Genomic DNA, 54,658 nt, shown 5'->3' on the forward strand with positions numbered 1-54,658 from the left:
AAAAAAAAAAAAAAAGTGCACTTTGGGAGTTTTGCTTTAACTTGAAAAAGTATCTTCCATGTTGGGTCCTATTTATAGGTTTTAAAGAAGTCTAGTATAGAAAATCATTGTTTCCATATAATTAAAATTGTGATAATTTCCTAAGGAAATCGGTTTCCTAAGGTAACTTCAGCTGCTATTATTTTTCTTATTTTTTTCATTATTAATCGGATTCCAACAATAATAAAACTGAATTAAACTTAGATTTATGAGTTCCATATAGCCCGATTGAAACTTTGTTAGTATTTAATTGTAGACCATTAAATTTGACCACATTACCCTACATTTTCAAATCCAACTTTATTTGTACAACACACTAATGCTTATCACTAAAACCTTTTTTTTATCATTTTTTTCTTCGTTTGAGAAGTTGAATGAGAGGAATCCATTGATTATTTCATATTATGGTAATAGAGCAGATGCCTAAATCTGTCCTTCACATATCTAGTATCACACTTTTTTACAATCAAAAATGGATTACCTAATCTGAAAATTCACTTAATTCTTTATAGGTTTTAGGGTGAGAATCTTGTAGGTGCAACCGATTTTGTAAGATCCACAAATAAATCTTTAAAATGTTGATAATAAATGTTGCTTGACTTTCCAGTAACTGGAATGAAGGTAATTATCTCGTCAAACTATCTTAATTAGTTCTCATTTTTATTTTTTTAATACATAAAATCCTTATTTTTTTGTGGTTTAATCTATTCATTGTATCACATTCTTTAGTTTAGACAATCGCAATGAATTTTAGAATTGTTACTGTAAATTCTTAAAATATGAACATCATTATAAATGTATTATAAAACATGGGTTATTAAATTTAAATATTATTCTTTCAAAATTTACATTCTCTTGAATTCAATTACCATATATATTGCTTAATAAACATTATTGAATATCTTAAATTACGCTTTGATGTGAAGGACGTACTTGTGTACTTATTTAAGTCATTTTTACTTCCTATTGTATGTAGGGTCTGGGGTATTATCAGGTGTACTTTCACTCTAGGGTTATTGGTGCATGTTAAATATCTAGGTGTACAACTACTACTAACCATGTGATCCCACCATCTTAGTTACTGGTTTTAGATGTAATTGTAAAGAAAGAAAACTTAGTGAACATCATATTTGTAAAACTAAGTGGCGATGGGACATAGATGTTTTTATTTCAGTTAGATCCTTGATTGCAGACCTTAGAAAGGTGCATGCGTGGCTACCTCTTTTAGTGAAATCCTTAGCGATGGACATTATAAGTTTGCATTTTAGAACAATGTAAAACGATACTGCCCTTTAGTCTATGCCTAACTAATCCAACTTAGAAATTAAAGAATGCATATACCTAGTTGCAAGGGAAGATTACTTTGTGAACTCACCTATTAAAACCAAGTGGCCATGAGACAAAATTGTATTTAGCTTAGTTAGATATTTGGTTGCAGACATTATCAAGGTACATATGGCTACTTAGCTTAATAAAACTCTTTGTAATAGACATTAAAAATTTGCATTTTATAACAACAGAAAGCAATACTGCCCTTAAGTCAGCGCCTAGATACTCCAACTCATAAACAAAAAAAATGTATATACCTAAGCAAATCCACTAAACAATTGAAGGTGGGTATAAAGTATTCTGACTTTCCTAGAACATCTCCTTAAATTCAACCCTACCATTATGTATGTATCCAATCATCGATTAATCTCTGATTGGGTATGGTAATCTTGCTACTCAAAGACAAAAATATTATATCCTGTGTTATCAAATCATTGTTATTCAACCTAACTATCAGGTATAAACTTATCCCAGATTATTTTTGTTCACTCTCTAACTTATGGTATAGATATAAAGTTGTATCACATTTAACTATGTTGAGCTAGTTTCAGACTAAAGTTTGAAATTAGGCCTTATGTCAGTAGTAATATGTGTGTTTCAACGCATTAGGCAAAATTGATAAAAAAAATCAATCTCATCACAACGATTTTGCAAAATGTGTAATCAGTACCAAAAATCTAAATCTTAATAAAATCCACTTGTTGTAGTTGGTATAAGCAGCAAAAAAGGTTAAATCGGGCATATCTAAGAAAGTTTATTCTTGTTATTTACGCAATTGATAAGTACTCAATTTTGGAAGTATAACAATTTCTTTAAACTATATATAGATAATATATACTGCAACTAAAAATGAGTTTTGCATTTGGAATTTTCTATTGTATTGTAGATAATGATTTGTAATAATACCATGATTCAAAGATAGTAATGTAATTATTATGCAATGTTTATGCCCCTGCATTAGATATACTACTTAGGCCGTAGTCTGTGATATACCATCCCAGGGAAACACAACCGCTCTTGTCAACCAATAGTAAGTACAATCTATGCAGCATGAAAATTGGCGAAATATGTCATATAACACAGTAAGTCTAGCTAAAATATTTAATTACTTTTTACTGAAAATTAAAACAACAATAATGGTAGTTGATATGCATGAAAACGGGTAAAAAATTAAAACAACAATAATGGTAGTTGATATACATGAAAAGGGAAGAAGAAAAAAAATCATCTTGAAATCACAACAAAGTTCACATGTGAATTTAATAGCTCCGCAATAAACCTCGGATAGACATTGTTTGTGATTGAAAGATCCTTGGTTTCATTTGGTAGTAGCACAATTATTCTACGTATGGTAGTGTATCTTGACAATGCTACGTGAAATTGCCCGTAAATAAACACATGAGTCAATAGATCGATTCTAACGTAGTTCACTGACTGTCGGTGTGACTTGTTGATTGTCATATCGCAAACAGGAAAGACAACAAACTGATGCCTCGTCGGGTTAATATTTATCTCTGATGCTGACGGTTTGAAATTTATCCTCGGGATGAATACAATTTCTCCGGTTATTTCACCAGATAAAATCTTGGCTGCAATTACATGTTGTCCAAATCTAGTGAACAATAGTCTTACGTATTGCAGAGACCTTCTCTTGGTGCAAGAGTTCTCAACACCATGATTGGGAAGCCAACTTTGATATCTAACTTGAACTGAGGCATTCCAGACGGATTTAAATTCTGCAAGAATTCGCTGGAAAGGTGTGGAATATTTCCAGCACCATCCACATTTGATTTTCTGCAGCAAGATATGTTTATATATCCTCGTCTAGTTTTTCATTGCTTCTGCAATAATCTTTTGCACATCGTCATTGCGGGATGACAATATAACCCGCTCATTAAAGCGTTCTGGAGACACTTTTTTGCTTGTTCCCATCCAAGGACAAAGTTTAGTTATCAGTCCAAGCATGTCCTTGCATATATTTACTAACTGTGGAAGCTCAACAACTTCCTTGGGACTATCACCAACCTATCATTTATATCCAACATATAGAGATTAGAGCCATATTAAAGGATAAATGCAACAAAGGGATGTAAACAAAATTATGGTTATTCATAACTGTACTAAGAACTTTGGAAAAGATATATTTTTCGGTTCAAGCGCATCCAACATCATATTTTGATAGAGCGCCAAGATAGTGACATCATTCCTAAGTAATGATCTTCTCAGACATGATCCAACTGTTTCTTCAAGATATCCACTGGGTATAACATGCAACGTGTTCTAAAGTATCCTCCTAGAACAACACTAATTCCACCAATTGGTTTTTCTTTATTCCAAATATCACGTAGCGTTCGATCAACTGTTTCAACGTAAAACTTATGTTGCATGGGAACTTCGTCCCGTATAATTAGTTTCACTTGTTTCAGGAGTTTATACTGTGTATCATGTTTGTTACCTCCACAAACATTGTTCTCAGTTATTACTATGAGAATCCTGAACGTCGAGTGTGAAGAATGTATATGATAAAAACCCTAGCTCATTGGGTGCTTTATTAATATGAAAACATATAAACATGATAGATAAAAACTTTTGGTATATATATATTTGATTTCTATGAAGTATCTCTGCAATATCAACATTTATTTTAGTTTTGTACGACCTCCTACCAAAAGAAGTGAAGCAATTCCAGACGAAGCAGCAGTCAAAACTATGTGCCCGGTCATGTGCCAGATAGACGCCAATATGTTATACGGAAATATTTTACCACTTCCTACGTTGCCATTGAAAAAACAGTTTACAATCACCATCTATCAAAGAACTAAACCCGGAATTGTACGATGATGACTGGACGCATTTTAACTTCGTGATAGTACTCTCTTCGACTTCAGCATTGCACACTGCGAGTTGAAGGAACTGATGCTCTCGCATGAACTTGTCACCAACAACATTATTGCATGTCAGTTTTGGTCATGGAATATCCTCGAAATCATCAAACGACTTGCCAGATTCACGTAGCTCTTCATCCAAAAGGTACAACCCAAAAATCAAATACATGCTCATCAATTGGCTTCCTGATCGATATTATACTTTATGAAAAGTTTAAAATATAGATCACCACATATGTTTAGTCTAAAATTTGACCACAAAAGGTCTGGTTGATTTAGATTATTGTCACAAATAATAATTTTAAAAATATTTCTTAACGGAACTCCAGTGTAACTGCCGCCTCTTGTAAACACGTAGAGCATTCATTGTCTTCTCTTAATATTCCAAGTGCAGTGCAACGCTCCTTTAAACGTACCATACAATTTCCTATCATCACCATCCCTGACTATTTTCATGTTTCCAAATACATTTGCATCGGCTACAACCGTTAGTAATAAACGTAGGTAATAAAATTCACCGGCATTGGGACTTACAAAGTATATCTTTGAAATTTCAAAACCCTTATTTCTTTACCTTCCATTTATCCTGTCCCATACAAAATGTTGTGGAAAATCTTGATAAGTAGCAGTTGGACTCTTGCGATAATACTCAAAAAACGCCATCAATGTTGATTTATAGTTTCTGCAGTAATATTAACCTTGTCCATTGACTTAGTTTCATCATACACGATTCCTTTTTATCCTGGAAGATGAACAACCATTCGAACTACATTGGGTTCTTCCTGATGCACTGAGTAACCTTATAAACGCCAAGCGACCTCAGGTGGCTTAATATACCTTGCATCAATGTACTGTTGCACCTCATCACATTCACCGACTATTAGTGTTGCATGATCGTGACCTTTATAGACATATTTTTGTATGTGTTTAACAGCCCTTACACCCTCATAGATCTCAACATTAATGCGGCACTTGAATATCCTAGACAATTATGGGTTGTACGGAACAACATTTGTGTTGTTCTCTTTGTATCCCTGCGGAAAATCACCTCCTTCACATTGTCGCGACGACAATATATTGGATATCCACCTTCGTCCAATATATCGCCAAATTCGGCACATACAAATTTATCAACTTGTCCAATTGTCTTAATTTTTCCAAGACCATCCAAGGATATAAGAGCATGCATATGAGGTAAACCATGTTTCTGAAATCCAATTGTGAACACATGAGAAACTACTTTTCCGAGCACATTCCCTTTGTTTATTTCATTCATCAACTCATCGCTCTTCAACTCGAAAACACCAGCTATGAGATCAGGTCGATCCGAAGCATACTGATGGGGTGGAAGCTCATCTTGAATTTATGTTCAACGCGGCTTCGCATTAATTGTTAGGAAGATATCTGGATAATCATTAAACCGTGTAATGGGCATTGAATCTTGATAAATCTCACACATATGCCTTGGACCACCAATAAAAGTCGATCGTAACACGTATGGCTTACCTTCATCATTTTCTTAAGATAACATATGCGCTTTTGTTCATTTGGTGCCCAAGCACCCACCAAATACTCTTGAAACAGTTTTTTTGCTCTTAGGATGGTAGAATACTCGCCTAGACGCTTTAAAAGACGGAAACTATAAAATTATTTTGGATTTAGCCGTTTCATAGTATGTTTTCCTATGTCCGAATTCACATTAGGATGCAACTCATCTCATTGTATGGAAAGAGTAGAAGGTAATGCAAGGGCAAGTATGTAGGGTGACACTCTGAAATATGTTTGAGTCCATTTCCCCCCTTCCGATGAAGTAAGATATCTCTGATGTTAGGCTTTTGAAAACCATCTCCAGGTAGTATAAGTGAAAATTCGCCAGCCGTTGGCAGGTTACAACGCTTCCATTTGTAGTTCTGTTATAGTGCATGATGACTATGACATTTTGTTCGGCGGGATTGACACTGCTCAGAATCTCTTGTGCAGGGGGATATTTAGTGCAAAACACATTAAAATTTTAAATTAATTTTCTAAATTGTTCCAAGAACATCTTGATCCAGTTGGGGATTTCGTGTTGCACGAACATCCAAGGCTTGATTAGGATCATAAACATACAGATGTTGATAGATTTCCCTCGTCAGGTAGTAACATTCTGATGTTGTGCCAAAGTATCCTGTGAATTACGAAGGATTTCGGGTCATTACCCTTCAAAACTCTCTTATCCAGTTTGCAACCAAGACTGGTAAAATATTCAAAGCATTGTACTTTCAGATGTGATCTCTGATAAACCTCAACTTTGCTTCTTCTCCATTAAGCAAATTCATCAGTTCCTGAGGAGGCTCTAGCAGCGCTTTGCAAAGGTTGGATTCTTCTTGGATGAGTCGGATGTCCTCTCGTCGATCCAGTGCAGTGCTTAACACACTGGACATTCAATATCCATTTTACAAATTATCTTCCTCATCATCCGAAAGACCACGGAATTCATCAAAATCATCGGTTGTAAAATCTTCGTTGAGATAATTATCTTTTGGAAGCATGTCTGCTGCAGGAACTGTGGAAAAATAAGGCATATTGTGAACTAATAGAATAAAATCAGAGATTACACTTTCACGAACTTCACCACTCTTGGTAAAACTAAGAATTAAATGAGAAAATATGATCTGAATATTTCATTATTTGAAGAAGAAAGATATCAACATCATGAAAGAATCCAAACAACTGATAAATTCATCATTACTATGCAAATGTATAGAAATCTAATCAATTACATGATTTTTGTGCCATCTGCGGGAATCGAACCCACAACTACATGGTTGTAAACCATGCGCTCTACCAATTGAGCTAAGACAGCCAGTAACACTAAGTTAAAACTCTCGAATTCATGACCATTATATACTTACTGCCTTGTGGAAAGTAGAACGTGAACTTTTTTGCTATATTAAATCAGATGATCCTTAAGAAAATCACCTTTTAGTTGCAAAATGAGATGTTTTTCAATTATTTCTAACAACTCTGTTACCTTAATTCTTTTCCTTTCAAGATGGATTTGCATCATCAGGGCCTTCAATAGAGTACACATGTCCTGCAACCCAACAGAAATGGCCAAAGACAATCGGATGAAAGTCGTAAATATTTTTTGATGCAAAGCATTGAAGTGATTTAATCTCCAAAAACATATTAGAAAAATAGATAAAACTAAGTAGTCCTATCTAGAGTCTGACCACGATAAGATACCCAGAACCAAAGTTCCAAGGCATAGGAAGCATTCTCCTAAAGTTCAGCATCACCAATTGCTTCGCCTCGACCATCAATTCAAAAAAAAAAGAATCTCACTTATCTATGAAATAAATCATCTTTTAAGTACATCAGAAGAACAAATTATTTCAATCTTACATGTACATACCATCATTTTATCTAAGAAATAGATCTAAGACATTACCTAGAGATATCATCTCATGATTTATTTTGACCCGCAACTCAGATGAGCTAAATATCACAGGCTCACAGTAGTATTGGGTGAACAGATTATATTGCCGAAAAACAAACAAATCGATTACATTTTAAAAGGCATCAGATCAAAATCCTAAGCACCTAAAGTCTGTGTGTTATGCACCTGATGAAATCAATTCCGAAAACAGGCTTTGCGGCAGGCATGTTCATTGAAAAAAAATTCATGAGAAACTCTAGTGAGTTAATTTATGAAAGACAAAAATACTTCAAGTTTACATCACCTTCACATGATGCACCGCCATCATGAATTCACATATTATGATTCCATTGTCATTGATGTGGCACTTAAATAAAAATTGAAGATTTTTAAACCATCACTATTGTGCTCTCTAGCCTAGCAGTGGTATTTGGAGCAGCAAAATCACTTCCATTCAACACAAACTGACACTTCAAATTAAGTAATACTAAACACCTGAAAATTGAATATCCACACATTACGTTCTCATTATAACTTATTACCACCAAAGAATATGATGCCACAATAAGTATTAAACTATTTTTGTAAATGCTTAAATTCAAGAAGGAAAATGAGACGGTTCTGATTCATAGCTAGTTATCAATAAATCACAATAAGGATCATGGAGACAAACCTGATAAGCCAATGGGTTGCATGTCTATGTATTTTAACTTGCAAATGGTGTCACACATGACACAGCAACTTGGGACAGTCACCATGGATCCATGCCTCAAATGCACAACAGTATCGTCCTTATCTGAATAACAAAAACTTATCAAGGGTCTGCTTTCATCAATGACAACATATTGAGTTAACCCTACATATGAATCACCATTTTTTAAGCTTACATGAAGTGAAACCTCTTATGCATATATTCGTATCACCACAAACAAAATGTGAATAACAAATAGTCTCGCTTGAATGGAAGGAGTTCCTAACTTAGTCACAAAAGAAAAATAGTTGCTTTAGAGATGCTACGGAAGAAAGTCTTCAGCCATATGTCTCTCAAACAAAGTCACCACCTATATCATATCTACGCATGTGCAGTACCAAATCCGCCTATAGCTCTTATCAACGAACTATGAAACACCCATTAACAACATAGGCTATATGCATGTAGCCTAAGATAATAACAGAGATGGTATGTGCACCTAAAGTTCTCCCAATTGCAAGCATAATTGGGAACAAAATTATCAATATGGAAAAGTTATGGACAATTACTTCCTATGAGAACCTTAGTTATGAACAATGAAAGTATAGAGGGAAAAACCAAAATCAGCAGGAGTAGAGATTATACTCTTGTTTTACACATGCTAATTTTAATGGAACACATAATTTATATTACAACACAGACTGATCAGATAAAGCGATAATGGTCACGGTTTTTATCTGACATTGGGCTAGAATTTATGCATCTAATATCAGCGCTTCCCAAAGAAATGCAGATTAAGGTACATACACCATCCACCCAGTTAACAACAATGACTTCCTCAATTAACTGTAAGATTGTATCTCATCCTCTTCTGAACCCATTCTAATCAAAGACTTCTTTGAAAGAGTTGGAATTCTAAAATACAAACAACCCATTTAAAGATAATGCTATCTGAAAAATGAATACATACCACCAAAAACAGATGGCCACAATAAATATCAATGGGCGACTTAAAAGCGAAGAAAACACCAAGGAGGCATCAATGGCCTTAAATCGAAAATAAAATAATTCCCCAAAACCTGTCCATATACATAAACTCAACCATAAATTCCTATGCACAATACATGGGTTCGTATAAACATAGGAGAATTTAGGAGACAATAAATTTACCTTCATCATACAATCAAAACACAATGTGCGAATAAGAATTTCAGATACATACTAAAACACCCATCGTTCAGATTAGACTCACTGCACCTACAAAATCAAAACAAAAAACACACAATTTAAAAAATCAAACACAAACCGAAACGAAAAGGGCCTAGGGTTTGTCTGAATAGAGGGAAAGGGGTCGCAACGAATATAGATAAGAGATGGCAGAGATATTAAAGAGAGGATAGATTACCAAGAAAATCTAATGAAATTGTTCCTATTCTTCACCTATAAAATTTAAACCGATCCAGAGATTGTGTAGAAAGAGAATCTAACGAAAAGAAAAAGAGGTGGAAAGATAACGGTAGAAAACCACTGGGAATATCTGGACGACCCCAGACATCCTAGAGCTTCCACCACCATTTATTTTGACCCCACCCTGTAACATAACTAAGGTTGATACCACTTTTTATTTATCTTTTCTGCTTCTATAATTGGTGCTCTTGGCTGATTTTTTATGCTTGCATGATGACTTCATGATCCCGGTGGAGTTCTTTCATGCTAACTGCGGTAGTCTTGATAGGATTTATCAATTGGTGTAAAAGCAAGCAGCAACCTTATGTATACAACCTAAACCACATAAATAAAGCACATGTCACATAAGCCTTCTCGCAACATCTCTTTCATATGGCAAAACTATCAAACCATCCCCTTCACATTAAACATTATAGATGTTTAGAAGAGGTAGAACTTATAGCTGTTTAGAAGAGGTTCCTCGCACAGATCAGGTGTTGTTTAGAACATTATAGCTCATTATAACTTATACATGGCTAACATACGGAATACATATCAGGTGCTGGCTAAAAATATATAAAAGAATCAATTATAATTTCACTAACCCATCTCGGTGAGTACTCTCTGTCCATGTTCAAGCCACTCTTAGATTACTGATTTTCGAGTAAAACAAATCAGAATAAAAAATTACATGCAATTAACTTTGTGCTGGTTCTTATAAATCTCCTCAAGATGAATCTTATAGTTGGTCGAATTTGACTAACACTGATGTATCAAAAGCATTTGCAAGAGAAAACAATCAAGAAAATGAATTAAAAGAGGTAAGAAAATGATTGAAATAATGGAACCCGGAGTTACCTAGTTTTGACTCTAAGTAAATGTACTTGAATAAGAGCTACGACTCAGGACTTAGCCAACAAAAGCTCATAGTTCAGATTTCTCCTACAGTATCAGCAGATGCAACCGCTTTGACGACTTTCCTAGTGAAAGAATTCTTAGACTCTTGTTGACATCAACACTTTCATTTTTATTTCAAATCTTAAACAAACTTGTACATGCATGTGGAATTTTACTTAAAGGTTTTCCAGCCAAAGACTGTTCTCCATCGAACCCCTGCGAGTCTATAAAAACTTTTAATCGAGCTTCCATAATTCTAAATCCGGTAAAGAACACAAAGATGAGCAATTCATCATCGTTAACATTATTAGAAGCAATAATGACAATATTAACAATTGGTTTTCAAGGATTTCAATGGTAGTCCATATTAAACTTGCAGAATAAACATCTGTTCTTTGACTTACCAAATTTATCTTAAGTAGTTTCACCAAGGGTCGAATTCATCATAGACACTCATTAACACTAACATTGTTAGAAACCTAAGAAGGCATGTTGGGTTCTTTTTGACTGTTGTATTGTTACTGCGCAATGAAAATGCATATGGTGTTTAAGGTGCTGCAAGATTGAGTGAATGTGAACAATCTGTGTTTTCCATTTTTGTTTAATTTGTTGAATAATGTTCTCTCTCAATGTGGTGGGATTTACCAATTCCAGATGGTGGGATATAGCTAACTTTTCTCTAAAAACCAAACCTGAGTCTAATCAATGTTCCTACACCAAATTAAAACCCAATTTAATTTCTAAGAAAATCCGGGTTTGTTTACCTTATCGATTTCTTTTCTTTTTGGTGACTTTGCATGTCTTCCGCTGCATGTCTTTGAAATTAAACTTCCTCTCCATTCTCTTTGAAATTAAACTTTTCCTCATAAATTAATGTTATAGTTCCTACATAAAACACATAAAGTAAATACAAATTAGCATATATCAATCAAGAAGAAAAAAAATCAGATTTAAATTTTTTAGGGTTACCTTCTTCTTCCTGTCATCTACATCGTCCTCTTTGACAAAACTAAACATAAATCGCAGAATCAGATTAGTAACACCAATCGCGCCACGTCGATCAAAAGTAGTAAAAATAAATAAATACAGAGATAAAATTTATAGGGTTCAACGTGATTAAGATGTATTTAGATCAACAGCAGGATCTAAAGAACTCAGAAACAAAAACATATTCAAATTCTAGAGTTTCGCGAGAGAGGAGAAGAACCGTAACAACAAGAAGGAAGAAAACGGTTTTATGTGAAACAACCGAGAATCACTCCACCCTATTTATGTTGATCCCCATACGCACCCCGTAAGAATACCTAAATTTTCCTGGACGTCCAAGTCATAGATCGATCTGGATGATTCCGACCGCCAGATCAGGGTCCCCGTCAAATCTTGTCCTTCTAATGACTCTCAAATCTCAAAGTCAAAGTACACCTTTTTTTATAACAGTGATGTGGGGAAGGCAAAGAGGCAAAGAATTTCTATTGATTAGCATCAAACCGATTACATAGAACAATAACATATATATACATGTAAGAAGTAAACCCTAGACATTATATTGGGCCGCACATCCATGGGCTACAAGACCTACAACACTCCCCCTTGTGCGGTCCATTAGAACTCCGTTTGTAGTGCTCCACGTATACTACTTCGAATGTGGGTCTTCAAATGTCTTCCTCTCCTTGATGACTTCCTCTCCGTTTGTAGTGCTCCGTTTGTAGAACTCTTCACATGTAGTACTTCACATGTTTTCTCGTACTTTACATGTAGTTCATCACATGCAATACGATATTCAAAGATCGACGAGTCTAAGTTAATTGCCTCGTTAAAACTTCGTCAGGAAAACCCCTGACGGAAAAAACCTGAACTAAAGAAAAAGAGTATAATATTAATTAAACTTATAACATAGTAGGATGCGCATACGTTGCCTCATTAAAACCTTGACAAGGAAAACCCAGTGGGATAAAACCTTGACGAAGGGAAAATAGTACAACGTGACAAATGTAAGTAAAGGTGATCTGTTGCAAATGATCACTTTAGTTGCTTCACAAATCCTAAGGCAGAAAATCCTCGTGAGAGAGACAATAGCCTTAGATGGGAAATGACATTCCCGGTGTTTGTTGTTGTCTCATTAAAAACCTTGCCGAGCAATAAAACCCTGCGGGAAAAAGTAACCTCGGTGAAGGAAAAGAGTTCAACACGCTATTAGATGCTCCTCCTGATGTCAGACAATTTTCATTCGTCTAATGCAGTCAGAAGAAGTTAATCACACTTTACTTTGGTAACTTCAATGTTTATAAGACCTTGTTGTTGATTCTAGAAGTTGCGTTGCTTAACAGACCATCGCGTTTCATTTCTTTGATTCAGATATTTTCAGTAATATCAACGCGATCTTTATGTCTTCAACGTTCAACATACTTGATGCTTTTAGTGTCGTCTCACTAAAAACCTTGTCGAGTGACAAAACCCTTTGGAAAAAACTATTCTCGATCGAGGGAAAAAGAGTACAACACAGCTTCAATTTCGAAGTAAAATATGTCGACATCATATCCTTGGATCCTCCCCCTGATGTCGGCATCTCCCCCTGATTACTTTCAGAGTTGTTCCAGACAGTTCCTTTAGTCATGTATTTTTCGAAACTGAATATTGGTAATGACTTGGAAAATAATCTACTATATCTCCCCCCTGATTACTTTCGTTGGAGAACAGATCATTGTTCCTTCATAATCAACAACTTTTGGATTGCACTTTCATTAGCATTCCTTTTAATGTCTTTGTAGGGATAAAACAAATTTATGTCAATGGTTACTTTTAAGTAAATGATTAGATTCACTATACTATTCCAATGACGTTGCGTTGGCGCGGAGCTATATCTAGCTAACAAGTTCCCTGAGGATGTAAGACTTAATCGAGTATATTATTATACTAAGTACAACAATGCGTCTATTGTACTTATATATGGGAATTTCATCTCCCAACACATCTTCGTTATATTCCTTTGGACGAAATGGTTACTTACTTACTTACATTTGAACCTCGACTAATCATGGGAGTGCTATCAGGATGCATGTCGTTATTAAATTGCCTGACAACTTTAGACATATGCAAATTGGTGGAATAATATATCACAAGCTCAGTATTCGATCGAGATTTCCCTAGATTTTTCATCTCAAATTTGGATTTTAAATAGCTTTTAAGGTCTCTTATTACATCAAGAGTACACATCATGTTTGTACCATCAAAGGAACTTTCTTATGAATACGCAAGGAAAAATAAATTGCTTGTCTATCCCCTCCAAATCAAATAGCCACTTAGACGGGTATACCACATCTGCCTGATTGCTCAAATCTATAAGTGAGCGTTCTATCTAACTGTAAACGCACTTTGTGGTTTAGATTCATTTGATTTGAGCAACAAAAGTCTAGCAAGTACTTTTGTAAATATCTTCTATCTCTTGATTCTTTCAGAAATACGTAACAACCACATACATATGTTGCATTTCAAGTCCTTTTTGAAATTACCAAGCTAACTAAGTAGCGGGACTCTATAATGTTCATTACAAGAGAACAATTCCAGGGCTTTGTGAGAAACCTTGCGCCACAAGGCGAGTCTTTGTACTTTAAGACTACTTTCTTCTCATTGTGCTTTATGATAAATTAATTATATATGTACGATAGGCTTTACACTTGGTTGGTTAGCACTACCACACCAAATACCCGTATATTTGCCAAAGAACTAAGTTCTACCTGGATTGTGTAGGCCAAATATGCTATTTATTTGAAATTAATCAAAATAAAGCATGGTTCGATCTCATTGTGCTCTACTTCTGGAACAACTATTTATGGATTATATCATCATTGTGCACGCATGATCCTTCCATTGACTCATGTGCATTCTCATAATCGGTCAGGATTTCATTGTTCTCTAGAATCATTCAAAAATTCGGAGCATCCTCCAGTATTGATTCATGGACATAGTCAGAGACAATCAAATGAAATGATTTCATTAATGATACAAATTAGGTTGTGCCTTACTCATCTACTTCCTTTCTAGGTGAGCATTGATCGAACCTGGTGGTTTCTTCATCTTCCTTTATGGAGCCACGGTCTCAACTACACTTCCACCAAGTATAGTTACAACACCTTAGCCTATGGTGTACCCCATACTGAGGATTTCTAACCTTGCAGGAATATTTGCAGCTGGTATATGTGATCTTGTCACTTTAGCGACATCAGTGTACATTCTGAAAATTGATTATTCTCTGTCGCTTCACATTTACATTTGTGGAGTACAAGAATCAATATGAGACACAGTGGGAACACACCACGACAATTCATGTCGTTCCTTTAGAAAATACTTTTTCTTATCTCCCCCTAACGACGAGAAGACTGTATCATTAAAGTAATAACATGCAAATCTAGCAGTAAGATATCTCCTGCCAAAGGTTTTAAAAATGCGAATAATTATTGAGAATAAATATCCAACAAAACTACTTAACATTTTTGAAGACCCATCATAGTACGATGTGGAATCGTAATGGCACATGTATAGTGCAACCAAAAATGCGTAAGAACACGAATATCAGGCTTAAATCCAGTTACCAACTGGTACGCAGAAAAGGTTGACTAATATTGGGTTCTAAAAACGAATTAAGTAAAGATGCACGTAATATTGCATATCCCCAAAGCAATAAAAGGTAGGTTGGTACGCATAACCTATTCCTTAGGCACCATCTCTAACCTTTGATGGTAGCCTCTTCGAGACCATTGGGTATAATATGATGATCCTATTAAACATGCAATATTTATCAAGTCCTTTTGATATAAATTCTCTAGCATTAATAATGGTGGTGAGCCTTTGCTCTTTGCATTGTGTAATATATGCTTGGAGTTTTACAAAAATTAAGTGCATCGTTTGTTGTGAGCAATAAATGATTTTAATGCGTCGAATCATCCACCAGAGCCATAAATCACTTGAATGGTCCGCATTCTGCATGGACACATTTTCACTAACAACACTTTATTTCTTTGGAGAATGATTTATTTAACATTTGCATCTAAGTAAAACAGGATGGTCTCAATCATGTTTTACTAAAGGAAGACTTTGTAAGATGAGTGACGTGCTTTCTTACTCGAAAGCATAACGGGGAGAGGTAGTACAAATCTAGTAACTTTAGAAATCAATGATTGTGATAGATGTCGTAACTTGGCATTCTATTAGTTCGTTGTCCTTTACGTTCAAATGAAGTGATGCCCGTGCTAGTACTTTCAAAACGGAACATCGTGTCACGACCAATGTGCCTTATGGTTATGTCAAAGTCTTTATGAATCATTCCCAATCCGTTCATTGTTGGGGTTAATATGGATTCAGTAATTCAAGTTCCAGTGATTTACAATCCACTAGATTGATACATTAATTTTCTAAGAATATGTTTCCTTCTACATTCACAAGAAATAATTTATAGATGCAATCAAATTCATTCTCACTGTAAATTTCCAAGAAGGTAGGTAATAATTTACGCATGAACATCCTTCGCACTTAACAAGATGTGATTAGCCCTTAGTACATACAGAGCTAGACATTGAGTCTTGAGAGATTTAATAAGTGGTGTGTCCTTATTACGTAACAAAAGTCAGATTCAACTCAAATCAATTACTTTAGAATGAATATATGTTACGTTTCATCCATATATATCTCAAGTGCTTTAGAGAATTTATGTCTCGTGGGAATGATGTATTTTTCATTCCATAAGCGCAAACATTTGATCTTGTTCAATTAAATAGTCAATTGGCCAAGAAAAGTTTGTATAGTCATTAAAGTTGATGTGAAAATTGGTTGTTACTATGATACACACATTACATTGTATATACCATCAGTTATTACCAGGTGCATTTCCAACTCTTTTGTTTATGATGGGAGCTAGAATTACATTTTTAGCTGTTCCCATGTTTGGTTGATACTTGTGTGTTGGTGTTATTACTACCGAAGACAAAAGTACATCTTTGTCTCATGATACATATGTCCCTCTGCACATATTTCACTATGCCAGCAAGTGGATTACATCCCACAGAATATTCAAATTTGGGGGAGAATATCAAGTATCAAATAATGATGCTCAAGTACTTTTAAGCTCCAAATGAATACATTTAGAATCGAGTTGATGCTACCTATTGAACAAAAGACATCATTCAACTATAGTCAATATCATATTTAAGAGAACAAAATTAAGACCAAAATTCTTTATGATCAAAGATCAACAGTCATAATCTAAGTTGATCGTTTATATAATATGGATTTATCTTAAGACAAAGAAAAATCAGAACTAGGTATGTTCTAAAAATGTATTCGACATTAAAACCCACAATGGTTACATACCTCGAGCCAAACTTTGGTTCCATCCACACATACACAGAACCAGAACCCACTCGCACATGCACACTCCACTACCAGAACATGATAGGATTCGAATAAACTGGGACGACCGGGTTGGAGTGAACCGGATAGGCCAGACCTGATCGGCTGGACCGGGTAGGTTGGACCGGAATCAGTTGGTTGGACCAGGTCGAATTGGATGGACCGGTTGGACCGACTGGGTCAGTCTTTCCTTCTTCTCCTTCCCCAAAGAATTACAAACGATGGACATCATGTCGATATCATCAACCGACGCACAAAAATAAAAAAATTGTGATCAGAGAAGAGATTCGAATCAAGTTTCACGCCCAAACTAACATACCAATGAATGTATTATTTTACGCCCAAACTAACATACCAATGAATGTATTATTTTACGCCCAAACTAACATACCAATGAATAAATTAAAACATTATCACCCAATTAGATATGGTATAAGTTAAAACATTATTATTTTAATTTTAACATAGGAATAAATTAAATTAAAACATTATCACCCAATTAGATATGGTATAAAACAAATTTCAATCAAATGAATTTTTAGAAATCAAAATTCCTGAAGGTTCTAAAAAAGAATCTTAAAAATCCAATAATCAATGAGCATAACTCCGTTAACGGTCGATAGTACTTAGTCAATTGTCAATCAATAATGGTGCGAGCAATGGTACGGAGGAAAGAAAAATATAAATAAATAATTATTTATACACCTAGCAAACAGAACATGGAACTAAATATATTATTTGATTCAATCCTTCCAAGCATGTAGCAAACAGAAGAAAGACATATTGTACAAGTTTGTAAAAGAATCATGAAAAAGAAAAGAATAGGCAGTGGCATTCTCAAACGGACAACGAAAAAATAAAAAAAACGGCAACAATTATGGCCTTGGCGGAGCATTTACAAACTAAAATATGGAAACATTGCATATCATACGTTGTAATAAAAACCATAAATTAACACCTCTGTACGTTACAAACATATTACTAAAGACAAACTACTTTTAGAAAAACAGTCAAGAAATCGAGAACACGATCATGCCACAGTAGTCATATGTCAAAATCTATTATGAGTTCAACTAAAATATTTACAATCAGACAAAATATTCATCATTAGCAAGGAACGAATCAACAAGGTCAAAAAGCGTACACATAAATGAAAAAGATGACACTAAATGATCAGACTAAGATGCTATATCCTATATATCGAAAGGGGTACATATGTGACCAATGGTGAACAGCAACGTGGTCATACATAAAAATCAGACTACCAAAGCTAATTAAAAAAAATTGTTCATACATAAGACATACAATAAAGAGACAATATGACAATCACCATGGCTTCCTATCAAATATCTAAAAAAAAAATTCAAAGACATGGTAGCACAAATGGTATGGCAGACACTCAATCATATGCGACAAGGCACTACAATCAAACCATGTACACAGACGTCTTTATCAGTTAGAGACCACAGAAGAAATAGAAAAATAAGAAAAGTTTTAGCTATACCTCGATACTTGTGCAGTGGAACAAGGGAACATGGCAGACGACCACGCGTTAGCAGACGAAAACAAAATGGAAAGTTTTAGGTATACCTCTTGGGAAGAGAAGGATTTTTCTTCCACGGATTTGCCGCCGACGGACCAAATGAAGAACATACAGATTTTCAAGTTTCATTCGTATGATTAACCAAAATCCAGATCCGTACCATTTGTAAGTTTTGGATGTGAGTAATCAAAATATCCCCTTTCAAGTTTCAGATGAAGAAGCAATGATAACTAAGAAGAAAAAAAAATTATTCTCTTTTTTGCACGGTTAGAGATCGTGACTGATAACGTTTTGCAGTGAAAATGTAGGGAAGGCAAAGAGGCAAAGAGTTTCTATTGGTTAGCATCATACCGATTACATAGAACAATAACATATATATATATGTAGGAAGTAAACCCTAGACACTATATTGGGCCGCACATCCATAGACTATAAGCCCTACAACATTTTTTTTAAGCAGACGATTTAGTCTTGGATCCCTATTGGAATGGAATCGTTTTCCCGATTTTGGCAAACAAGATGATTGCTAAAGGGATGACCGGAATTAGCAGGGGTAGCTACATCCGATCTTGACCATCGGATAACTCAAACGGTATCCCCTGCTAATCCGAGTAACTTTCTTTAGCGAGGATATAGAAGGAATCAGAATAATAAGGCAATTCAAAACTGTGAATAGTTGTGGGTTTAAGATGAACCCACATTTGGGGAATACCCTCATGAATTGAGGGATATTTTTTGTAGTAGTTTTCATGGTTTTTCAATGCAGAATGTTACAGTCGGTACTGAAAAATCATGCCCATTATAATAAAAAGTAGTATCTATCATTTTGTGGCAATATCTCCCGATTTGTCCATCTTTAAGATTCTATTTCCTCGTGTAATACGATTTTTGAGAATATATAGGATTTTTTTCAAAACATCCAAATAATTTCTAGAAATAATTAAATTGATGGATATGGCATATGAGAATGAACCCTGCATTGAGCACTCTTAGAGCTCTTTCGTTGGATTGTCATTTTAGATGAGATGCGAGCAACGTGAGCATATGTATCAAAGTAATCAATTTCATGCCTTTGTTCATAACCCTTAGCAACTAATCTGGCTTTGAACTTATCAGTGGAACCATCAATATTCAATTTTCTCTTGAATACTCATTTACATCTTATTATAGGCTTAATGTCTGGAGGTGAATCACAATTATCCAAGTACCATTAAATAAAAGTGAATGTTTTTCATCATTGATAGACTCTTTCCAGAAAATAACATCTTTGGAACTCACGGCCTCAAATTAAGGTTTAGGATCATCATCAAAATGCATCACATACTTGGTCATATAAGAATTTCATTATTACTACTTTCTACAAGATATGTTATAAATTCTGGACCATACTTTTTCTCTATCTTTGCTCTCTTACTCCTTCCAGGTTCGATATCTCAGTAGGTACTCAAATATCTTCAATTTTTTGAGTGGGAGCAGGATGTTCATCATCGTTGTTAGTCTCCGCAGATTCCATACTAGGTAACAATCGGTTTTCTGTGGTTTGTACTCGGGAAGTATTCCTATTTAAGTTCTCAAAGAATTCTATATTTACAGATTTTATAATCTCAAAAGTGTCAAGGATTACAAATCTATAAGTAATACTGTTACGCGAGTAACCTAAAAAAACATATTTATAAGCCCTATTTTCTACAAAAGTAATAAATATTTGATTCGCATAAGAACCAAATATATCAAATAGTGCAAACACATAATGAAGCAATCAACACTACCAGAGACTGCAACATGTTCTTATTTTATTTTTGTAACACCTCTTTCATACGGAGAGATTTGCTACCGACGATCCAAGATAGCTAAGAAAGAAAAAATTAAAAATTAAAATACTAAGTACTAAATAATTAATAATAAAACATCTTTTCAAACGGGAACCTACTATATGGGTTTATACCATCAGCATACTTTATGGCATATTTTATTAAAGCAGACGGAGATTCCTCCGATAAAGATTGATAGTTTTAGAAGTTTTTGTGTAAATTTTGTGGGTAGACCTCTATGTAAAACCTCATGAGACCATAACTCATCCACTAAGGTCGTCTAGGGGTTCAAAAGCTTGTTGCACATGCTAAGTGCATCTGTGATGCCTACAAAAGTGAGTTAGATTGATTTGAAATGAATGAATATGTCCTAAAAGTATGAATGAATTTTGTTTCTTATAAAAATGAATCAATCGGCTTATATCAGGCTAATAAACGACCGATTATGAGAATTGGCTTTTATATGTACATACATCAAACGGTTCTGGGTACCTTCGTGAATGGATAACATCAACCTAGAATCGATCCATAAGTGCATGAACATCCACCGATTTTGGGTTGGTGATCTGGAAAATGAATCAGAATTTTTCAGTTGTTTGATGTTTTGAAGTTCGATAAACATTAGTTGATTTCACATTTAACACGATTAATTAAAAACTTAAACGATTAATTAAAATTAGTTAATATGGGATAAACTAACCATTTTAGAAAATAGTTGGCTAAGGTGTTTCGGAAAAACATCGTAATGGCCCGTTTTTGTCTTCTAATGATAGGCCTCAAATATATATTTTAGGCCGCTAACTAGCCAAGTTTATATACAATAATAAATAACACGACATTTGTGTCTTCTTTCTCTTTTTTCTTAATAATGCAAGCGTGAGTCCTTTATTTTTTATTTGTGCTCATAAACCCTGAGACGTTTAGCACTTAAAATTTATATAAGTTTAAGTTAGTTTTTTATTTGGCCCCCTTCCATCCTAAACTGAATCCTAGGTCCGCCACTGTATTATCGAGATTGTGGAATCATTAAGCACAACATTATATGAACAATTGAACATGTCCGCAGGGATACAACCAAAAATGCTTTATGAGCCTGATCGCTGTCGTATGCGTCAAAAATAATTTCACTTTCCTAAAGTATATGATAAGAAAGAGTTTGTTTCCACAGATAGGCAATTGTAGTTATTATGTATTCAATTTCCTAAAGTAACCAATTGGGGGATTTCTGATTTTTATGTAAGCAATAAAAGTAAATCAAAAGCAAAGTAAATAGTAGATTGTAATCAATGAGAGAAAGATATTGGTTAAGGAATTCATGTTCAATATTAAACGAGTGCTTGCATACATGACTAGGATTACAATTTAATCTCTTATATTATCAAAAGCCTAGAGAATCAAGAGAGCAAGATAATCTATTAATTTCCTAAGTTCATCAACACACACATTAGAGATGCGTATGTGAATTCTACCTAAAGAATAACCTAACGCCTTGCGCTAATTAACTTCAATTCCTAGGAGCATTAAGTTTTGGAAATAGGCTAATCAATGCAATTTTCATACATTGCGCATGACAACTCGGACAATGGTAAAACTCTACATATGATGACGAGAGTGTATCACTACAAACCGTAATCATATCATGCTCTTGTATTCGGGGTTATCGCTTGATGAAAAACCCTAAAATAGCTATGGACAAGGATGCAAGTTCAATTAATTGGCCACTTAACTAACCAAACATCTAAGTCCTATCACAATACATCAGTCATGTGATTATTAAAAACAAAAAAGATTTGAACGATAATCAAGAGAGAAAACTAATGCATTAATCAAGCACAAGTTGTAGATATAGGACTACATCCTTAACCAATAATATAAGATTTAGCTACTCATAGCTATGAAGTTCATCATAATCAATAGTCAAATAAAGAAGATGAAAGCAAAGAAAACCCTAGTTGTGTCAAAAAAAACGGCTCTCTCCTTAGCTACAAGAATAATACGTGATCCCCAAAAGTTGTAGAAGTCTTCTCTTTTATAACTCCTCTTATTCCAAAATTAGGTCCAAGTTTTCAAAGTCCATTAGATAAAAATCCACGTGGCCCAAAAGTGAGAAAAATCCATGTAGAAACTCTGCCAAATTATCGTCGGAAATGACCGGAATTTGGCCGGAATAGTGTCTCAGGTGACCGGCAAAATCCGCCCGGTCACCGATCAAACGGGTCAACTCAGTCAAAGTCAGACGAGTCAACTCGGTCAAAGTCAGACTGAGTCAAAGTCTAACTGATTTGATTTGTCAGGCCATAGTCTTGCACAAGCCAGAACTGCGTGTTGCACAATGATGGTGCATCACATAGCTCAGTCCAGCCGTATCTTCTACTGCATAATCATTGTGCATAATAGCTCCTTAGCCAGCCATCTTGGCTCTTCTATTCTCTCCAATTCAACATCAGCTGCTTCTTTACTTCCATTACCAAATGACAGCCCCTGTGTTGATGTGGCTTGACTCCCATGTCCCTCGCCTGTGAAATGACGATTCTGCATTCCTTTGCTCCAAATGATCACTCTTTCTTCTTTTGAATTCTCCCATCAGCAACATCCATCTATTACTTTTCAATTTCACTTTTTCTTTTCAATTTCTCTTCATCACGAAAGTTGTCGTGCTTTTCAGACAGAAATTTGCATCACTAAAGCCGACAAACTTTTCAGACAGAATGAGAAAATAAAAGTAAATGATGAGAAATAATCTGCCTCCAACAACAGTTGCACTTGCAATGACACTTTTGCCTCGTCTCTTTTTCTTTTGTACCAAATGACTCCAAAGTACCTAAATACTCAAAAACAAACATAAGATACATAATTTACAAGAAAACTTAGCAAAGAAAGCATAAACAATAGATAAATGTTAAGGTGTTTTAGACACCTATCAAATTCCCCCACACTTAGACTTTTCTAGTCCTCGAGCAAATCAAACAAAATAATTCTAAAACATACATACAACTCTGTGTCGCTGAGGATACAGTTAATCTTAGCATGAATAACAGGCCTTTGAACCCCTAGGTGTCCCTAGTAGACGAGTTATAGTCTCGTGAAGGTTTACATAAGGTGTACCTACAAAACCTTTTATTCCAATTTCCAGCTACTTGTGACAATTTAATGACACTAAACAACTTTTTATTCGATGCATACAGTCAATGATTACAGGAGGAAGTACCACATTCGAATCCAATTCACTCATAAATTAGTAATATAGCTTTATCAGAAAGTTGAACATAACCACAATACTCAGAATCTAATCAATCACATGAAAAGATTAAGAAGATGGATATAGAAAGTATATGGTGGCGAACTGTTGACTAAGGTGAACGATGTTTCCCATATCTGTCTGAAGGTCACTTCCAAAACAAACCTAAAAATCCTATTGGATTGAGCTACTGGTCCGAATACTAATATCAACACGACTAGCATATACAAGGGAACTAGCGGTCGACAAACTTAATTCTAGATCAATCACTGGCATATACAAGGGAACCAGTGATCGATTTTATTCAATACAATAATAATATTTTTTCCTTTTCCTTTTTATCAATTTTTTTTAATGACATCATGATTAGATCTTATGGATCCAAGCGCATGTTTCTTGTCAGCAGATTACATGATATTTCCCTTGGATCCTGCACTCCACGCTTTCTTAGGCGACGGAGACAGGGAGAAAACACACATATTGCTTTATCCAAGTGTCATATTTATTCCTTTTGGTCAATTGGTCGGTCTTTTTTTTTTCTTTTTTTGTAGTAACTCAAAATCACTCTATTTCATCCTAGCAGTGATAACAATTCGATGTTCGTGCCCCACCAATTCACTTAGAGAAACAATAGATAAATATGGAAAAATAAAAATAGAATGTGATATGGTGACGACTCCGAGATATGGTGACAACCAACATATTATGTATTTTTATATTTTGTTCGTTTTCATGTGAATAGACTCTACTAATAGGTTCCTCAACTCCTACAACCACGATGTTTCCATTAGTGTAAGGCACAAGTTGCTAGACTTTGGAGTTTATCAAGCAAGTTTTTTTTTCTTTCTATTTTTCTATTTTTTTTATTTTTTTACTAAAAGCATCAAATCAACTAACTATAAAAACATATAAATGCTCCCCCACACTTAAACTTTACATTGTCCTCAATGTAAATTAAGTCATTCAAAGTAAAGTTCAAGGTGGGAAATTCCGCAATTTATATGCAAAAACAAAGATAAAATGCTTAGAAATAAAAAGATAAAGATACAAAACCGGTGGGTTGCCTCCCACTTAGCGCTTGGTTTAAAGTCGTCAGCCCGACTTGCAAATCCAATCACTCCTCCAAAGGGAGTACTTCCACAAGGTTAACTCCTTCCACGACTTCCGAAGAGAAGTTCTCATAATATGGTTTCATCCGGTGCCCATTCACTTTAAGATCATTTCCTGTAGCTAAACTACGAATTTCCACTGCACCATGAGAAAACACATTAGTCACAATAAAAGTTCCAACCCAACGTGACCTTAATTTACCCGGTAATAATTGCAAACGAGAATTAAACAAAAGCACTTTCTGCCCAATGCAAAATTGTTTCTTTGTAATCATACTATCATGAAATGCTTTAGTCTTTTCCTTGTAAATGCGTGAACTTTCAAATGCATCATTGTGAATCTCCTCCAACTCTTGAAGTTGCAACTTCTTTTTCTTTCCAACACTATCCAACTCCATATTGCATTGCTTAATAGCCCAAAACGCCTTATGCTCAATTTCTACGGGTAAGTGACAAGGTTTACCATACACAAGCCTAAAGGGAGACATCCCAACAGGTGTCTTGTATGCGGTTCTATATGCCCACAAAGCATCATTAAGTCGCATACTCCAATCTTTTCTTGTTGGATTCACCGTCTTCTCAAGAATGGATTTCACTTCTCGGTTGGAAACCTCGGCTTGTCCATTTGTTTGTGGATGGTAGGGTGTTGCAATCCTATGCGACACATTGTACTTCCTTAACAAGTTTTGCAAGAACATGTTTTTGAAGTGTGAAACTCCATCACTAATTATAGCCCTTGGAATTCCAAACCTTGCAAATATATTTTCTTGCACAAAATCTGAAACAACTTTAGAATCATTAGTTGGGGTGGCCTTAGCTTCCACCCATTTCGAGACATAATCCACAACAAGCATGATATAATAATTCTCATTAGAATTGACAAAAGGGCCCATAAAATCAATTCCCCATACATGAAAAACCTCAACAAATTGAATAATAGTTTGTGGCATTTTATTTCGAGCACCTAGATTGCCTGTTCTTTGGCACCTATCACATGTGATACAAAATGCATGCACATCCTTAAAAAAAGTTGGCCAATAGAAACCACATTCTAGTACCTTGAGAGTAATGTTTCCATAAGTATGGATCATCCCATATGTATTGGTTTCCTAACTTCTTAAGTTTGTCCCTCTTAGCACGAGACAAGTTCTTTGGGATTTGTTTAGACACTAAGCAATTAACAATATCAGCGTACCATGGTTCTCCAAAGGCAATTGAGAATAGTTGCTCATCCGGGAAACTTTCACGTAATGGGATAACTTCCTTGTCCACAGCAAGACGGCTCAAGTGATCCGCAACGGTGTTCTCAATTCATTTCTTGTCTTTGATCTATATATCAAATTCTTGCAAGAGAAAAATCCATCGTATGAGCCTCGGTTTCGCCTCTTTCTTCATTAGCAAGTACCTAAGTGCTGCATGATCAGAAAAGACAACAACTTTTGTACCAATTAGATAAGAGCGAAACTTTTCTAAAGCAAAAACAATGGCTAACAACACCGTTTCAGTGATTGTGTAGTTTTGTTGGGCTTCATTGAGTGTCCTAGAAGCATAATAAATGACATGAGGTATCTTCCCCACACGCTGCCCAGGCACCGCACCAACCACATAATCACTTGTATCACACATGAGCTCAAAAGGCTTGCTCCAATCCGGTGGTTTGATGATAGGGGATGAAATCAAAAGTTCTTTCAAACGATTGAATGTCGCCACACACTTATCATCAAAGTTAAAAACCACATCTTTTTGCAATAAATTGCAAAGTGGTGATGCTATCTTGGAAAAGTCCTTGATGAATCTACAATAAAAACCTGCATGACCAAGAAAAAAGCGTATCTCCCTCACCGTAGTGGGAGGGTTTAGAGCACGAATAAGGTCTATCTTAGATTTATCGACTTCCAAGCCTTTAGAAGATATTATATGGCCTAAAACTATGCCATGAGTTACCATGAAATGGTACTTTTCCCAATTTAGCACAAGATTTGTTTCAACGCACCGTTCAAGGATTAATGATAAATTGTGCAAGCAAAGGTCAAATGAATCACCAAAGACACTAAAGTCATCCATGAAGACTTCGATTATGTTTTCAACATATTTTGAAAAAATACTTACCATACACCTTTGGAAGGTAGCTGGAGCATTGCATAAGCCAAAAGGCATCCTTCTATAAGAAAAAGTACCGAAAGGATAAGGGAAAGTGGTTTTCTCTTGATCCTCCGACGCTATCACAATCTGATTGTAACCTGAATAGCCATCAAGGAGACAATAGTAAGAATGTCCAGCTAAACGTTCAAGCATTTGATCAATAAAGGTAATTGTAAGTGATCCTTCCTAGTGGTGGCATTCAATTTTCTATAATCAATACAAACCCTCCAACCGGTTTGCACACGAGTTGGGACAAGTTCATTCTTATCATTCTCCACCACCGTCACACCTGATTTCTTTGGTACTACTTGTACCGGGCTTACCCACTTGCTATCGGATATGGGGTAGATAACACCCACGTCCAAAATCTTGAGTATCTCCTTTTTCACAACTTCCATCATGGGAGGGTTCAAACGACGTTGCGCTTCCCTTGTAGGCTTTGCATCATCCTCCAAACGGATCTTGTGCATACAAACGGCAGGTCTTATACCCTTGATATCGGCAATTGTCCATCCTATGGCCGTCTTGTACGTCCTTAGCACCCTTAGAAGTTTTTGCTCCTGTAATTCACTAAGCTCATTAGAAACAATCACAGGTAAGTCTTCCTTGTCACCCAAATATAAGTACTTTAAATGACTTGGAAGAGGTTTCAATTCTAACTTTGGAGATTTAACAATAGAAGGCACAAGTTTTTCATCATTGCAAGGTAAAGAAGCATATGAAATATTCTTAAGTGCAGATTTTTCCGGTAATGAGTCAAGAGAACCAATGGTTTCTTTAATCTCATCACCGTACTCCAAACCATTATCAATGGGTATAGTGAGCACGTTTTCCAAAGTATCAACACTATTCAAATCAAACATTTGTTGCGCCAATGTGTCCATCACATCAATGGAGAAACAAGAGTGGACATCACTAGGATATATCATCGTCTCGAAAATGTTGAAACGTATTATTTCTCCATCAAACTCCATAGTTAGCGTTCCCTTGTCAACATCGATAATGGTTTTCATGAAGGGACGTCCAAGTAGCAATGGAATAGATGAGTCCGATGAACATTCATCCATCTCTAACACGCAAAAGTCAGCTGGAAATACTAGTTGATTAACCTGCACAAGAACATCCTCAACAATACCCATTGGGTAAACATCAGAGCGATCGTATAATTGCAATACAATTCCAGCCTTTTTAAGAGGACCAAGATCGAGTGAGTTATACATAGATGCAGGCATAACATTAACGGATGCACCTAAGTTCAACATAGCTTTGTTAAATGTGGTGTTACCAATTGTGACTGGAATTTCAAAGCTACCGGGATCCTTGAATTTCAGTGGGAGTTTGTGTTGTAAGATTTCCGAAGCATTCTCCCCCACACTTAGCACTTCATTACCTTTGAGCCTTTGCTTATTGGTACACAAGTCCTTCAAAAGCTTTGCATACTTTGGAACTTGCTTGACTGCATCTATGAGTGGTATGTTCACATGGATCTTCTTGAGAACGTCTAAAATATCCTTTTCTAGTTCCGCCTTCTTGGAATTTGCAAATCTACGAGGAAAAGGTATAGGAGGAACATAAGTAGAAACCGGAGTTTTAGAGTTAGAAATAGGTACCTCAGAAGTTTGGGGAGAGTCCTCATTTTTCTCCTCCAAAAAAGGTTCCTTTGGTGTTTCCACCTTGCCCGAATCAGTAACTTCGGGTTGCACAAGTTGTGTACCACTTCTCAAAGTAATTGCATTGACACCCTCTTTTGGGTTGATAGGTTGAGAAGGGAGTTTCCCACCATTTTGTGCCTTCAACTGGTTCAACTCAATAGTCATAGAACCAACTTGAGTTTGCAACTCCTTAACCGTACTCTCCGTTCTTTGCATAAAATATTCCAGCAACTCTTCCATACTTGACCCCTGATTTTGAGGTTGTTGTTGTTGTGGAAATTGCTGTTGCTGAAGTAGTTGTTGTTGTGGTTGAAATCCATTCGGACGGTTGAAAGTAGGTTGTTGAAACGCTCCTTGCTTGTTGGTATAGCTAAAATTAGAGTGATCTCTCCATCCCGGATTGTAAGTGTTGGACTAGGGATCATACCGTCTTTGTTGATTTGTAAAGACAACATTAGCTTGTTCATTGGGGTCTTCATACCCTTGAAGAGACTTTGGTATCACCGCGGATGCAACTTGTTGCATCATTGCTGTCATGTTACCCATTTGTTGACGAAGTTCTTCGACCTCGCTCACTTCATTTACTCTCCTAAGAAGCACATCTGAACCACGACTTGAAAATTATTGCGAGTTCGCTGCCATGTTCTCAATCAACTCTCTAGCTTGTGCCACCATTTTGTTCATTATTGCACCACCACCCGCAGCGTCAAGAAGATTCCTATCACTTGTTTGAAGTCCTTCATAGAAGTATTGGATTATCATTGCGTCACTAAATTGGTGGTGAGGACAGCTTGCCACCAATCTCTTGTATCGTTCCCAACATTCACCTAAAGATTCTCCCACATTTTGCTTCATCCCGCAAATCACCTTGCGAATTTGAGTATCCTTTGATGCTGGAAAATATATCTTTAAAAAGAGTTTCTTCAACCCATTACATGTTGTGACACTTCCGGAGGGCAAGTAATACAACCAATCCTTAGCAGTATCTGCCAAAGAGAATTGGAAAACTTTCAACATTGCACCATCCGCATCAATATCCGCTGGAAGCATGGCCGTGAGAATGGTGTGGAAGTCAATAAGATGCTTGTTTGGGTCTTCATTCACCATGCCATGGAACTTTGGTAATTCTCTAAGAAACCCTGGCTTGATCTCAAAAGTAGAGTTTGTTTGAATACACCATTGATGTGTATCCAGCTTGTGAGAAGCCAAGTCCTTGAGTGTACGATTTTCATCACCCATTGCTTCTGCTTCTTCTTCTTCTTCTAAAGGTGGTTCTTGTTCAACCGGAACCTCTTGTTCTTCTTATAGTTGTAACTCTTCTTCCACTTCTAACTCTTGTTCTTCCGTCGTGTCTTGACTTGGTTGGAGTATTGTGCCTCTTCGAGTAGCTATCCCGCACCTTGGATAGTTCCAATCTTTAGAAGCCAGGGATTAGGTACCTGAAAAAAATAATTCTCACAAACAAGTAAGAAAAAAGAAACAGGAAACGAAAAGCAAATATGGAAGCAGAAATGATGATAATAAACTAAAAACTTAATAACTAGCCGTATGCCTCCCCGGCAGCGGCGCCAAATTTTGATCGTTGTCGTATGCGTCAAAAATAATTTCACTTTCCTATAGTATATGATAAGAAAGAGTTCGTTTCCACAGAGAGACAATTGTAGTTATTATGTATTCAATTTCCTAAAGTAACCAATTGGGGGATTTCTGATTTTTATGTAAGCAATAAAAGTAAATCAAAAGCAAAGTAAATAGTAGATTGTAATCAATGAGAGAAAGATATTGGTCAAGGAATTCATCTTCAATATTAAACGAGTGCTTGCATACATGACTAGGATTACAATTTAATCTCTTATATTATCAAAAGCCTAGAGAATCAAGAGAGCAAGATAATCTATTAATTTCCTAAGTTCATCAACACACACATTATAGCTGCGTATGTGAATTCTACCTAAAGAATAACCTAACGCCTTGCACTAATTAAGTTCAATTCCTAGGAGCACTAAGTTTTGGAAATAGGCTAATCAATGCAATTGTCATACATTGCGCATGACAACTCGAACAATGGTCAAACTCTACATATGATGACGAGAGTGTATCACTACAAACCGTAATCATATCATGCTCTTGTATTCAGGGTTATCGCTTGATGAAAAACCCTAAAATAACTATGGACAAGGATGCAAGTTCAATTAATTGGCCACTTAACTAACCAAACATCTAAGTCCTATCACAATACATCAGTCATGTGATTATTAAAAACAAAAGAGATTTGAACGATAAGCAAGAAAGAAAACTAATGCATTAATCAAGCACAAGTTGTAGATATAGGACTACATCCTTAACCAATAATATAAGATTTAGCTACTCATAGCTATGAAGTTCATCATAATCAATAGTCAAATAAAGAAGATGAAAGCAAAGAAAACCCTAGTTGTGTCAACAAAAACGGCTCTCTCCTTAGCTACAAGAATAATACGTGATCCCCAAAAGTTGTAGAAGTCTTCTCTTCTATAGATCCTCTTGTTCCAAAATTAGGTCCGAGTCTTCAAAGTCCATTAGATAAAAATCCACGTGGCCCAAAAGTGAGAAAAACCCATGTAGAAACTCTGCCAAATTGTCGGCGGAAATGGCCGGAAAAGTGGCCGGAATAGTGCCTCAGGTGACCGGCAAAGTCCGCCTGGTCACCGATCAAACGGGTCAACTCGGTCAAAGTCAGACGAGTCAACTCGGTCAAAGTCAGACTGAGTCAGAGTCTAACTGATTTGACTTGTCAGGCCATAGTCTTGCACAAGCCAGAACTGTATGTTGCACAATGATGGTTCATCACATAGCTCAGTCCAGCCATATCTTCTACTGCATAATCATTGTGCATAATAGCTCCTTAGCCAGCCATCTTGGCTCTTCCATTCTCTCCAATTCAACATCAGCTGCTTCTTTACTTCCATTACTAAATGACAGCCCCTGTGTTGATTTGGCTCGACTCCCATGTCCCTCGCCTGTGAAATGACGATTCTGCATTCCTTTGCTCCAAATGATCACTCTTTCTTCTTTTGAATTCTCCCACCAGCAACAACCATCTATTACTTTTCAGATTCACTTTTTCTTTTCAATTTCTCTTCATCACTAAAGTTGTCGTGCTTTTCAGACAGAAATTTGCATCACTAAAGCCGACAAACTTTTCAGAAAGAATGAGAAAATAAAAGTAAATGATGAGAAATAATCTGCCTCCAACATCAGTTGCACTTGCAATGACACTTTTGCCTCGTCTCTTCTTCTTTTGTACCAAATGACTCCAAAGTACCTAAATACTCAAAAACAAACATAAGATACATAATTTACAAGAAAACTTAGCAAAGAAAGCATAAACAATAGATAAATATTAAGGTATTTTAGACACCTATCAGAGCCCAACTTTTCCCTCCGGTAAGTGTCAATATGAATGCAAAAACCAAGAAAATACCTTCTATTCGTAGTGCAAAAATCCCTACAGACGGTTATTAATGTGACTAAAATGAAATACGATGAAAAGAAGAGGTTTCAAGAACTTTCACCACCGTTTTATTCCTGGTTTATCTACTTTAGTCTTTAGGGGAACCAAGGTTGTTAGATTGTGAATCACATCTTGAATCGTTTTTCGTTCTTAAGAATCGAATCGTACGTTGAATTCCGAATCAAAGATTCATAGTAAATCTCTAAATTCATATATACAAGTTATTGATTAATAATTTTAAATATATGTTAGTAGTATAGATATGGATGGTGAAGAATATATAACACAATTTTGTGTTCTGATCAGCGGCTGGGCACTTAATTAGGTGGACATGACTCTTGAATTCGAATTTTGTGCTTTAGCACGAGACAAAATGGCACAAAAAGAATATTACTATTTTTAAGAAAAATCACATGGAAAGAACAATTTAAATTATCCGACTTCTGAATTGGTACAAATCGCAGGAATCCAAAGCTAAATCATAGAATTTACGGCAAAATCGAGTCATAGTTGGGGATTCGAATCCTGCTGGAAAATTTTTAAGCCAACAGTAAGATTTCAAAAACTATGAGTGGATTTAACAACTCAACTATAACAAAAACAAGACACCTCTCTCAATTCTCTCTCACTCCTTCTTCTTCTGCAACAAAACCATCAAAAAAAACCCTTTTCTGTTCATATCTAGTCCATTTTTGGACTAGATCTGAGCAGATTTCTTCATTTTTCCTTGCTTTCTAGGTTGGTTAGTAGATTAGTTTGGTTTTTATTACGTTTTCTACTTATCTACACCATTTTGGTGGTTTTATCTACTCTTTTGAGGTTTATCTTCGCTTTCATGGCGATTCTTGGTTATTGGGTTGGGATTTAAGATCAATAGTGATGCTCTCCATGCTCTCCAACGACGAAATCTTCATCTTGGTTGTATCTGGCGATGGAATCTTCATCGGAATCTTCATCATCAAAAAATGTGGTATACATCACAAAAAAAAAACACACACCCAAAAATACAACAAAAGCAAAAACATACAGAACCCACAAGGAAATATACTACAGGGAATAAGGAAGAAACAATTCTATAGATCATCAAAATAAAACTGACTAGGCTCGCCACCTTCAGGGTCGACAAGATAATCAGATATATCCAAGTGGGTATGACTGGTACTAGGTGCACTGGCTTCTATTAGATTTTTTTCTATGTCTTAGGCAGGTCGTTTCAGGGACGCCTGATAGAGCTTAACAAAATGTTTCGGCGTACGACAGGTACGCTTCCAGTGATCAATTAAGCCACACCGATAGAAAACATCTTTCTGAGGAGGTTGACTAGAAGAACCCTTTTCTTTTTCTTGCTTCGGTTCCTTTGGTTCCGCAATTTTCAGCGGCCTTTGGTACGACTGGTAACGGGTACCTTTTTCCCGCTCATTTTTGTGGCCCCCACGTTGGTTTGCTTTACCATTTCCACGTTTGACTTTGTTACCATGATTATTTCCCCGTCCAAAAGACGTAGTTGCGTGTGCTTCAGGCACCGCTGCGGAACCAACGGGACGAGCTTCATGGTTTCTCAACAAAAGATCATTATTCTGCTTTGCAATCAACAAACAAGAAATTATCTCAGAATATTCCATTAATTTACGCTCTCGATTGTGCTGCTGCAGGAGCACATTCGAGGCATGGAAGGTTGTAAATGTTTTCTCTAACATTTGTTCGTCAGTGACATCTTCACCATACAGTTTCAGTGTCGAGGTTATTTTAAACAGAGCAGAGTTATAAGCTGCCACTGATCGAAAATCTTGCAGCCGCAAGTTCAACCAGTCATTCCGAGCCTTTAAAAGTATGACCAACTTCAGGTGGTCAAACCGTTTTTCAGACAGTTCCATAAAGTAAATGGATCTTTAACTGTCAAATATTCCCTTTTCAAATCATCATGGAGATGATGGCGAAGGAAAATTAGAGCCGTAACGCGGTCCTGGTTGGACGCGTTGTTTCCTTCCGTAATAGTATGCCCGAGGCCTTTAGCTTCCAAATGAAGCTCGGCATCAAGTGCCCAAGAAATATAATTATTTCCTGAGATGTCAAGACCTGCGAATTCGAGTTTCGTTAAATTTTCTATTTAAGAAAAGTATTCAAAGGAACAACAACTACCTATACTCCCTGTATTTTAGTTTGTAGAACAGTAGTAGCTTGGCCGTCGAGCGTCGGGAGCGATTCGTGCTGATAACCTATTATGAAATGACACTATTTAACAACTAACTATTCTACTAAGTTACACAGTACTGATATATAACTAAGATACAAGTAGTATATGTACTGATGATTATTTAATACAAGTCACTAAACTAATTAGTAATTCTGGAAATGGAAAGGTGAAAGCAGAGAAGGCATTTCATTTATCAAAGTTTTGTTATACCGAAAATGTAAACTACTCGGCTATTTATAGTCAACATGAAGAAGAAATACAATGACACGTGCTAGCTATACTTGGTCCTTAAGCTATTGATAGTTATCTCAAGTTTACGCGGTTTTACTTAACCGCAAAGTAAATCCAGTGAGACCTGGATTGTTCATTATCATGAACGGTCAAAGGAGGTGAGAATTCTCTGGAATTCACTCGAGTAATTTTGGATTGAGATAAAATGGTGGGCTATCCATTATTCATGCTTACGTAACACTCCCCCTTGGACCACCATTTCTAAGAACGTTGCCTCATTAAAACATGGTCGATAAAACCCAGTGGGACAAAACCCAGACGAAGGAAAAAGAATACAACAAAAATCTTAAAACGGTGTTGGACACGTGTATGCTGCCTCGTTAAAACCTTGACAAGGAAAACCCAGTGGGACAAAACCTTGGCGAAGAAAAAAGAGTACAACGCGTTATAGTCCAAAACTCCCGCTGAACAAAACCTCCGTTAATTTATCTGCTTGTACATGTGGCGCATTCCGATTCCATATACCAACTTCCGAAAAACTTTAGTCGGCAGAGACTCGGTAAATAGATCAGCATAATTCTCACAAGATTGTATCTTCTGGATATCAATCTCCTTATTTTTATGGAGGTGGTGAGAATAAAATAACTTCGATGAAATGTGCTTTACTCTATCACCCTTGATGTATCCTTCTTTCATTTGTGCTATGCACGCCGAGTTGTCTTCACAAATTGTCGTTGGCACAGTAGTTATGGAAGTCAGACCGCAAGAGCTTCTGATGTGCTCGATTAATGACCGCAACCACACACATTCTCTACTTGTTTCGTGGAGAGCAATTATTTCGGAGTGATTTGAGGAAGTAGCTGGGATGCTCTGCTTACAGAAACACCATGAGGTTGCAGTACCACCGATCGTAAAAACGTACCCTGTCTGAGAGATTCCTTTATGCGGGTCCGATAGGTATCCAACATCCGTATACCCCGTTATCTGTGGACAATCTAAAGAATATTTCGAGTAGAACAAACCCATGTCAGTAGTACCACGAAGGTAACGAAAAATTTGTTTTACCCCTGTCCAGTGTCGTTTTGTTGGAGCAGAACTATACATGGCTAGTAGATTTACTGCAAAGGAAATGTCGGGCCTAGTACATTGAGATAAGTATAACAAAGCCCTGATTGCACTCAAATATGGTACTTCTGGACCAAGCAATGCTTCGTCTTCCTCTTTAGGACGAAATGGATCTCTTTTGGGATCAAGAGATCTTACAACCATTGGGGTGCTAAGCGGATATGCTTCGCTCATTTTAAAACGTTTCAAGATTTTCTCTGTGTAAGTGGATTGATGAACAAGAATTCCTCTTTCATAATGCTCAAGTTGTAGGCCAAGACAAAATTTTGTTTTACCGAGATCTTTCATCTCGAAATCCTTCTTTAAGCATTCAATTGATTTGGAGAGTTCACCAGGAGTTCCAATTAAATTGATGTCATCTACATATACAACTATTACTGTAATTCCAGATTCTGTCTTTTTAATAAACACACAAGGGCAAATAGGATCATTTACATATCCTGTTTTATTAGGTATTCACTGAGGCGATTATACCATATTCGCCCGGATTGTTTCAATACGTATAGAGCTCTATTTAATTTTAGTGAATACATATGACGTGGTTTCCCTTTAGGTAATTTGAATCCTTCCGGAAGTTTCATATAAATATCTGTATCTAGCTTGCCATATAGATACGCAGTGACCACGTCCATTAGATGCATGTCAAACCTTTCAGAGACTTCCAGACTAATTAAATATCGAAAGGTAATTGCATCCATAACATGGGAATATGTCTCTTCATAGTCAATCCCAGGTTTCTGCAGGAAACCTTTTGCCACTAGTCGTGCTTTATAGCGGACGACTTCATTTCTCTCATTACACTTTCTTACAAACACCCATTTGTAATCCACAGGACTTACATTTTCTGGTGTATGTATTGGGCGCCCAAAAACATTGCGTTTAGCGAGAGACTCCAATTCAGCTTGGATTGCCACTTTCCACTTAGGCCAATCGTCTCTTTGTCGACATTCCTCTATAGAGTGTGGTTTAATATCATTATTATCTGTGGCGATTTCAGTAGCTACTGAGAGTGCAAAAATTTCGTCGACAATAACTGTGTTACGATTCTACACTTCTCTGTCGCATGCGTAATTTATGGAAATTTCCTCATTAACAGGTACCTGTGTCTCAGCCGAGACTTTATCCTCTTCAGGAGGTTCATCAGAGAAAGTGGATCGTTCTTTGATAGTCTCTTCAGGAGCACTATCTGTAGCCTCTTCAGGAGCGCTACCTTTGATTGAGACAGACGGCTCTTCCTCTTTCGAGGGACAAAATCTTTTGAACCAACTAGTCGTCCACGCTTTAGGCGTGGCTTTGATGACTCGTTTTCCGCTGAGCTCCCAATTTTTCCTGTCGGTACATCAATCCGAGCTGGAGAATTTCTAGCAGGCACATAGGATTTTGTAATTCGACCAGTATCAGTAAATGCATCAGGCATTTGGTTTGCAATATTTTGCAGATGTACAATATTTTGCACCTCAATTTCAGATTGATTAGTGCAAGGGTCAAGATGAGACAGACTTGGTGTGTACCAAGATATTTCACGTCGTTCTTCCGATGGCTTACTATCTCCCCCTAACGGCGGGAAATGTGTCTGATCAAAATGACAATCTGCAAATCTAGCTGTAAAGACATCACCTGTTAAAGGTTCTAAATACCTCATAATATACGGTGAATCAAAACCCACATAAATACCAAGGCGACGCTGTGGACCGAATTTAGTACGTTGTGGTGGTGTAATAGGAACATAAACAGCACAACCAAAGACACGTAAATGCGAAATATCTGGTTGCTTCCCCAACACAAGTTGTAAAGGGGAGTATTGGTGGCTAGCAGTTGGTCGAAGCCGGACTAAAGCCGCCGCATGCAAAATAGCATGTCCCCATGCAGAAACTGGTAATTTAGTCCTCATAAGCATGGGTCGAGCAATTAACTGAAGATGCTTTATAAAAGACTCAGCTAATCCATTCTGAGTGTGTACATGTGCTACAGGGTGCTCGACATTAATACCAACTGAAAAGCAATAAGCATCGAAAGCCTTAGATGTAAACTCACTAGCGCCATCAAGCCGAATGGACTTAATAGGAAAATCCGGAAAATGGGCACGCAACCGAATAATCTGGACAAGCAGTCTGGCAAATGCAACATTACGTGTTGATAATAAGCAGACATGAGACCATCTAGCAGATGCCTCTATCAATACCATAAAGTATTGGAATGGCCTACAATGTGGGTGGATAGACCCACAAATGTCACCATGTATCCTCTGTAGGAATGTTGGTGATTCAATAATAACTCTGGTTAAAGATGGTTTTATAACGAATTTTCCAGGGAACAAGCAACACAATTCATATCCTTGCTTAACAAAAGCTTCTGGTTTTGTAATGGATGTCCATGAGCATTTCGTATTATTCTACTCATCATGGTAGAACCTGGGTGTCCAAGCCGGTCATGCCAAAGCTTGAATAATTCAGGGTTATTAAACTTTTGGTTAATGACAACATGAGATTCAACTGTTCGAATTCTCGTAAGATATAACCCAGATAAGATAGCCTTAAGCCTCTCTACAACGTGCTTCTGGCACGTGACAGATGAAGTAATATACAAGCACTCCATATTATGCTCATTCGTTGTTTCAAGGTGGTAACCATTACGTCGAATATCTTTAAAACTCAACAGATTCTTCTGGGATCTGGTAAAATATAAGGCGTCTTCAATAATTAATTTTGTACCACCTGGTAGAATGATACAAGCTCTTCCGGAGCCGTCTATCAGACTACTCGAACCCGAAATGGTATTCACAAACCCTTAAACCTTATAAAATATTTTTGGGTTCGAAAAATTGTGTTTGTTGTTCCACTGTCAGCCAAACAAACATCCCCATCGTCCATTTTGGATAAATTACTTCTTGAATCCATATCATTTAGTACAAATAAACGAGAAAAATTAACAAAAGTCCACTTATATTACACCAAAAAATGTGGTATACATCACCAAAAAAAAACACACACACCCAAAAATACAACAAAAGCAAAAACATACAGAAACCACAAGGAAATATACTACAGGGCATAAGGAAGAAACAGTTGTACAGCTCATCAAAAGAAAACTGACTAGGCTCGCCACCTTCAGGGTCGACGAGATAATTAGATATATCCAAGTGGTATGACTGGTACTAGGTGCACTGGCTTCTATTAGATTTGTTTATATGTCTTTGGAAGGTCACTTCAGGGACGCCTGATAGAGCTTAACAAAATGTTCCGGCGTATGACAGGTACACTGCCATTGATCAGTTAAGCCACACCGATAGCAAACATATTTCTGAGGAGGTTGACTAGAAGAACCCTTTCCTTTTTATTGCTTCGGTTCCTTTGGTGCCGTAATTTTCAACGGCCGTTGATACGGCTGGTAACGGGTACCTTTTTTCCTGCTCATTTTTGTGGCCCCCACGTTGGTTTTCTTTACCATTTCCACGTTTTCCTTTGTTACCATGATTATTTCCCCGTCCAAAAGACGTAGCTATGTGTGCTTCAGGCACCGCTGCGGAACCAACATGATGAGCTTAATGGTTTCTCAACAAAAGCTCATTATTCTGCTCTGCAATCAACAAACAAGAAATTAGTTCAGAATATTCCGTAAATTTACGCTCTCGATATTGCTGCTGCAGGTGCACATTCGAGGCTTGAAAGGTTGTAAATGTTTTCTCTAACATTTGTTCGTCAGTGACATCTTCATCGCACAATTTCAGTGTCGAGGTGATTCTAAACAAAGCAGAGTTATAAGCTGCCACTGATCGAGAATCTAGCAGCCGCAAGTTCAACCAATCATTCCGAGCCTTTGGAAGTATGACCAACTTCAGGTGGTCAAACCGTTTTTCAGACAGTTCCATAAAGTAAATGGATCTTTAATTGTCAAATATTCCCTTTTCAAATCATAGTGGAGATGACGGCGAAGGAAAATTAGAGCCGTAGCGCGGTCCTGATTGGACGCGTTGTTTCCTCCCGTAATGGTATGCCCGAGGCCTTTAACTTCCAAATGAAGCTCGGCATCAAGTGCCCAAGAAATATAATTATTTCCTGAGATGTCAAGACCTGCGAATTCGAGTTTCGTTAGATTTGCCATTTAGAAAAAGTATTCAAAGGAACAACAACTACCTATACTCCCTGTATTTTAGTTGTTAAACAGTAGTAGCTTGGCCGTCGAGCGTCGAGAACAATTCGTACTGATAACGACTTATGAAATGACACTATTTAGCAACTAACTATTCTACTAAGTTACACAGTACTGATATATAGCTAAGATACATGTAGTATATGTACTGATGATTATTTAATACAAGTCACTAAACTAATTAGTAATTGTGGAAGTGGAAAGGTGAAAGCAGAGAAGGCATTTCATTTCTCAAAGTTTTGTTACACCCAAATATATAAACTACTAGGCTATTTATTTATAGTAAACATGAAGAAGAAATACAATGACACGTGCTAGCTGTACTTGGTCCTTATAAGCTATTGATAGTTATCTCAAGTTTAGGCGGTTTTACTTAACCGCAAAGTAAATCCAGTGAGATCTGGATTGTTCATTATCATGAACGGTCAAAGGAGGTGGGAATTCTCTCGAATTCACTCGAATAATTTTGGATTGAGATAAAATGGTGGGAATGACCTTTAACTTCGTGTGGGACCCATTGCTTCGAGAAAAGGGTATTGATCGGCATTTCTTTGTATGTTTCTTTCGTACTCGTGGATTTAGAAGTTATAGACAAGTCCTCTACAACCAATGGAAGACGAGGCTTGCTGCTAAAACTGGAGCTGGCCAAATATATACAACCAATGTCTTCTTTAGGGTTACGCAAATGTTAAAGTCGGTAACGATCAGCTGTGTGAAAGTTTAACAATCTTAGAAACTGTTGGTGATGCTTTCTAACTTTACAGTGTGGAACTACTTAACAGAAGAAGTAGTCAATGGAAGCAAAGGAATAGCTCCTGAAATGCATTCAGATTCAGGAATTAGTTCTTGGGGGCATTTTTGTTTGCCGGAAGAGGTAGCTTGTTGGGTTTTTTTTTTATGTTCAATTTGTATTATTTTTTTTTATCTTTGTTGATGTATTCTTTACCGACTATGGTGTGTACATTTGAACCTTTATTTTTAGATTTTTTTAATTGAGTTGAATTTTGATGTTATTGAATCTTTTCCTTATTCAGTATGGTATGTAAAACTGGATTGTGGGATTGGAGATTGAAATTTCATAGTTTTCATTTCAGGGAATTGATTGAATTTTATTTCGTATGAGCAATTTGGATATTGAGTTGGATATGAACCTGAATGGGGCTTCTTCGTCTAGGCAAAGCGAAATTTATATAGCAACGGAAGAATGGGAGATTGATTTGTCAAAACTGCGTATTAAGAATGTTATAGCTAATGGAACCTATGGTATTGTATACAAAGGTGTTTATGATGGCCAAGATGTTGCAGGTAATTTTTCTCTCTTGTCTTGCACCATATTCCACATACACGTATAAAGCCATAAAGGTGCTAGCGCTAGAACTTACTGTACAACTGAATTGGCCATTGATGTTTTTAATGGCATGCTCCTTCCTTTCATCTTTTCATTTAGTGACCCTGAATCCCATGCCATGTAATCCTCTCTGTACAGGAATGTGTTGGTTAGTCGGTCATACTTTTGTTGCTTGTTCCATTATTGACCATATGCTTCTAAATTATTCAAAATTTAGTTATTATCGTTCACATGTTGCAGTATCTAAATCGACCAAGTGCAGGGCTATTTCTTAAAACAAGAATTGCTCTCAGGGTATGTCATGTCACTGCATGGAGGTCTTGTGATAGCCCAGTTTAGAATTTCATACATAGTAATTTTAGGACTTATTATGCAATATAGTCATCACTATGCTGCCAATGAAGTTCTCAAATAGTGTTGTTTCAATGTTTTAGTGAAGGTTATGGATTGGGGTGCGGATGGCGATGCCAGAACTGCTGCTAATCGTGCATCATTCGAACAAGAGGTTGCTATCTGGCATAAGCTTGACCATCCTAATGTTACAAAGGTACATAACCTTTATTTGATTTATTTATTCATAAAAGGAGGATTACCTTCACTTTCATTGCTTTGTTATTGAGATCTCAATGATCGGAATGAAACAATTGATAAAAATTGGGTTATTTTTTGTTGGCAATTAAAACTGATGTGAGAACTTGTCACTGCCTGGTAACATTTCCTTGTCTTGGAGGTTGTAACTTGTAAGAGTTAGATTTGGTTTCTTTCCATGTTCACTTTGGTTTTTGTATCTTCTCGGTTACAGTTTATTGGTGCTTCAATGGGAACTTCAAATCTCCAAATTCCTTCGACAAATTCTGATGGTCAGGGAACCCTCCCTGCAAACGCATGTTGTGTTGTTGTGGAGTATCTTCAAGGAACACTGAAAAATTATTTAATAAAATATCGACACAGGAAACTTCCATATAAGATTGTGATACAACTTGCACTGGACCTTGCTAGAGGGTGAGTAGAGTATTATTTCAAGTTCTTGAAGTACAAATTCCAAACGATGGTTATTTACTAATGGATGGTGTTGTTGTTTTCTGATCTTTGCAGTTTGAGTTATTTGCATGCGAGGCAGATTGCACACCGAGATGTTAAGACTGAAAACATGTTGTTGGATACTAAAAGAACCGTGAAAATTGCGGATTTTGGTGTTGTTCGTGTGGAAGCTCAAAATTCAAGCGAAATGACAGTTGCAACCGGCACCCTCGGGTACATGGCCCCTGAGGTAACTTTAACTCGCACTTTAACAATAACTAGATAATGGATCCAATTGATAACATATCTATACTTTGTCATAAAGAACTTCAGAAAGCAGACAGGCAAATTCATTAAAGAATCACAGTGCAGATTTTGTTCAAGAAATTTTGTAGATTAGTGGAAAATTATCTTTTAAAGATTTATTAGCAATCTTCCGGAGTCGAATGATCTTACCATTATGTAGAATCAGCCTAATATTCATTTAAATACACCAATTATTTCACTATCATTTACACCATCATGTCCCACAGGTTTTGAAATAGAGTTGTTAGGAGAGAAGGAATGAGTATTAGTGAATGCCAACTCCACCTCTAGACTTGGGATTCACTGCTGTAGACCAAAAGGAATTTTCAAACTTCTTAAAATAATAAACAGAAAAATTAAACTAGTGTTTGCATTGGGTAATAAATCAAATGGCTTACCATAAGTTGGTGATCAAAACCTATAAAGAACTGTTGTTCCTCTGTAAGAAAGATTTTGCACGAGAATGCTAATTCTTCCCTGTGTGCAGGTTCAACGTGGTGATCCTTAAAATAGAATGTGCGACGTATACAGCTTTGGTATATGCCTATGGGAAATCTACTGCTGCGATATGCCATTTCCTCATCTAATCTTCACCGAAGTCTCATCTGCATTTGTCCAGCAGGTTAGTGTACTGTCATTAATTTGAGGTTCTTAATTTAGGTAATTCTTTGCAAATGCGTGAAAGACCAGAACTCCTTGACAGCATTTCTGGTCAATTTACTTCCTGATCTCTCATTCTACCAACTCGTATTTTGGACCACGCTGCCATATTGTAGCTAGGGTCTTTAGCATGTCCAAGCCTACTACTATGTTCCTTGCATCTACCCCGTCTAATTTATTTAGCATCCTTGTTACATTCGAAGACCCCGTTGAAACCAAGTTAGCACTAGTGTTTTAGGATCCAAGAGGAAATTGAAGAGAAAAGTATAATAACACAAGTTCATTGGGTAGTGATGATAGACAAAGTATATGAAATCAAAGGTTAAAATCTCCTGAATTGATGGAAATAGGAGAGTTTTTAAATGTTCAGAATATACTGAGATCAGATCAGTGGCGCCGGCGTAATGTTAGCAACTGGCCTTTGTGGGCCTTTTTGACACTGAAGACCTCAAGGCTTGATGAGAAATCAAGTCGGATTAATAGCTGGATGCACACCCATAATCTACAATTTTAATTGAATGTTTTCTCTGTTACAAACTTTAATTGGTAGGTAGTGTGCTACTGCTTCTAAACAGCAAAAGCTAGCTAATGTACTTGTATATTTTATTCTCAAAAACTGACTGCAAATTTATGTCATTCGACCGCCCTATGGAACTTGACAAGTGCATGATTTACTTGTTTTTTTTTTGTTTTGTTTTTAAATAGCATTTACCACCAGAAATTCCGAAATGTTGTCCAAGTGCATTAACAAACATCATGCAAAAATGTTGGAGTGGATACCCCGAAAATCGACCAAGCATGGCTGAGGTGGTTAGGTTGTTAGAGGCTCTTGATACCAGAAAAGGAGGAGGCATGATACCAGAGGGCCAAAAAAGTGGATGCTTTTGTTTCGGTGTTGCCCGGGGTCCCTGATTCTTCTTTCCTTCTTCTTCATATATATTATGTTGCAGTATTACTGTCTTAGAGTTTTTAGTTTGAAATTTATATGGTATTTTATTGTATACACATTCAGAACTCATTGCTTGCCCACAGAACAATATATCAAGTCATTTGTAAAATTGCTTCAGTCTGTATTGTAAGTTAAACACATTTAAGTGTCTGAGAAGCTGGGTACGGCTTATCACGGTAGTAGAGTTCCCAGTTCCCACAAGCTTATGCCAAAGCCGTATACATATCATGGCAGTCTGTATTTTAACAGACAAAAAGATCTGTTAAAATTGAGGATCAGTAACATTTTGATCAGCAGCAACAAGTTTATCAACTAATCTGCGGTCAATAAGTAAATACTCTGACATACATTAATCACCTTCTCGAAGTGTACTAGACCGCGTTTCAATTGGATGATTCTGGCTTGGGATATGGAAAAAAATTAAGTTGTTGATTGCTGTCCATGCATCATCAGGGATATGCGAAAATATAAGAATCTTGAAGATTTTGGTGGTGCTTTCCAACTTTACAATGTGGAACCACGTACTAAGTAAGAAATGGTCAATGAAAGCAAACGAATGGCTTTGAAAGTGCATTTAGGAATCAGTTCTTGGTGGCATTTGTTTGCCAGAAGAGGTAGCTTGTTGATTATTATGTTCAACTTATATTTTATTTTTATCTTTCTTGCTGTATTCTTACTGTCTATGGTGTGTGCATTTGTTCCTTTCCTTTTAGATTTTCTTTTGATTTAGTTGAATTTGATGTTATTGAATTTTTCCTTATTTAGTGTGGCATACATATCTCTAATATATATTGAACTGGATAGTTGAATTGGAAACTGCAATTTCATAGTTTTCTTTTGCAGGGGTTTGATTGAATTTTATTTGCTGCTTGCAATAGAATTCAGAAAGAAGGATCCAACTAAAGTAAACTGATATATATGGAAGTTAAGAAATCTGATGCTGGCGGTTCGGGAAGTATTGGTAACGAAGATATGATCGTCAGAGCTAATACGGTAGATTTGAACAATTTGGATATGGAGCTGGAGATGCCCCTGACTGGGGCTTCTTCGTCTAGAGAAAGACAGGTTCATAATACACCAATGGAAGAATGGGAGATTGATTTGTCAAAACTGGGTATTAAGGATGTTATTGCTCATGGAACTTATGGTAGTGTATACAAAGGTGTTTATGATGGCCAAGATGTTGCAGGTAATTTTTCTCTCTTGGCATGGTGCTATATTAAGAATCCCCTTATCATTTTTTCGTTCTTCTAGTAATCCTCATGTTTGATTTTGCTTCAAGTAGTATTCTTTTTGATGTCATAAATTTCAGTACAGGAATCTTTTGGATGGTTGATTAATTTTGTTGTTCCTTGTGCATTCTTGACCAAATGCTTGCTGAATTATTGAAAACATAGATATCATCTTTAGTGGCAGGCATGTCACTCACTGCCTGGAGGTCTTGTAGCCTAGTTGATTGACCCAGTTTTTTTTTATTATTTATTATATTTTACTTCCTAAACACAAGAACTATAGGAGAGTTGGAACTTGGAACCCTTAAAAGAACCCAGCTTTATCTAAATACTGATTTTTTCTTCTTCTTATACATTGTAATTTTAACACCTAATTCATAATGTAAACTCTAGTAATTAGTTTTTACCTTGTATTTTTCCTTGAGAATCCAAAAGCTAGTGTTTTGCGTTGAGATATTTTATATCCTGTTCTTCCCCAAAAACATGTCAATGTGATTACTAGGATATTAGGCTAGATGCTTCAAAAAAAGGATATTAGGCTAGTATGTAGTAATTTCGTAAGAAACTGAGAAAAGCAAACACAAATTTTATTTGTAGACATTATTATTAACAATGAAGTTCTGAAATAGTGTTGGTTCAATATTATAGTGAAGATTCTGGATTGGGGCGCGGATGGTGTTTCCACAGCTGCTGAAACTACTGCTCTCCGTGCATCATTTAAGCAAGAGGTTGCTGTGTGGCATAGGCTTGACCATCCTAACGTTACAAAGGTAACGCCTCCTTTGGTAGTTATGATTTGGTTTTGCTGTTAACACCTGAAGATCAAGTATTTAATTGTATCTTCTTGGTTACAGTTTATTGGTGCTTCAATGGGAACTGCAAATCTTGATATTCCTTCTACAAATTCTGATGGTCATCGCTCCCTCCCTGCAAGAGCGTGTTGTGTTGTTGTGGAGTATCTCCAAGGGACACTGAAGAATTTCTTAATAAGAAACCGGCGCAAGAAACTTCCATATAAGACTGTGATACAACTTGCATTGGACCTTGCTAGAGGGTGAGTAGTATTATCTGAACTCTAAAGTTGTTGAAGTAAAAATTCTAAGGGATGGTTATTTCCTAATGGGATGGTGTTGCTGTTTTCTGATCCTTGCAGTTTGAGTTATTTGCACTCACAGCAGATTGTGCACCGAGATGTTAAGACTGAGAACATGTTATTGAATACTAAAAGAACCTTGAAAATTGCGGATTTTGGTGTTGCTCGTGTGGAAGCTCAAAATCCCAGCGAAATGACAGGTGCAACCGGTACACTAGGGTACATGGCCCCTGAGGTATTTCGAACTTGAACTCTTGCAGTTACTAGATAATCGATCCAATTGAAAAACATTTTGGATAGTAAAATGTACTCAAAAAGAGATATTATTATCACTTTTCCAGAAACATAGTAGTATAAGAGCAAGTCTTATGGTGGAAGAGTTCCATCTTCCATCTTCCACGTCACCTCATCATTTGGAATTGTGGATGGAAGTGCAAGTGTAGTGGTGGAATAGTGAAAACGCTATTCTTAATAGCACAAAAAAAAAAGCTATTAAGAATGACACAAAAAAAACGCTATTAAGAATAGCACTCAGTGCTATTAAGAATAGCGTTTTCTCTCAACCGTTAGATTTCAACAACTCATTTTAAATCTACGGATAAAAAAAAACGCTATTCTTAATAGCACTGAGTGCTATTAAGAATAGCGTTTTTTTTGTGCTATTCTTAATAGCGTTTCTTGTCTTCTACTGCGCTATTCTGATTAGCGTTTCTATGGATTTCACGGACCCTTCCATCAATTCATGGAACCCTGTTTGGATTTTTTGTGGAAAACCCCAACTTGGAAGCCACTAGACTTGACATTCCATGGTTTTTCCACACTTGGAATAGGTTGGATTCCACCATAAGACTTGCTCTAATATACTGTTGTCCTCCTCAGTAAAAGTAATTATGCTACTGAATGTTAAGTCTTCCTTGTTCGTAGGTTCTGCGTGGCGATCCTTATAATAGAAAGTGCGACGTATACAGCTTTGGCGTATGCCTATGGGAAATCTACTGCTGCGATATGCCATATCCTCATCTAAGCTTTGTCGAAATCTCGTCTGCAGTTGTCCAACAGGTTAGTGTACTGTGATTCATATTTGTGGTTCTTAATTAAAGTATTTCTTACAAAGGCCAAGTTAGCACTAGTGGTTTAGCAACTTTCCTTTGTGGGCTTCTTTGATACTATTGACTGCAAGTTTATACCATCTGACGGTTCCATGAACTTGACAAGTGCGTGATTTACTTGGATTTTTCTTTATAGCATTTACGGCCAGAAATACCGAGCTGTTGTCCGAGTGCATTATCAAGCATCATGCAAAAGTGTTGGGATGGATCTCCCGAAAATCGACCGGACATGGATGAGGTGGTTAGGCTGTTAGAGGCTCTTGATACCAGTAGAGGAGGAGGCATGATACCAGATGACCAAAAAAGTGGATGGTGTTGTTTCGGTGCTGCCCGGGGTCCTTGATTTCTCTTTTCTTTTTGTGCACATTTTTTTTCGTTATTTATTGTTTGCCTAATTTCCATAGTTGTACATGTACAAACGGGTATTTTTATTTTGAAGGTTATTATTAGGACGTCACATTTCATTAGAGGGGTGTCACCTAATAGGACAAAAAAATGTCACCTATAAGTAATATCAAAAACTCCTTATTTAAAATAATTTTGTAATGACTAAACAACCCTTATTTAGTTAATTTTTATTTAATTTAATTAGATAAAAATTAAATTAATGAATTTTGTTGTATACTTGATGAATTCTGGACAATTTTTGTGGGAAGAAAAACTGGTCGTAAAATAAACTTCTACGGTTGGAAATAATCCAAACCTGGACGTAAAATCACTTCTACGGTTGGAAATAATCCAAACCTGAATGTAAAATCACTTCTACGGTTGGAATTAAAAGAAAACTAGACATAAAATCAGATTCTACGGTTGGAATTAAAAAGAACCTGGACGTAAAATGAGCTTCTACGGTTGGAACTAATTCAAACCTGGACGTAAAACTACATGCAAATAAAATTCTACGGTTGGAATTAATCCACTCCTGGTCGTAAAATCACTTCTACGGTTGGAATTAAAAGAAAACTGGACGTAAAATCGGATTCTACGGTTGGAATTAAAAGAAAACTGGACGTAAAATGAGCTTCTACGGTTGGAACTAATCCAAACCTGGACGTAAAACTACATGCGAATAAAATTCTATGGTTGGAATTAATCCAAACCTGGACGTAAAATTAATCCAAACCTGGACGTAAAATTACTTCTACGGTTTTTAAGTTTTTATTTTAGTTAAAGGGTAATCTAGATATTTTGTATGTGTTAGGGTATCCCATAACCACTTTTTGGACATTAAGAATCCAAGTGAAACCTCTCTATTGGAGTGTGACGCCCCAATAATAACCTTCTTTATTTAGTGTTTGCCCCCAAAACTAACTATAAGTTCTAAAATGGATTGCGTTTGCACTTCGTATTATAAGTTGGACCCTTTGTCTGAAAAGTTATCTTATGAGTGACTTGGGAATAGCGCCTGGGGTAACCTAAGTTCAACGTGGGACTAGTTAATCAGGATGCGGTATGCCACAGAAGTTGGCTTCCCATGAGCATGTGCCAAAGCTATATATGCTGCACCTCCTCCTTCTATTGCACGGTGGCATCACGACGTGGTTGGCTGATGAAAAGTGGCTATGATCTCCCTGATCTGGGACTTTGTATTGCTAAAAGTAAAACCATAATCTAGTCAATATAAACTACCCACCAGAAACTCATACCTTCTATAAGGGTATTTGGATATGAAAATGACATCACGCCGTGCCATAATTCCTGGCACAATACAACATGCCATACATCACAGTGTGGCTCTTCATGCACCGCGCCAGCACAACAACACGTTTTGCAGTAATTTAACGATTTTTTTCTCTAAATTGTTACCAATAATAAACTTAGCAAAACTAATTAAAATTTTGCATTTAATATCACACATTGCATAATATGCAATTTTAATCTACGAGATAAGAAATTCTAGTTTTCGCTTAACATTACAAGAATTACATCATTGTTTATTTTTTATCGTGAGCGTTCATTTATATGTTTCACAAAAAGCGTCAATTTATATTTTAAAAATTTATTTATTATTCGTATCAAAAAAATAAATTAATCCAGACTGTATCAGTGGGTTTACAAACCTCCATCCTGCCTCTCTCCTACAGTACTAAGGATGAAAGGGGGCGAGTATTATCGTTGGGCCAACCGAAGTTCAATGGGGGACTAGTTAATCAGGATGCGTCAGAGCATAGAAGTTGGCTCCACACAAGCGTGTGACAAAGCTGTATATGCTGCACCTTCTTCTATTGTACGGTGGCATCACGACATGGTTGGCCGATGAAAAGTGGGTATCGCCATACCATAGTAGTGCCGCTCATTATATTTGCCATCTGCTGGGAAATTTGGAACGAGAGAAATGTTAGAGTAATATTTCAAAAAAAAACATAAACATGTGGAGGAAAAATCATCATGGAGACCAAACTCTTGATTTTTACTTGGGGAGGTACACAAAACTGGTGTAGTTTATAGTATTCGGTGAGTTAATCACTCACTGGGAGGTGATTATTGGTAGCTGAAATCATGTATATGTAACAAATATTATTTCAAGGTCTTACCATTTTCTCTGAATTACAAATATTACTCTTGTTCAAGCTTCTAAGTTCTCATTCTAGTTCTCAGTAGAGAAGTATTTAAAAATTAAAACATGCCCATCTATTTCTACATGGGCTGGTATTATAAGCAAAATAGACTTCCTAAGGCATGATATTGTGCCTCTGGGCTTATGACGATAAGGTGTGCTCCCTCATCGCTCAGACTGGCTCTTCATAACTTTCCTCTGAGATACCTCGCGCTACTCTTTTTACGGGTAGTATCATTGATCGCCCCTCATCTGAGTCTCTGACATGATGTATCTTCGTCTACAACTGTATCACATCTCTTCTGATTCCTCATTAAATGCCACGTTCTCTTTTTGGACTTGACAGTCAGTGTAATTTGACCATAGTTTACTCGCTTCCTTCATGAGGTGAAGCGGTAGATATCTTGGTTCTGGTGTAATCATCTTTTGGGCCCTTATCTGGTGTATCTTCCTTACCTTTTTATCATGTATCCATCTTCTGTGATGCTTACATATGGAGATTGGGTATTTTACCCTCACAATTTTCTCCTTTTTCTTTTCTTCATCTTGCCGGGGGCATGATGAGAAGAAAATGTTACGGCTGCCTTTTCACCTTCGCACGTCCCGAGATTTCCTCCACGTAACTGCTCTTAATGCTTTATGACCTGCTGGACTTGAGGCGCCGATTAGTATCCAAAGGATTTTTATTTATATATATAATTCCTATGAGAGTGTGTCATATTCATTTCGTCAATTCTTCTGTAAAGTTTCAGAACTTTGTTCTCTTTCCTTTTCTATCCTTTTCTGTTCTTCTTTAACTCCATCTTTATAAAGATCAGATCATGTATGGGAGAAGTCCACCATCTCATCCACCAAAGCGGTAAGCATCACTCCTTTTTGAAATTCTCTTGTGTTCGTCATCCTTGATACTGATGTTATTGGTTCATTGTAGTTTTTTAGGGTCTATCTCTTAGTTCTTGGTTTTGTTTGTGTCTCATTCGACCTATCAGGAATGTCTATGTGAGCTTCATCCTCTAGATTCTCTAGAGGATTTTCTTCATCGAGTGGTTCCTTTAGGACGACGGTTGTCTCCTTTTTACTTTTTATCTGGTGTTTTAGCTTCATATTCCTCTTTTCCAACCTCATGTTTTGTTGTTCTTCATTCATTCTTCTTGCACCTTTTGAACTTTTCTGACAGCCTCGAGGGCGGCATTATTATTATTGTGACTAGAAGAATCCTATTTTCGCATCGCTGAGTTAAGCACTGGATTCAGTAGACCTCCGTTTTGGGTTGGATGGATTTCGTCATGATTCTCAGGTAAGGCACCTTCTTCGTTAGAGCTAGAATTATCGGTTAGTCCTTCTCGATATTGGTTATCGGGTTTCCCTTCTCTTGGACAGATCTCGTTTGGGAGAACCTCTCCTGGCTCCATCGCGTCTAGTCCATCAGATGGTACACCATCAGTTCCTCCATTGTCCGTACGATCAGATCGCCTCGTCACCATCGTCTTCCCTGCAAAAAAACGCAATAATATTGAATTTTTCTTTTCTTCTAGAAAATCGAGACCCTAAGTCTGTTGGTATTGCACATTAGCTAGTAGGTCAATAGTCAGATTGTTTGTATGATATTAAACTCAGAGAGATCGTCAGTTAGTTTTGCACATGCTCAGAAGTGACGTCAAAAAGAATTCCCTAATCTGGATAAAGTTTTGGTGTAAGGAAGAGGGTTTTTTTCCTTTATGATTTTTTTCGAGTAAACTACCTCCTTTTACACGTCATACCTTTAATTGTTAGAAACCAGTTTTGATGCTAAGAAATTTTCATTTTTGGGAAATTCTCAACACCTACAGATTTAGATTTTCAACATATTTGATTGTTGATTGATTATTTACTCTATAAACTTTGTCCCCTGTTTAGATCTGGGTCTCTAATTAAAAGGGGTTTGAGTTGTTATCAGTTTTGTATAGTACCATAAAGAAAATCTTCAATCATAATTTTTTTTCAACTGTCGTAAATATCTTTGTTCTTATGAAGTTTACTTGGATTAATTTCTTCCTAACTAAGTCGTGGAGGAGGTTATTTGAACCTTTTCAAGAATCTATAAGCGTTTTTGATGTTCTAACCGCCAACCCTCTTGAGCGTCTTGAGAAAGTGAAATAAAAAACTTTAAATTAAATTACATAGTATAAGCGATATTTTTTAGACTTATGACTCTTTTGAGGATCTTCTAAGACTTTTCGGCCACGAAATCATAGAGATCTTTCCGTGTCAGAGATCAACTATCTAAGTACAGAGAAGTCTATGGAAAAGAAAAAACTTTGGTTTAGGGTTTTGAAGAACTTTTAAGGGAGGTACAGGAAATCTCTTTACCTCCCTATTTCTAGTGCCAAAATGTGCTAGCATAATTTCTGCCAATCACGCCCATATAGATCTAGTGCCAAAATGTGCTAGCATAATTTCTGCCAATCACGCCCATATAGATCTAATGACTAACAAGACATAATCAAATAAGAAGTAAAACATACGTCAAATGTAAAGATTGTAAAACAAATATTAACACAAGTATGTAACGTGGTTCAGCCTTGTTGACCTACATCCGTGGTGAGAAAGAAGTATCTTAATTACAAATATTACTCTTGTTTAAGCTTCTAAGCTCTCACTCTAATTGTCAGGCGGCCTTTCAGAGTCACTGTCATCCTCTTCTGAAGAACTTGATCTAGGTCGAAATCTGCTGGTTGGCTTTCCGTTATCACCTTTACCGTACATGTTCCCATTTCCATTAACAGGTTCCCAACATGATGTAGATCCCATCGTACTTTTGGATGATTACCGAAGAAGAAAATCAGGCGAACTATCTCCAGCTGCTACAAGCTTCTTGTTACGTCGACAGGAGTATCCAACTTTATGACAGAGTGTGGTCCAGTATGTCTTTTGCATCTGGACAAGACGTGCTTCAATCCTAGCAAGCACAGTTGTACGTTCAAACCCTTGTTTATCATGAGATGGCTCAACAAAGTTAGCCTACAGTACACCTGATTTGAAACATACCACATTAGATATTTGACTAGAGACAAACCAAACAACCAATGCAAAACAATTTTTTGTGGTTTTTCTTTAGATTACTACCAGAAAAACAAAGTTAACATTCCTTGTTTGTTTGTTTTTAATTGTTACTGCGAGGCACTCTTGTCTTAAGATTGTTGGAGAATAACAATTAAAAAATTAATCAAACAACTAAATAATATAAGAGGCACTTATCTGATTTTTAGTGTGTTCTCCTTAGTCAACTGTTAATGTCTTGAACATCCTGCTAAACACCATGGAAACAAGAAAAACTGTAATGGTAGATTGAGGCGCATGTTCAACATACTGTCCTTAAGACAAGAATGCCCGGCTACACTCTGAAAAAGATGATGCTATAGCCCTACGGGTACATCTGCCTCCAAGATACAACAATCTTAACAAACTTGAATAGCACATTCAAACTTGTCCTTCTAGAACTTGGCAGCGGAAAACTCACAAATCGTTAGCACTTAAAACCTCGTATAAAACATAGAAGGAAGAAGTTCTCTACACGCACGACAAGAAAAGAAAAGTTCACTACACATAAAACCCTAACCCAAATCCAAAATATATAAAGTAAACTTATCCCGTAAAAAACGAAGAGATAAATTTGGTAGGTGTTTTTATTTTTGGAAAAACCGTTTTATTATTAATTTTTATTCACATAAAACTATTGGTTTTCCAACACTAAATCCATAAGATACTCACTTCCCAGTCATCACTACCAGAATATTTTTTTGTTAACTTCACTCTAAATCCACAACATACTCACTTCTCTATTATCATTTCTAGAAGCTTAAAAAAGGGCTTTAGGATGTCATCCTTGCAAGCTTGATCCAACATTGAAGATTTCAAACTCTTAGTATCTTCTCCAAGATCTTTAATAGCTTTAGCCATTTCAGATTTCACATTCGATGATGAAGTCTTAACAAGGTTAAGCTCCTTCTTTGTGCTAAAGGACTCCTTCAAAACTTATTTAATTCTTCCTCTACCCTTATCAGATGATATGAACTTATGATAAGATTCGAACAAGAAATCATCAATAGAAGGTTTACCTCTGTTTCCGTTCAGATAAACTATGAAATCTTTCTCAAATAAAATCCTGTAAAAAAATACTCTCGCCTTAGGATTTTACAATAACAAGATCTTCAATTTATAAAAAGCAGAGAAGAGTGAGCACCACAAACATTTATAGAGTTTATAGATTTCTCTGGTTCATGGAAGTAGTAAGTTAAAGATTTAAAATCAGCATAACATTTGATATTATTGCTGTTTATAGTCAACAAATCTATACTAATTGTAAAATAGATTTTAAAAACAAATAAATAATATCTATTTTTTTCAAAATAAAATTTTTTTGACATGTATTCACAAGGTAGACAAGTTGATTAAGTAATATATAATTCCAAGATGATAAAATTACAACACAATTATGTTAAATGTAAATATGAGTTTATCTTTTAGAAAAACCTGTAACATTTTACAAAAAATATTGGATTGAAATCCAAGTCTCCGCAAGTTTTTTTTTTTTTTTTTTTTTTTCAT

The 54,658-nt window shown here is 36.4% G+C and overlaps 2 protein-coding genes, 1 non-coding gene and 1 pseudogene across 3 annotated transcripts; 2 read left to right on the forward strand and 2 right to left on the reverse strand.

The window, feature by feature from the left end:
* Positions 1-7,025: 7,025 nt before the first annotated feature.
* Positions 7,026-7,098, reverse strand: TRNAV-UAC. Its single transcript has one exon. It is a non-coding gene; the product is annotated as a tRNA-Val (tRNA).
* A 26,199-nt stretch (positions 7,099-33,297) lies between these two features.
* LOC113291775 lies at positions 33,298-33,972 on the reverse strand. Its single transcript, XM_026541271.1, has one exon. It carries the CDS (start codon positions 33,970-33,972, stop codon positions 33,298-33,300), a length of 675 nt encoding a protein of 224 aa, XP_026397056.1.
* A 6,411-nt stretch (positions 33,973-40,383) lies between these two features.
* Positions 40,384-44,048, forward strand: LOC113290052 (annotated as a pseudogene).
* A 531-nt stretch (positions 44,049-44,579) lies between these two features.
* LOC113290051 (serine/threonine-protein kinase STY13-like) lies at positions 44,580-48,058 on the forward strand. Its single transcript, XM_026539556.1, has 7 exons — positions 44,580-44,694; positions 44,924-45,269; positions 45,961-46,082; positions 46,167-46,366; positions 46,466-46,640; positions 47,330-47,464; positions 47,651-48,058. Exons 2-7 carry the CDS (start codon positions 44,999-45,001, stop codon positions 47,855-47,857), a joined length of 1,110 nt encoding a protein of 369 aa, XP_026395341.1. The 5' UTR covers positions 44,580-44,694; positions 44,924-44,998; the 3' UTR covers positions 47,858-48,058.
* Positions 48,059-54,658: the final 6,600 nt, after the last annotated feature.

The sequence above is a fragment of the Papaver somniferum genome, chromosome 6 (assembly GCF_003573695.1).
Source record: "Papaver somniferum cultivar HN1 chromosome 6, ASM357369v1, whole genome shotgun sequence".
Classification (NCBI taxonomy): domain Eukaryota; kingdom Viridiplantae; phylum Streptophyta; class Magnoliopsida; order Ranunculales; family Papaveraceae; genus Papaver; species Papaver somniferum.

What these genes read in the sequence shown, in the direction of transcription:
- LOC113291775 (XM_026541271.1), bottom strand. Translation starts at nt 33,972, where the DNA reads ATGGAACTGTCTGAAAAACGGTTTGACCACCTGAAGTTGGTCATACTT.
- LOC113290051 (XM_026539556.1), top strand. Translation starts at nt 44,999, where the DNA reads ATGGAAGTTAAGAAATCTGATGCTGGCGGTTCGGGAAGTATTGGTAAC. An exon ending in TGATGGCCAAGATGTTGCAG is followed by an intron (nt 45,270 to 45,960) that starts GTAATTTTTCTC and finishes TCAATATTATAG; the next exon opens with TGAAGATTCTGGATTGGGGC. An exon ending in CGTCTGCAGTTGTCCAACAG is followed by an intron (nt 47,465 to 47,650) that starts GTTAGTGTACTG and finishes TTTTCTTTATAG; the next exon opens with CATTTACGGCCAGAAATACC.